This window comes from Elaeis guineensis, chromosome 4 (assembly GCF_000442705.2).
Source record: "Elaeis guineensis isolate ETL-2024a chromosome 4, EG11, whole genome shotgun sequence".
NCBI classification, from domain to species: Eukaryota; Viridiplantae; Streptophyta; class Magnoliopsida; order Arecales; family Arecaceae; genus Elaeis; species Elaeis guineensis.
Genome location: NC_025996.2, coordinates 26,270,005 through 26,341,925, shown reverse-complemented (window position 1 = coordinate 26,341,925; position 71,921 = coordinate 26,270,005). Strand labels below are relative to the sequence as shown.

Below are 71,921 nucleotides of genomic sequence, written 5' to 3'. Positions count from 1 at the left end.
CGTCGGAGGGCTCTGATCATCACGTCGCAGCCACCCAACTGTCTGGCCTCTGCGGATCGTCCACACGAAGCTCCCGTCTGATCAGCTCCTCACGAATGCTAGTTCGTGATTTCACCCTTTTGATGGCAGATGTTGATCGAACTCCTTCGATCGATGTGTGCCGACTTCTCGGATGCTCCGGATCATCTGCACAGTTACTTGAGAGGCTGATGGATCTCTCTCTGAAATTTGGTGGACTCACGACACTCGTGGCACACCAATCTCACTTCCCGAACCCTAGGTAGAAACCCTAGGGTACACACCAAAAACCCTGCGCCCAATTTTCTCTCTTTTCTTTCTTTTTCTCTCGGAAGGTTTTGGACCTTCACCTTGCGCAGAAGCCTTCCTCACGCCCCAAAGTTTCTCTCCTAATTTTTCTACGCACGTCCCACCTTTCTCCTCTTTTTAAAACAACGTCGAACGTGTCTTATCCGCGTGAGAGGATAAAGACAAGAGGTTACACATTTGAATTCAAATCAAATTTGAATTCAAACGAAAACCAACTTATCCCTATCCTTTGGGCGTGAGAAGAGAAGGGGCGTGGCTCTTTGTGCGTGGAAAAAGTTTCACGAGAAACCTTTTCTCGTGTAAGTAATGTGGCGCACAAAATGGATAAGGATGAAAGGGCAAGTGATAAGTTATCCATTCAAATTCAAACATGCTTTGAATTTGAATGGCTAACTAATTAATTTATCCATCCATATGGCGCACAAATGAGGACGTGGGGAAGGGTTTTACGTGAGAAAAATTTCATGAGAAGTTTCTTCTCGTGAATTCAAATGGGTGCAAGGAAGTTGGGTGACGCAGGGAATTTAAAACAAGGTGGTTTGATTCAAATTGAGCCAACCTAGTTTAAAATAGGTTGAGCACAATTAGACCAAATTAAACCCAACATAATTAGGCTTAATTAGGCTTAATAAAATCCTAATCAAATCAGGAATTAACTAAACCTAACCCCTGATCAAATCAGGGACTAAACCACCTTAGCGATTAGGTCAACATTTAACCTAATCGGGTCAATCCAAACTGAATCCAATTCAATTGGACTTGATCCAAAAATAATTACTCAATCAAATTGAGTTAATTAGTGATTAAATCACTAATTAAACCTCTCATAAATATTGAGTCCAAATCGATGGGCAATCAGGCATCAGAGACCATCGATATGAAACCCTGATCAAAGAGTTCAAATTTCAAATTCAAAATTCGAAATTCAAAATTTGACCCCGGTACCCAAAATGTGTGGAACTCATGATTAGAGAATCCTAATTCTCAATCATAGAGTCCAGATAGATAAGACTCATAATCAGCCATCAGATCAGAAAGGAACCTCTAATGTGTGTGACCCCGCAGGTTCGAACCTAAGCCGGTAGCACAGGAACCAATTTCTGTACTAATCGAAGTGACCATCTAGCAATGGTACCCGACGACCGGATAGGTCGAATAATCGCAATCGCAACATTCAGAACCTACGTGAATATGGTTACCGTATAATTCATCCCTTTTGACCCCTGTGTTTAGGATGACTCAGGGTTAAACTGTCAACCCTGATGATATCATCCGAATCGTGCTCAACTCAATTAGTCCTGTGACTCCTCACTAGGACTACCCTGGCCAAGGTTTTGCTAAATTGAAACACGACTGTACACAGCTCCTAAACTGGAGTGGTCAATCCCATCTTGACACACGCACCGACAAGTCAAGTACTTGACTACACCCAGCAACCTTCCGTCACTGAATTAGAAATTCAGGTAGTCCAGTGCCTAAGTGCAGTGAGTTGCTTGCAAGTCACCGTGGCGGTCTCAGGTCGGAGGGACATTTATACCCATATCCCATCGGAGCAAATCTTGACAGCAGAAATAGCTCCGGAGTTGGTCACGTTCAGTGCAGATGTACCATTACATCTCACCTGTATGCCATACCAGTGTCTCCACACTCTTTGGTTATGAGGACAACCAACCCATATGGCACACAACGACCTATGCTCGATAAATATTGTCGTCCTTGGTAACAACGTATCATTTGGTCGCGAACATGTTTAAGGACTAAACGACAAATCCTCCTTTGTCGAGTCTAAATAGTCCTAAGGACTTCACCACAACACAGGAGTTCATTAGAAGATGAAACATTTGTGATGAAAAAATACCAAAATAACTTTTATTTATTTATAATTCATGTACTAATACAAAAGGAGCACAACCGTCAACAGGCTGACGATTGGCTTTGGGACACTATTCCCAACAATCTCCCACTTGGCCTAAAGCCTATCGGTGCAGTATCTAATACCCATCTTCGACTTGTAGTCATTGAACTCCTTCACCGCAATGGCTTTAGTGAATGGGTCGGCCAGGTTCTCCTTCCCGTCGATCTTCTGAAGGTCGACGTCACCTCGATCCACGATCTCCCGGATGAGATGGTAGCGGCGCAGAATATGCTTCGTCCGCTGGTGTGCCTTTGGTTCCTTCGCCTGAGCAATGGCTCCAGAGCTGTCGCAGTAGAGCAGAACTGGACCAACAAGGGAGGGTGCTACTCCAGCTCGGTGATGAATTTCCTCAGCCACACCGCTTCTTTGGCAGCATCTGATGCAGCAATATACTCCGCCTCGCATACTGAATCAGCCACAGTGTGCTGCTTGGAACTCTTCCAGCAGACAGCCCCACCATTAAGGGTAAAAATAAATCCTGACACACTCTTGCTATCATCGCGATCAGACTGGAAACTAGAGTCTGTAAACCCTATAAGTCTCAAGTCCGATTCACCATATATAAGCCACTGGTCCTTAGTATTTCTCAAATACTTCAGGATGGTTTTAACAACCTTCCAGTGATTCTCTCCTGGATCAGATTGGTATCTACTCACTACCCCTAGTGAGTATGCCACATCTGGTCGTGTACATGTCATGGCGTACATGATAGATCCCACTGTCGAAGCATATGGAATCCTACCCATACGCTCTCTCTCTTGAGGTGTTGTCGGACAATCCCTCTTCGAGAGAGAAATTCCATGGCCTATCGGTAGATAGCCTTTCTTGGAATTTTTCATGCTGAACCTTTTCAGCATAGTATCAATGTACGTGGACTGGGATAAGCCAAGCAACTTTTTGGATCTATCCCTATAGATCCTCATCCCTAGGATGTAGGAAGCTTCTCCCAGATCCTTCATGGAGAACTGTGACGATAGCCAAATCTTTATTCCCTGTAATGCAGGGACATCATTCCCGATTAAGAGAATGTCATCCACATACAATACAAGAAATACTACTGTTGGACCATTAGCCCACTTATAAATGCAGGGTTCTTCTCCGTTCTTAACGAAGCCATACGTTTTGATCGTCCTATCAAAACGTATGTTCCAACTCCGAGATGCCTGCTTAAGTCCATAAATGGACCTCTGTAGCTTGCACACCTTAGACTCATCTGTGGATGTGAACCCTTCAGGTTGTATCATATACACCTCTTCGTCCAGCTCTCCGTTTAGGAAAGCTGTCTTCACATCCATCTGCCAGATTTCATAGTCCAGATGGGCAGCTATCGCAAGCATAATCCGAATGGATTTGAGCATTGCCACAGGAGAAAAGTCTCGTCATAGTCTATACCATAACGTTGACGATATCCCTTGGCAACCAGACGGGCTTTATAGGTCTCCACCTTTTCGTCTGCGCCCCTCTTCCTTTTGAAGACCCACTTACACCCTATGGGTTTTACTCCTTCAGGTGGGTCAACCAATGTCCACACATCGTTGACCTTCATGGACTCCATTTCGGATTTCATGGCCTCTAGCCATTTCTCAGAGTCAGGTCTCTGCATTGCATCCATGTAGGTGATCGGATCCTCATCGTTTTCATCAAGTTCGATAGGATCACCATCCCGGATCAAGAAACCATAGTATCTGTCCGGTTGATGTGGTACTCTACCAGACCGCCTTAAGGGTGCATAATCAATGGGCTCCGGATCTGATCTAATCAAATCCGGTTCAGGTTCAGTAACATGTGTCGGTTTTTCCACCTGTCGAACTTCGTCAAGTTCGACTTTAGAGGCAACAGTTCCTTCACTAAGGAATTCTTTTCTAAAAAGATTGTCTTAAGGCTGACAAACACCTTTTGCTCATCAGCAAGGTAGAAATAATACCCTTTGGTCTCTTTTGGGTACCCTATAAAATTACACTTGTCAGACCTAGGTCCAAGCTTGTCTGTAATTAAACGTTTAACATAAGCCGGACACCCCCAAACCCTAAGGTGCGAGAGTACTGGCTTACGTCCTATCCATATCTCATATGGCGTTTTGGCTACAGACTTACTCGGAACTCTATTTAGAAGGTAACAAGCCGATTCGAGCGCATATCCCCAGAGGGAGATCGACAAACCAGCAAACCCCATCATGGATCGAACCATGTCTAACAGGGTCCGATTCCTCCTTTCAGACACACCATTATGCTGTGGTGTTCCAGGAGGAGTCCACTGAGAGAGAATCCCATTCTCCCCTAGATACGTCAGAAACTCATTGGAAAGGTATTCACCTCCTCGATCAGATCGAAGAGTTTTAATACACTTCCCAGTTTATTTTTCTACCTCATTTCGGAATAGTTTGAACATTTCAAATGATTCCGACTTATGCTTCATTAAATAGACATACCCATACCTAGATAGGTCGTCTGTGAAGGTTATGAAGTAGAAAAATCCACCTCTTGCACTTGAGCTCATGGATCCACATACATCAGAATGTACCAGACCTAAGAGTTCACTGGCTCGCTCACCTTTTCCAGTAAAAGGTGACTTGGTCATCTTTCCAAGAAGACAGGACTCACAGGTTGGAAGTGATTCACAATCACTAACTTCAAGAATTCCTTCTTGAGCCAACCTGTTTATCCTGTTCTTATTGATATGACCTAGCCTACAGTGCCAAAGGTAGACTTCTGACACATTATCTATTCTAGAGCGTTTACCGAATTTTTAAACCACATTAACAGGCTGTGATAGTAAGTAAATTCCATTATTTAATTGTCCAACAAATATTGTAACACCATTCAAAATGATATTGCAAATATTTTCTTTTATTAAAAAATCATAACCGTACATGGCCAAAAGGCCTACAGAAATAATATTTAATAAAAAACTTGGACAATAGTGACATTCACTCAGAATTACATTACGAGAATTGATTACAAGACTCATGATTCCTAAAGCTAGAACTGAAACTTTGCTTCCATCTCCAACATTCAGGAACCTCTCGCCTTCATCAAATCTTCTACTGACCTGCAGACCCTGCATCGAATTACAAATATGATAAGGGCTTCCGGTATCCAATACCCAGGCAGTAGTATCACAAATCGAAAAGTTGCAAGGAGTTATCATATAATTACCTTGCTTCTTCTTTGGCCTGTTCGGGTCCAGGGAGGCAATGTATTGAGGACAGTTCCTCTTCCAATGCCCGTGCTTCTTGCAAAAGAAGCACTCCGCCTGGCTCTGGTCATGCTTGCGCTTCTTGGTCTGACCCCGTGCTACTGTCTCAGCATGAGATTGCACCTTCTTATTTTTCTTCTTCTTGTTCTTCTTCCCCTTCCCAAAGGGTTTACGACGAGAAGAAGACCCTCCCACTACATTCACCGACTCCTTATGGAGTTGGTGATCCTTCTCAAAGTTCTGCAGCAACCCCAACAATCCGTGGTAGTTTACTGCAGGCTTTGTCATTCGAAAATGAGTAAGAAATGGGAGGAAGGACTTGGGCAAGGAATTAAGGATCGCATCCTTACCGAGCTGCTCGTGCAGAGGAAAGCCCAATTTGCTTAGGCGCTCAATCATCTCGATCATGTACAGTACATGATCAGTGACTGAGGCCCCATCCCTCATCCGAGCATTGAAAATGGCACAACTAGTTTTGTGCCTTTCAACGTCGTCAGGCGTGCCAAAGGAGTCGTTCAACATTTGAAGCATCTCCTGTGGCTGGGCGTTCTCAAACCTTCGGCTGAACTCGTCATTCATTGCTGCCAGCATAATACATCGAACGGTGGTGCGGTCATTGAGCCACTTCAAGTAAGTGTCTCGGATCGCTTTACTAGCGTTCGGAGCTGGCTCCTCAGGTGCTGGATCCGTTACTACATAAAGGATCCGCTCATGCTCAAGGACGATTTTCAATTTTCGATACCAGCTATCGAAATTGGGTCCCATGAGCTTGTCATTATCTAATAATGACCGGAGCGATAGGGTAGTGGCCATAGCTGCTTAAAAGAAAATGAGACCTCTATTAGTACATAAATTAATACTAAAGACTTGGACTTTAGTCTAAAGTTTTTCCCAATATTTTTACGAACTGGTAGCCTCATCCTCCAATTCGAGGAATTACTTTAATTCCTTAATGGGTACTAGAATCCACACAGACTACACATGAGCCCAACTTTGGTTGGTCAACCCATGTGCATCTATGGGTAGGTTCTTAACCAGTTGTTTCTCTAAACAACTTCTAGTAATTTATTTTGCCCCAGAACCTAATCAGTAGGCTTTGGCCTCCACTGAAAAGATCTGGTTAGGTCCAACCATTAACATGACTTAATTTAGTGAATCGGACCAATAAATGATCAGGCCCGACTTTGGCCGGCCAACCTAACCACATCAGAAAGACTCAATCAAATTATCATATTATGAATAATAATTCCATTAGCCAATGAGCACCAGGCCTTTGGGCCTCCAATGATCATTGAACTAATGGACTCATTATCATTCACTTAATGGGAGGTTATGACTTAGTTATCATTATAACTTAATCATTCTAGGGACCTAATAATTTTGAGAATTTTATTAAAGAATAGTAGAGAAGAAATCATCCAGCCAATTTCAATCCTCCCACTGACTTCACCAAGTCAGATTAAAAAAGATTTAATTAAAGCTGGCATTAGGAGCACCTAAATCATTCATACTGATTTACCTAATGACATGGGTGAGCTCTAATCACCAAGTGATCTAATCAAAATCTAACTTACCAGATTGGCCAGGTAAGTGAGATCAGTGGTGGGGATTTGCCATTAACTCGTCAATGATCGAATCAATGCGAGTAGCTCCCGCTTAAGAACCACTGGTCAAAACTGCCGAACTTACCTTAGACACCAACCGGTTCATTAGTTTTAATTTTGATCAACTTAGTAAATAGAGCTCCACCGCGTAGCCATGAATTAAGTCCATCTTGGTCTAGTTAAAGACATGGACCCATTCAACTACAACTATTGAAGTTGAGTCTAGAGTATCCTTGACCTAATCTAATTCAACTTTTGATTAGATTTGACCAATTACTCCAATTCGTCCATTTTTTAAACTAACCTTAGGTCTAACCCAATTATGGACCTAATTCATCTAACCCATTGACCCAAAAGTTTATGCAATTATCTTAGGTCTTAATTCACAATTCTAGACCTACTAGACAACACTTAATTTTTTTAATTAAGTACTTGGGCTGATGGGTCAGGGTTTGGCATTTCGAAAACAATTTTCAAATTTGAAAGATTTTATTTTCTGTTCACCAAATGTGTTAACTCATTTCACAAACGGGTCAGCACATTTCATAAACAGCAATTCTATTGCTCATTTCATAACAGAAAATAACTCAAAATAAATCATAAATTTTCTTTTAGATCTAATCTAACACATTCATGATAAATTTCTTAATTAAGTCCTTTCGCTGCTTCATCGGCATGGGATATAATTGCATCGACACCCCTACCGCCATAGGAGACCCCATCGAATGGGAAGAGAGGGCCTTTAAACCCTACTTTTCTCCTATGACCGGACGGCCATGGCAACCAACCCAATTAGATTACTTGCTACTTGGATCATGTATATCTAAATATACAAATTTCAAAATTTAAATTTTGAATTTCAAATTTCAAATTTCAAATTTCAAATTTTAAATTTCAAATTTGAGATTTCAACCAAATTTCAAATTTCGAATTTTCAATCTTTGAATTTTAAATTTTAAATTTTGAATTTCGAATTTCAAATTTTAAATTTCAAATTTGAGATTTCAACCAAATTTCAAATTTCAAATTTTGAATTTTGAATTTCAAATTTCAAATTTGAATTTCAAATTTCAAATTTCAAATTTGAGATTTCAACCAAATTTCAAATTTCAAAATTTGAATTTCAAATTTGAAACTTCTAACAAATTTTAAATTTCAAATTTCAAATCTTTTTGAATTTTGAATTTCGAATTTTGAATTTCAAATTTAAACTTATAGATTACACCTTAATCTACGCATGCATATGTATATCATATTCTAGAACCTGCTCTGATACCAATTGAAGCGAAAATTTAGTGCAGGGGCAAAATGATAATTTTAAATTTCTTCAAAATTACTATTTTACAGCGAAATTATTAATTAATCTCATTAATTAATACTAATTAACCCTACACTAGGATCTAAATATGATACAACAGCATGCATTTAAATTTGAAATTCAAATTTGAATCAGTAAACGTTTTACAGTACTGTGTTCAGAACACATCACCTTTTGCGGGTAGTCGATCACCGTAATCTGATCACCGTCGGAGGGCTCTGATTGTCACGTCGCAGCCACCCAACTGTCTGACCTTGCGGATCATCCACACGAAGCTCCCGTCTGATCAGCTCCTCACGAATGCTAGTTCGTGATTTCACCCTTTTGATGGCAGATGTTGATCGAACTCCTTCGATCGATGTGTGCCAACTTCTCGGATGCTCTGGATCATCTGCACAGTTACTTGAGAGGCTGATGGATCTCTCTCTGAAATTTGGTGGACTCACGACACTCGTGGCACACCAATCTCACTTCCCGAACCCTAGGTAGAAACCCTAGGGTACACACCAAAAACCCTGCGCCCAATTTTCTCTCTTTTCTTTCTTTTTCTCTCGGAAGGTTTTGGACCTTCACCTTGCGCAGAAGCCTTCCTCACGCCCCAAAGTTTCTCTCCTAATTTTTCTACGCACGTCCCACCTTTCTCCTCTTTTTAAAACAACGTCGAACGTGTCTTATCGCGTGAGAGGATAAAGACAAGAGGTTACACATTTGAATTCAAATCAAATTTGAATTCAAACGAAAACCAACTTATCCCTATCCTTTTGGGCGTGAGAAGAGAAGGGGCGTGGCTTTTGTGCGTGAAAAAGTTTCACGAGAAACCTTTTCTCGTGTAAGTAATGTGGCGCACAAAATGGATAAGGATGAAAGGGCAAGTGATAAGTTATCCATTCAAATTCAAACATGCTTTGAATTTGAATGGCTAACTAATTAATTTATCCATCCATATGGCACACAAATGAGGACGTGGGGAAGGGTTTTACGTGAGAAAAATTTCATGAGAAGTTTCTTCTCGTGAATTCAAATGGGTACAAGAAAGTTGGGTGACGCAGGGAATTTAAAACAAGGTGGTTTGATTCAAATTGAGCCAACCTAGTTTAAAATAGGTTGAGCACAATTAGACCAAATTAAACTCAACATAATTAGGCTTAATTAGGCTTAATAAAATCCTAATCAAATCAGAAATTAACTAAACCTAACCCCTGATCAAATCAGGGACTAAACCACCTTAGCGATTAGGTCAACATTTAACCTAATCGGGTCAATCCAAACTGAATCCAATTCAATTGGACTTGATCCAAAAATAATTACTCAATCAAATTGAGTTAATTAGTGATTAAATCACTAATTAAACCTCTCATAAATGTTGAGTCCAAATTCGATGGGCAATCAGGCATCAGAGACCATCGATATGAAACCCTGATCAAAGAGTTCAAATTTCAAATTCAAAATTTGAAATTCAAAATTTTGACCCCGGTACCCAAAATTTGTGAAACTCATGATTAGAGAATCTTAATTCTCAATCATAGAGTCCAGATAGATAAGACTCATAATCAGCCATCAGATCAGAAAGGAACCTCTAATGTGTGTGACCCCGCAGGTTCGAACCTAAGCCGGTAGCACAGGAACCAATTTCTGTACTAATCGAAGTGACCATCTAGCAATGGTACCCGACGATCGGATAGGTCGAATAATCGCAATCGCAACATTCAGAACCTACGTGAATATGGTTACCGTATAATTCATCCCTTTTGACCCCTATGTTTAGGATGACTCAGGGTTAAACTGTCAACCCTGATGATATCATCCGAATCGTGCTCAACTCAATTAGTCCTGTGACTCCTCACTAGGACTACCTGGCCAAAGTTTTGCTAAATTGAAACACGACTGTACACAGCTCCTAAACTGGAGTGGTCAATCCCATCTTGACACACGCACCGACAAGTCAAGTACTTGACTACACCCAGCAACCTTCCGTCACTGAATTAGAAATTCAGGTAGTCCAGTGCCTAAGTCAGTAAGTTGCTTGCAAGTCACCGTGACGGTCTCAGGTCGGAGGGACATTTATATCCATATCCCATCGGAGCAAATCTTGACAGCAGAAATAGCTCCGGAGTTGGTCACGTTCAGTGCAGATGTACCATTACATCTCACCTGTATGCCATACCAGTGTCTCCACACTCTTTGGTTATGAGGACAACCAACCCATATGGCACACAACGACCTATGCTCGATAAATATTATCGTCCTTGGTAACAACGTATCATTTGGTCGCGAACATGTTTAAGGACTAAACGACAAATCCTCCTTTGTCGAGTTTAAATAGTCCTAAGGACTTCACCACAACACAGGAGTTCATTAGAAGATGAAACATTTGTGATGAAAAAATACCAAAATAACTTTTATTTATTTATAATTCATGTACTAATACAAAAGGAGCACAACCGTCAACAGGCTGACGATTGGCTTTGGGACACTATTCCCAACATCGAGCAGTTAAATGGTATGACTATTTTGTGATCACACATTATGTTGGTCCTCATACATGTATTTTTACTATTCTTTTGTTAGATCATTCTAGACTTGATTCAAACTTCATCGGAATGAGATATAGGATCTTGTAAAAGAAGTACCCATAATTTCATCATCATAATTAGGACAGTAGGAAAAAACAGATTCAATATATGCCTGGCTACAGAAAATTATGGGAGGCAAAGCAAAAAGCAATGGCCTTAGTGTATGGAGATTGGGATAAGTCGTACGATTTGTTGCCAAAGTGGTTGAGTGCTGTACAAGAATTCAACCCTGATTTCTGGATGAAGTTCATTAGCAATCCTACTGGTCATCCAACATGTGCTGCATTTGATTATGCTTTTGATCCTTTGCACCATTCATTGAAGGCTTCAAACATTATAGACGAGTAATCAGCATTGATGCTATTTTTTGTATGAAAAGTATCATGAGAAGTTGATGATTGCCACTACTGTGGATGAAAATAATTAAATATTTTTACTTGCATTTGTCATTATAGATGAAGAGTCCACTGATACATAAAGCTGATTCTTAGCATGCTTGAGATGTCTTGTTATGTCACGTCAGAACATCTGTTGAATTTTAGATTGACATGCAAGTATATTAGTTGTTGTGCAAAATGAATATCTTGATTGGCAGCCACTCTATGCGTATCATATATATTGTCTGCGTCATGTAGCCAGCAACTTCAATACTAGATTTAGAGACTCAAGACTAAGAGATATGCTGAAAAGAACTGGCATGCAAACACAATTAAAAAAGTTTAACAAATACATGAGAAAGATTGAAAAAATGAATTCTGAAGCTTTTCAATGGTTGACCGAAATTCTTGTAGATAAATGGTCCCTTGCACATGATGGTGGCCGTAGATTTGGAATGATGACCACCAATTTATTTGAATGTTTCAATGGAGTCCTGAAAAATGCTCACTTCCTCCTGGTGACTTCATTAGTACAACTCATATTCTTTAGACTTGTATCTTATTTTGATGATCGACATGCCCAAGCAGAAGATGCATTAAATAGAGATGAAAGATTTATCCTTTATGCTATCACTTGTATGATTGCAAACCAATCCAAAACTACCTTCCACACGATTATAAGATTTGATAGGCCACTGGACTTTTTCAAGTGCAAACGGCATATCGTGGGCCGTATATGAATAAAGGCAATAATCTCAGGCAAACGTGATTGTCAAACTTTCATCGTTATAATCATATTGCATCACTATAACAAGGTGAATATATTAACTTTTTAAATGTATAACATTGTATACAGATTGTTCATATTTAGGAGCATATATGTACATGTCAGAAATAGCAATCCTATCATTTACCATGTTCACATTTGATGGCTACCTGTGCTCTTGTATCGATCGATTTCTGACGATATATTGATAGGAGCTACAGTGTAGAGGATTACAATCATACTTACAACCATCAATTTAATCCAATCCCTCAATCTGAGTAATGGTCGTAATAATTAATCATAGTATTTGTCGAGAGATGGCATCCAGAGACTCATACATTTCACTTGCCATTCAGAGAGTGCACTATCACATTACAAGACGTCGCCTTCCTGCTAGGTTTATCGATTGACGTTCTTTTAATTACAGGTAGCACTCGTCATGATTGGCGGCAAGTTTGTTTCGACTTGTTAGGTGTTGTTCCTCCTCCTGATAGACTCAGATATTTTTGATTGAGTTTGGTATGGTTAGGTCAGCGGTTCCACGAGCTAACCCCCAAGGCAAATGACATAGTCGTACAACGTTATGTTAGGGCATACATTCTGCAGTTGATGGGGGGCTGTCTGTTCGTGGATAAATCATAGAACCTGTTGAATATCATATTTTTACCTTTACTTATCGATTTTGAGTCCGTCCGACACTACAGTTGGGATAGTGCCAGTTTGGTGTGGCTGTATAAAGAGCTTTGTAAGGTCAGTAGGATAGATGCACATGATATAGCGGGCGCATTGATTTTACTTCAAGTGTGGGCATAGGATAGGTTTTCATGTTTAGCACCTCATAGATTGAGAGATCCTCCTATAGATCTTATCATGCTCATGGCTAATGGAGGAGCTTTGCCACAGGGTCCACTAGCCATGAGATATTAATGATTAAATCATTTTATCATGTTCATATGAGGAATTGAGTGATGGACTTATGTAACTGACATATCTATATTTCATTGGGCAGATAGAGAGATGCTTTTGACGTGACACAGGTCTCCACTCATATGCTAAAGATATATCGATGGCAGCTCGATTGTCTCAGAGTGCACAAGGTAGACTTATAATTAAACTTTAAACATATAAAAACCCATGTGCTGATATGTTTTCAAACATGACTATTTAGATTATATGGCAGCCATATACCGTCTTGTGGGACGTATGTTTTATTTTTTTTGGTATTATGTACATGCTTGGTAATGGTTGAATCTTATATAAATAAAGTTGTTAAGTTGGTTGTAAATAATTTGGTTGAACCTCATGGGACTTGTACATCGCTTTAGCCCTGGTCCATTTTGACATCTCGAGATCTTAGTGCCAGTGGGTTTAGGGTTTAGGCTTAGAGTTTTGATTTGTGGTTTGGTTTTAGATTTTAGGTTTTGGGGTTTAGTGCTCAAATTAATTTAAAAAATTTGATGAATCAGTCCAGGCCGATCAACCGACTCAAATCGACGGTTGACCGTAACTGCACATTTTCAAGTCAAAGCGGCCGACCAGATGCTTGGAATCGAGCTCGACCAGTGCACTCGATCTAAGACAATCGACCGCTCTGGTTGATCGACCTAGACCGGTAGCTCTCAGCCTATTGTGGTCGATCGATCTGATGAGGCGGTCGACCACAATGACATGACTTTGTGTCGGTTCAGTCGACTAGATCAAGCAATCGAGGTCAATTGTCGGACTCGGTCTGTAGCGGTCGACCACCTCAGACCGAGCCCAACGATCAAACCCGGTTGCTCCATCTGGTCGACCGGGCCAATCGACTGGCTCTGTGAACCGATCGATCGCTTGATCCACCTGGGTGCAATCCGAGTTTAAAAAAAAATGAAAAACCTACAAACACAAGTGGTAGCCCATGGAGGTAAATTTTTTGCTAGTCTTCATGAATCCAATGGTTCAACCAATTGGATTTGAATTCGGACATCAATATTTTTGGTTTGAAACCCTAACACAGAAATAATTAAACATAACACTTTATATGAAATCTAAAAATTAACATACAATCGATCGGAATACATGATTTCATCTAAAATGCGATACCAAAAGAAATCTAGATTTGCATACAGCACACCGAAGTTCATTACTCTAAACATAAATCAAAACGATAATACATCATCAGATGGAACATCAAATACTGCAATCAAAAGCCAAAGTCTAATCATCCATTGCAGGGTCCTATGGCAGTGGAGGAAACTGACGATAAAAATGCTACATGAACTGATCGAATCGTCTAAATTCCTTATCCAGTCAGGCATCCAAATGCGCAAGTCTCTCGTCTAGTCGGACATCCATATGTGCAAATCTCTCCCTAACAAATATCTCCATTGCATCCATCCGAGCAAACAAAGTATGTAGATCGGAAGACTGCTAATCAGACTATGTAGCATGCCTTAACTGCTCTCTTTCAGTAGACTGACCACCTCCTTCACCGCCAAATTCTTTCTCTTCATCTACTTCAGACATACGCCTCTGTAACCCATTACTAAATACATATCCTATATGCCTCAGGGATGCATGATTATAGGTGTCAGTAGATTTGAGCTTAAGAATTTCATCATTACCAATGATACAGATATCAAATGCCTCGAATATTGTAGTCATAACAGCTCCATAGGGCAAAATGGTTTTGGAACTTTGAAACATTCATTCATATAATGCATCATCATAAATGGCAGGTTAACTTTATCACCCGAAAGAAGCATTTTGAAGAGATAAACATCTAAATATGATACGTTTTCTCTATGACCTCCTCTAGGCAGAAAATTAAACGTCAAAATATGATGAATTAATCTATTTTCAAACGATAACAAATGTGCATCAGGTTTAGTAGTCCCACTTATCTTGTACTCAAAAACAATACTAACATAGGTAGGATATTCTAAAACTGGATGACTCCAACAAATAGTGTTGAAATATTTATCACCATCTGATAGCATACCTAAAATTTGACCTAAGATACTCTAGTCGAACTCGATAACCTATCCTTTGACAAACGATGTAATAGAACAGGCTGAACTATTAAAACAAAAATTACTATAAAAATATTGAACTAAAATAGGATATATTGGCTTGTTTAGTGTAATCATAGATAGCCAATCCATACTTTCGAATAAAAATTGAATACGAAAATCACTAAAACTATTTAAATCGACTATTCTACTACCTACAATTTTTTTTCAGAAAAATTTGATTAGAATTTTTCACCGCACTTACTATTTAAAAATAAGGAGTCTTCGTACCTACATAACAGTTGCTTTCATTTTTCTATTCGAGTCTTTTTTTCTTTTCGACAAAACTCTACTTTTTTTCTGAAGCCATCAAAATGATTCTAGAATAGGGATCAGGATCTAGCTAAAATGGAGTGGACTAACTACAATAAAAAGAAAATTTTCAAAAAATTTATGGAGAGCAGGATGGGTTTGAGTGGGGATAAAATAGGAGAAATCGTCGGTTGAGGTCCCATTTCAGAAAATCGTGGGTTCAATCCATGATTTCTCCTGTAACAACTCCAAACGGCTCACAAATTTGAATTGGGTGGTAATGGGTGGAAAATTTGAACTGAAATCATGGGTTGAACCTAAGATTTTAGGAATTGTGGGTTAAGATTCTAATTTCAGAAAATCGTGGGTTCAACCCATGATTTTTCTGTGACGGCCTGATCAATTTAAATCGTGACCACATTTTGAATTGAAATCGTAAGTTCAACCCATAATTAAGAAATCGTGGGTTGAACCCACGATTTCTCCTATAATAGCTCGTAAAAAATTTGAACTGAAATCGTAGGTTGAACCTACAAGTTTTATTTTAAATTGAAATCGTGGGTTGAATCCATGATTTCAATTTATTTCAAAATTGAAATCGTTTAAAATGAAATCATGGGTTTAACCTACGATTTCAATAGAAATTCCACGTCACCGAAGAAACTTGTGGGTTTAATCCACAAGTTCGACTACATCGACTCTAAATTCATGGGTTCAATTCATGATTTCGTCTTAGCTAGCACTAAAATGATATTCTGGAAAATAAATTTGAGGTGGAGGTATTTATGAAATAAAATATTAAAAAATATTATGTTAAAAAAATATTCAAAAATCATGGTCATCTCAATTACTTGGCGGTTGGAACCCTCGATTCATCACTCCAACAGCATGGCTCCCGTCATGCATGCAAAAATCGTACATTTATTTTTATTTTAAATCCTTTCTTTGCCTTACCGTTGAAGGTACGTTGACTCGACGACCGGTTTCGGAGAGCGCTTGCTATAAAGGGTTAAGAGCCATCCGAGACCGCGTCAGGCCGTCGCCCCACCTCTCACCTCTCACCTCACGCAGAAGCCGCACCCAAGCCCACCAAAACCCCCGAAACCAGACACATTTCCACGCCGGCGAGAAAGAAGAAAGAAAGAAAAAGGCGAAGAAGAAATCAAAAAGGCGAAGAAGAAATCAAAATTCCAAGACCGCTCCAGGGGGCGGTGGCGGTCCGGCTAGGGTTCCGCCGCGTCCCGATCCCTCCCACCTGCGAGCCGAGGAGCCCCGGCCTCCGCAGCTCGCCCACCACCATGCCCGCGACCAACCTCTCCCCCTTCCTCTTCCTCGCCCTCTTCCTCCTCCTGGCGACCGCCGCCCGGCCAGAGGGCCTCGGAGGCGCCGAAGACGACGCTTGCCCTGCCGGCCTGCCTTCCGGCGGCAACTCCTCCACCTCCGTCGCCGCCTCCTCCTCCTCCTGCCCCATCAACTGCTTCCGGGCCGATCCTGTCTGCGGCGTCGACGGCGTCACATACTGGTGCGGCTGCCCGGAGGCCGCGTGCGCCGGCGTCCGGGTGGCCAAGAGGGGACCCTGCCAGGTGGGTAGCGGCGGCAGCGGCCTCGTCTCTGGCCAGGCCCTCCTCCTCGTCCACATCGTCTGGCTCATCGTCATCGGCTTCTCCGTCCTGTTCGGCTTTCTATGAATCAATCAATCAAATCGCCTTCGTCCCGATGGCCGCCATCGGCTTCCCCACCCCTGCAGCCTTCCTTTCCCTTCTCATCCAATTTTTCTTTCGTTCCGTAGCCTCTCTCTCTCTCTCTTTCTTTTTTTTTTTTTTTTTTTGGCCCTTTGCACCGATTCGTTGAGGAGGAGGAGGAAAGCATTTGATCTCATTCGTTGAGCGGCTGTAACTTTGCATCTTTTTACTTGCTCTTTGGATCAGAGCTTCTTTTTTGATAAATTTTCTTTTACTTTGATAAAAAAAATTGTTTCTTTTGTTTCATAATTTTGTTTTAGAACTGGATCTATTTGATAGTTGGATGAGAAATATTATATGGAAAATGTGGATGTGAAAAAAAATAATATGGATGCATTTTGATGAATCAAGGCATCTTTCTTTCGAAGAATTCTTGAAGGGGTAAGAAAAAGGGCTGGGCTATTTTTGGACGGTTTGGGGTTCTTGGATAATGGATATGTTTACTAATTTGACATGGTTGAAGCATTAGCCAATTAGATTGGTGAAGGCTTATGAACCTGTTAGAAGGATGAAGAAATTTTCTTTCCCCCTCTTTTCCGCGGTGTCATCTGATCCATATTATGAACATTGATTCTCGATACTAAATATAATCATATTGAACAAGTTATGTGTTCAATTTTTGGAAAAAAGGAAACGAGCAATCTCATGAATTCATCACAAAGCTAGATCGGTAAGTTCATCAGCGTGCTATGTGTTTCATTTAATTAAATGTAGATGTATGGTATTATGTTATGATATGCTTTCTAAAGGTTATGATGTAATGTGATAGAGGTCTCTTCTTAACGAAAGCAATAACTATTAGTCCTTTGATAAATGCCTTGTCATGTTTTGCCATTGGAATCTTTTTTTTACCAATGTTAATGAGATTGGTTTGTATGTTTTCGAAAGCTTCTATTTAGGGATGAGAGTAGTATGGATATTATCTATTCAAATATATTTTTGTATCCAAATCAATTCAAATATAGACAAAAATTTGATGATTCAACTAATATCTTTATCAGAATCTATATCTATAAAAAAAATAAATATAAATATGAATATATAACTGTCCGATCTGTATCTAAATCTATATATAACCTTATATGATTTTATATAATATTTATTAATTTTTTTAAATATATATAATTATATAAATATATTATTAATTTAATTTATCATCTATTTAGTCATATATTTGATGTTATAGTCATAAAATTTAATTATTTAAATTATATCTACCGTTATATTCATATTTTTAATGTCGAAATTATATATGTATCTATTCAAAATAAATATAGATATAAATTTTTACATCCGAATAATATTTATATTTATATTGTATTCATCAGATAAAATAAATATAGATATAGATATGTTATTATTTAATTTAATTTTATTTTATTTTTATTACTACCAATGATATATCATATGTGCGTGCGCGTTTGTGTATATATATATATATATATATTATGAGCAAATTTTAAACAGTGGGATCGGGATGGCCGTTTGCGCCATCCTGTCCCAGTCGCATGCTGCAGGGGACTCGAAAAAATACCTGAATGGTTGGACGCGCACAACCACCTCGGCATTTTGGACAGCTGTCCATAGGATTGTAAGTAGCACCTCCCTTTCAAGGTATCCAAACGGGGAGGTCCGTACTCACACGGTCTTTCTCAATTTGATGTGTAAGCACGGAAAACTGTTCTTTACGAGAATAAAGAAAAGAAGTTCATCTTATCTTTTGGTCGGGTCCAGTTCTCAATTCTCTGGAGCCACGAGTGGAATGCTAAGAACTGAAACGGTGGGGACGCTGCCAGCTGAGCATCGAACCAAAAAAAGAAAAAGGCAATGAAGAATATAGGTGCTGTCGGAGCCTGTTGGAGTGCCAGCCAGGCAACTCCAATTTAAATAAATAGTAGCTAGCTAGCATTTTCAGACTAGCTATATTTTGTAGCTCGCATACTATGAAGTCGCATCGAAGCATCTTTATCTTCTCTCCAGTGACTATCATAACCCTTAGCTACCTCCATCCCTCTCTTCTTTCCTTTATTTTTTTTCTTTTTAACCTTGTTTCATTCATTTTTTTTCTTTCCTATTTTTTTTATTTTTTTCATTTTATTTCTTTCTCTTTTTCTTTTTTTCTATCTCTTTTTTTTTCTCTTTTTTTTTTCTTTCTTTCTTTCTTTCCTCCCTTTCTTTTTTTTCTTCTTCCTTCCTTTTTCTTTATTCTATTATCTTCTTTTCTTTCTTTTCTTACTCCTTTTGTTCTACCATTTGAATGGGTGATGGGTTTAGATAAAGCTAGCATCATGTGGACAAGGTTAGAAAAGATAAAGATGGATAAAAATCATGTGACTTTTATCGGGAAGGATAAAGTTTAGTTACAAAAAGCCTTATTTGTGGAGGGAGACCAAAAAAATAGAATTCTATCGTGATGCTAGTGAGAAGATCAATAGATTAAGACTTGGACTATGATTAATCATAATACAAGATATATATGCACAGATGATGACTGATATAATAAATACTTTTAAATATTGAAGACCGCATAATAGGTTAAATAAAGAGAGGGGTTTAACACGAGTACGATAAATGAATTAAAAGGACAACAAGATATGATTATTGGTCTAATAGTTGATGCAGAATAGCTATACTAGTGAATATATGCTATCGGAGGATGGTTGTTTAGTATAAATAACTGGATACTTATTATGTTTCATATAAATAAGTGGAACTTGTACATTATATAGGATTCTTCAGTAATTTGATCAACCTTATCTTACCACTAGCTTTTATCTTAAGAGTAATGTTAATTTAGATCTTTACTACCGTTGCTTAGACTATACTCCTATCTATATCTATCTATCTCCTTCGAATGATGGTATCATCTGAACCCATACTAGTCTTATATCCTTTTTTGATCACCACCGATCTTTTCGACTACTCCAATGTTGGTAGCGCATTTGCATACCCATCTATTTCTTATTATTTGCCTTGTCATCTTTTCTATTAGCCAACAAATTTTATGATATTATTTGGAAGGACAAGAAATGAAATACATCAGTATTAATTTACTCAGTTATTATTAAAGTTCAATATCTATGTGCAATAAAAATTCGGCTGTTGAAGTATTTTATCAATTATAATTTATAATTTATTACATTATCATATTATATTTCAAAAAAAATTGAATATATATATATATATATATATATATATATATATATATTGCACATATATTATCTAATCTAATATATAAAACTGAAAATTTCAGTTTGCACTGAGCTCTCCATTTATCATAGGGATGTCTATATCAATGATGTCATTAATGTGGCCTTTATTTTGGGTAATAATCTAATAAATATATAAATATATGTATACTAAAGTTACCTCTCCATTCATCATGTGGACACTCATATTAATGATATCATCGATATGGTCTTTATTTTGGATAATAAATAGAGATCTTATATCTATTCTATTAATTATATATTTTATTATCTATTATATCTATTATCTACCAAAAAGAATAAAATGTGGCTCAACATGTGCTTAGCTCTCCATTCACCACATAAACACCCATATTAATAATATTATTAATATGATTCTTATTTTATAAAATAATTAGACTCTTATATCTCTTTTTTCTATTATATTTCTATTATCTATCCATTATATCTATTCTATATTATATTTCTAGAAAAAAAAATGCAAAAGCTGCATTCCACACATTGCACAGGTCGTATATTAGTGTGTGTATACATACTAAAATAGAAGCTTTGCTTGAACAAAGCTATCTATATGCTATGTCGATGCTCATATCAAATAGATTATTAATAGATCTCTTTATATTGTATAATAAATAGTGATCTTATTTAATATAATTTTTTATTAAAATATAAAATTATAAATCATTAATAAGAAGCTCATTATATTACTAAATCATATTAAGTAAATTTTTTTATTAGTATTACTAAACTAATATATAAATTAATGATGTTATTAATAATCATAATTACTTAATATATGTTGATATTAATAAAAAAATTTATTAGTTCATTATCTGCCCATATGTTGAGTGAATTATTAGATTATACTATTATTTTATAAATTTTTATTGTATTTTTATGATTATGATCTTACCTAAAAATGAAAATAGAACTAATAATGATCTTGCTATGTTGTATTTAAATATTTCCTAGATGCGATGCTTTTCCATTCCTTATCATACACAAATTGGATCATGATCTTATTATTTTATAATAAATTATTATTTTATTTTATTGATAAAATTATTAAAATTTTTATAATGATGATATATTATAATATTAATATCAATTTTATTTTAAAAATAAGTAGGCTCTTAATATATATGTATTTCTATTCTATTCTATTTATTTATTCTATTATATCTATTTTATATTGTATTCAAGAACAATTGGAAAGAAAAAGAAAAAAATTGCACCATGCAGGTCATTAGATTATGCTAATACTTTTTATTTTTTATTATATTTTATAATCATAATTTTACTTAAAAGTGAAAGGGTTAGCACCAATGGCCACACTATATCACAAATATCTCCCCTAGATGCAATATTTTTATTTCTTATTATACGTAAAATAGATTATGATCTTATAATTTTATAATAACACATTATTTTTCTATATTGATAGATGTATATATACTATTAGAATTTTGTATATTGACAGTATATCAAAATACTAATACAAAAAATTTATTTTAAAAAATAATTAGGCTCTTATATCTATTGTATTCTATTTTATTTTTATAATTTGTTATCTTATATATATTTAATATTGTATTTCAAAAGTAGTTGAAAAAATGAGAAAAAAACTATATCCCGTGTATCAACAGGTTGTATGCTAATATACATCAGCTTGTGCATAGCTCTCCATGTGCCATATAAATACTGGCATTAATGATGTTGATGTTAATATACTCAGACATCGTCAAACTCTATTTTTAAATATAATAAATATTAATGATATCGATTTATTTTTTAGATATTATTAAAATTTATTACTTAATATACAATAAAATTGGCTATTGAGACTTTTTATTAATTATAATTTATTATATTATGATATTATATTTTAAAAATAGTTGAAAAAAATCATTTTGCATAGAGCCTACATTAATGGCATCGATATCAATGATAAGAATTCCTACATGGAGGTTTAGCTTATGCAAAGTTCCCAGTTTGTTATTTGGATGCAAACATTGATGGTGAAAACTTCTATTCACTAACATACAGCATAAAATTGATTATTAAATTTTTTATTTATTATAATATCATATTATATTTCCAAAATAATAAAAAAAAAAAAAATAATGGATCTAATCCTAAACTCAGCCTCATGGAGCCGATTGTTTTAGGACATAATATCTTGGATGCAGTGCATCTCCGAGGATTCATGAAAGATCAGATTCGGATCCTTTGAATCAAACTCAATCCATTAACAAAATCACTCCATAAAGTAATCAGACATCAACTCCGGACCTCAACTGACCAAAATATTAATTCAAAAATAATTTGAAATAGATCAAGTTAAATGACTCTGCCAAAGACTCGTGTTCAAGTCTGAACTGATGACACTACTAAAGAAAACCAGATTGGATTGCCCAATCTTTCATAAAAATTGCTGAAGTAATACACAATTATTTGCAGAACAATTATACAGCTGATGTGTAACTCTGTAAATAAACTCCTAAATTCATAGCTTGTCATGTCAAGTTTCTGCACGAGATTAGAACTTCTAAAAAATTAAGCTATTTCAAGTCGAGTACTTAATGGGTTGACCCAACCCTTTTCTTTTCCTTTTTTTTAAAAAAAAAAAATTACAAACCGGTTTGCTTCTGGTCACCCGGATCCAGTTGCATCCATGCTTCCCTGTGGTCATAGTTTCCTTAACCTTACCGTCAGTGCACGACAACCCTGCCCATCCAACCTCCATCCGGTCCTCCAGTACATAGGAAGCCCCCATTCGGGTTTGCGAATAAAAGCAAAAAGCTTCCGCCGAGGTTGGTAGCATACCAGGATCGCAAAAGGAGAGGGAGGAGAACAAAAACCTCTCTCCCAAAGCACAGCAGCAGATTGCACCAAAAAAAGCACAGCAGCAGAGCCAAGTCGCCTGGCCGTAATCCTTCTCCTAGGTAATCGCATCTAACCGTCGATTTCTGTCTTCTTTGCTAGTCCGAGAATCTTTTTTTCTCTTTTTTTTAACTGTATGGATGTTCGTTAACGGTTTGCAATCTATTTTCCTGATTTTTGTTTGGTGGTGAAACTCGTATTCTTCGTAAATTTGTTCTTGTCGATTACTATCAATACTGAACTCATTCTTTCATCATCATCTACGAGTTCTCATATTATGCTTCCCAGGCGGGGATTTGGGGGCCAATTCTTTGTGTTTAACCCCACAAGTTGTCCAGGATAGCCACAAGATTTTTTTAAAAATAAAATCCTAGGAGTAATCAAATGGGTAGGACGTTTGAGTTCTTCTATCGGATAGTCTGAGATGGTTGACCTTATGGGGCACGGATGTAGGTTATATGTTTAAACAGAGCATTCCCAAAGTATTAGTTGTGCGCTAATAGATAGTTTGTTACAACAGTATTAAAAATTGCAGAGCAGTTGTTATATCCCAATCTGAAAGATCAATCTAAGAATTCTTTTCTTTACAAGATTTGACTGTGATTTTATTTTAGCGAATTCAGGTGGGATCTTAGCTCCCATTTTGTTTAGAAAAATGGTGTTACCATGTCCATCTAATCTTGCATGCTGCATTTGGGCGCATAAACATTCCAACTATATGCCCAAGCAACTCTTTTTTTTTTTAAATAAAAACTTTTTTGTGCGTGCACGCATATGTGTGTGTGTGACACACGCACACACGCGCGCATGCGCGCACGCACACACAGACACAGAGAAAGAGAGAGAGAGAGAGAGAGAGAGAGAGAGAGAGAGAGAGAGAACTTTCCTGACAAAAATATTTAATTCATATAAGAGAGAACTTTAAATTACAACGGCCAACCAGGAAGCAATATATAGTAGGCCTTTCCTGCTTGAGTTGTTGAGTAATGATTAAGATAAAGCTGGATCTTTGTCTCAATGGAAGGAAAAAGCTCATTACTTGGTGTGCCTGTTGCACAATTGTTATTATGTACATCTTAATATTTGTTACTTGAGTAAAATTTAATAATAATACTCTTTGTGGATATATTGGTATCCACTGCATGTCTGCATCACTCTACTGTTTCCTACATGTCCTTTTTTATAGTTGCAGGTATCTTACCAATGGACACTGAAATTGGTAGTGGAGATTGCCTAGCTTGGGCTGCAAGAGATGCTTTTGGAACTCTTTCACCTTACAGATTCAAGCGCAGGTGCACTTGATATAGTGCATGACTTCTTTCTTTTATTTTCCTTAGCAACAGAAAAGATAGATATAAGATTCTTGTATTTGCACATTATTTTTGACTGAACTTGTATTGTTGATTTCAGGTGGGCATCTTAAAAAATGGACATCTAAGATTATGCAATGTGATGTATGAAATTGTTTAACCGGGTAATATAGCTATTAATCAGACAGGTGCAGGGTTTTACATGCTGATGTAGTCATATGATTTTTTTCCCCCTTGGTGTTGTATATTTGCCATGTACTCTTCCAAATCTTAGCAGCACGAAACTTCACCTCGGGTGGTGGACTCGCTTCGGAATCTCTCTGGAAATTCATCCCTGTCACCCTCTTTCTAAATGATTCCCTTTTCAAAATAGTTTTAAGAGAACCATTTCCCAGCACCCGCACCCAAATCTGCTCCTACATCAGCACCCACTTCAGGTAACTAAGTTCCAAAGAACACTACAAGCTTGATTTGGATTCTGCTGAAAAATCGTATTAGTATTTATGTCATGAATCATAGCATATGTTTGTTATACTTTGTTGCTTTATCAACTTGTAACATGAGAACCAAGATAGTCCAAGTCTATGCTTCCAGGTAAATTGGTATTCTTTATTTGATTTTAAAATTTGTAAATACTATTTTTGTGGCCAATGGATGTTACCTCTTGAACCAAGCATTAGGGATACATGGATAATAATTGTAAAGGTGTTTAAAATTATATAAACTTCATAATGTTTCTTATGCAGTCTTCCAAGTTCTGACCGTGCATAAGAATTGTTCTAATTTATATCAATTAGATGGTTCTTGGTTTATTATGTTAATCAGTAGTCTTTTCTAAGATATGACTTAATCATGGTAAAATACTTGTCTCAAAACAACAGTTTTATCATGAACCGTTATTAAACTCCTCTTCAAGTCATGCAGAGTTGTTGGAAGAGATGATGTTCATATAAAAATAACACATTGTGGAGTTTGTTACGCTGATGTCATTTGGACTCGAAATATGGCTGGTGACTCAAAGTACCCATTGGTGCCTGGGTATGTTTTCCTTTACTCAACTATATTGCATAGTTTCCATTTGTCAAAAACTGTATTAGTAATGAGTGGATCTATCTGCTTGAAATTTTACTATCATAATGTCATACGTGAAATTTGCTTGTCCTAGCAAAAAAAAAAAAGAAAAAGCTTATAGAACTAGAAAGATTGCTTGATGGACATTTTAAAAATACATATTTTTTGAATGCTATTAAAGATACCTGTTCAATTCTATCATGGACAAGATTTTGACAATTGATATGTCAAAATATTATCTCTAATTTATAGGACAAAAGGTGGCCAATAGGATCTTTATGTGAACATGAACCTATCTATTTTACCAAAGAAAAAATATTTCTAGGATGTATGTACCTTCCTATGAACAAGTCATTAGAAGAAGCATGCTTGACATTTCTTCTTTGCTTTCTGTCAAGGTAAATTCATATACTTGCAATGACAAATATTTATGCTTATATACTTCATTCTGATTTGGTTGGGCCTGCCAAGTTTCAAATCAATAATTTTAGCTTGAGCTTCAAAATATCAGCATGAAACATAGAAAAACAATTGAAAAAAATATTGGGTAAATAAGGGGAAAAAGACCAAGATATCATCTTTTGTATAATTTTATAGCATATTATATTGTTTGTAATATTCAGATTTATGGTTTTGATGTTTTCAGGCTGAAAACTAAAAATATAAAGAATCATAAAAATCGATAAAACCAAGAAAAAATTCTAAATAATTATGTTACATTCAATTATTTAATATGATTTAATCCTTAAATCACCTCACCATGTTAATATCTATGAAAGTTAACTCTACTGCTCTACTGATATAGAATGACATATCAACATGAAAGAGGTCAAAAGCTACTGATATAGCATAATGTATCGACACATCTTTCTTCCTATCATAAGACAAGAGTCTATGATATCTAAAGCACCGAATATTATATATATATATAATTCCAATGGGCAACCAGGAAGCAATATCTGATCTATATGGCATTTGCATAATGTATCAACACATCTTTCTTCATATCATTAGACAAGAGTCTATGATATCTAAAGCACCGAATATGCATAAGGAGATTGTGCGTCCGAAGTTTAGAGCAATTATAGAGCAAGCCTTCCTTTGAACTAAGAAAAAGTATAATGATAAGGAAAGAAAAACAAAAATCTTTGTAAGGAAGACACGAATCTCCCAAGCAGAAATGCAAGTTAAAAGCTAATTTTGGTCTAGCCTTGGTGGTCCATAGCAGGTCCGAATTGATATGAGGCTAACAAGGTCCAGCTTGATCCAATTCTTTGTGTCGTAGACCTTTCCTAAACGAGGCCTGACATATGAGCCCTAACGAAGTTCAAGCCTACTAACACTCCTATGTGATGAAGCCAGTCCAAAAATTCTAACAAAAGAATTATGAACAGATGTCATGCCTACAGCTTCAAAGTTGGTGGGAAAGTTTGATAAAAATTTTCTCTTATTTTTGTAAAATGAATTTTGAAAAGTGAGATAAATGCATATGAATGAGAAAAATGAAACATTAAAGTAGTTTGGAAACATCGCAGCATATACTACTTAGGTAGGCCTATAATACGTGTAATTGAAGCATCCTCGAATAGGAATTATAAATTACCAGGGGAATGATTTTATGTTGCATATAATCTGAATAGGCCAACTAGATGAAGATGGGGAGTATAGCTTAGGAGTGGTTTGACATTGTAATTTAGCTGCTTGAAATGCTTAGAAATAAACTAGATGATTTGTATAGATCAAGGTTCACCAAATTGATACTGAAGGTCTTACCGATTGGCAACCGTTCGGAATGGTATGGGTCGTGGGTGTATCAAAACAGAGAGAGCCAAAGAGTGAGGAGGAGAGGGAGGAAAGGAGAGAGAGAGCAACAGAGGGAGGGGAGAGAGATCGAATCTGGTGAGAAAGAGGTCAAAAGCTAGAGAGGCTCAGGTCCAGTGTGAGAGAGAGGGAGAGAGAGAGAAAATTACCTGGCTGATGACCTTACTGTCGTTGTTGTCATCATACGTTGTCATCATCAAACCAAGCAAGGACCGAGGGATTTCAGGGTTAGGGTTTCGAAATGGTTGAGGGGCAAATGAAATGAAGAGAGGTGAGTTAGGCAATTTTATATTTTGAATCAAACGGGAGGCTTGAACCATGCTGGTAACCAACCGGTCTGGTTAGATATGCCCCGAATCGGCTAGCTTAATATGGTTTGGCTAATCTTGGTACAGATAGCATCCCAAACAAATAGATTGTGAATGCTTAAGTGTGAAGTGGATTCTTAAGCATGCCCCCCGACACACAAAAAAAAAAGAGTACTTGGTGGATTGAATAGGGTCATTTTCTAAGAGGTAATGAAATGAAGTATCAGATATTTTTGAATACCATCCATTTGACAGTAACCTTTAGGACTATGAACAATCTTCCACCTAATTCTAAGGCATTGTTCGTGGAAAATATGCTTAATATCGAGTTATAGAGTGTGTTGGGTCAATGCTGAATTTAAAAGAAAAGAAATTGCTCTACTAATGCACACATGTTTTTCATGATGAATCCTGCATCTTTGGTTTAAAACTATAATTTAAAATTTTAGATAGTTATACAAGCTTTTGTCATTTCACAAAAATGAGATGTTGAGAATATGCTCAGTTTTGTTGCCATTGTTGGGACTCTGGGAATTTCTGTAAATGCTGTTACTTATATAAAGTTTGTGGGAAACAAGTATTTCTGTGTAGACTGATTCTCATCATACTGGACTAAGGAGATTAAGGAGACATGATTAAGTTTTTAAACTTTAAAAAATAAATGCACATGCAAGAAATAAAACTCCATCAGAATGTTAGATAGAAATTTAATATATTTCAGCAATTTGGTAGAGAGTCTTGATACAAGTTGTATGATATGAAAGATCAGTACATAATCAGTTTGCTTAGGTCAACTATCATGCAGTAATAGGAATTAAATTTGAAGTTTGAAAGACATGATGGGAAACTCAGCGAACCATTGAGATTGATTCCTAGATTGATAGGTCTGAGATGGACAACTACATTCAAGGTAAGGTTAGCATACTTCAGTGATCATGATACCTCTTGGTTACCATCTAGTCATGAGTCCTTACCCCCTCCAGGGGAAAAAGTAGGCACTTGATTTCTGATTAGAAAAATATTAAAAATTGGAAACTTTAGAAGCATACTTATTACTTAATGTTGGTTAAGGTTCTGGGTATGAGATTGCAAGCACAAAAATGTTTTTTATGTGCACTATAAGTTGAAAGAAGTTTTATTCCATACAATAAAAGCTGCAAGTTCTCACTGCAAGAAGCTAGCACAATATACAACATATTGCCCTTAATATAAAATGGACGTTGTTTTTTCTTTTAAGAAGCAGTTATACTCAAGGAAAATGTCATCGTGTCCAATTGCCTTCCATCATGTGAGCTTTAATAGACCAATCTTGATTCATTCAATGAAAGAAGAGAGATTAGCGGAGATATATATGATGTCTGAAATAACTGTAGCATACAAAATGCAGTACAGCTTTTCCTATTTAATTTTTTACAATACACTACTAACTTAAATAGAGCAATTGTGTTGATGATTCACAGTCTTCATCAGAGAGAAAAGATGAAAACTGCGATATATATAAAAAATGACTTCTTTGTTTCCAAAAGAATGTTGAAATACTGGAAACAATTTCAACAACATAACAGTATGTGTTACTTATTATATTTCTTTATGAGATTATCAGATAAATTTTCCAAGATTTTGTATTTATATTTTAATAGTTGGCTATCTATGTTTCAGGCATGAGATTGTTGGGCTTGTCACAGAGGTTGGTTCCAGTGTTAAAGGTTTCAAAGTTGGTGACCATGCTGGTGTTGGCACGTATGTTGATTCATGTGGAGAGTGCGAGTATTGTAATGATTTTGTAGAAGTTCATTGTTCGAAAGGATCAATTTTGACTTTCAACGGCCTTGATTCAGATGGCACTGTCACAAAAGGGGGATATTCCAGCTACATCATAGTTAAGGAGAGGCAAGTTACTTGTCCTCGGCTGAAATTTCTTCATTTATGTTATAGACTAATTATATCATAATACAAAAGCATGGCAAATAATGACGATAAGTATATTTTTTATATGAAATGCAAGTTAAAGTCTTCTTGACAATCTAATTTTATTATGTGTTTCTCTTGGAATACATCAACTTTGCTGATTGTTGAGCTTTAAAATGTTAGATGTGGTTCTTATTTAAAAGTTTCACGGTCCTTGTGTTTTCAAGATGACCTATTTAATGGGATGTGTTTCTCTTGGAATACATCAACTTTGCTAATTGTTGAGCTTTAAAATGTTAGATGTGGTTCTTATTTAAAAGTTTCACGGTCCTTGTGCTTTCAAGTTGACCTATTTAATGGGAAGTATGTAGAAGAAGTTTTGCGGAGCACTAACAACCTTTCGATGATGCTAGTTCAGTAGAACTGAATGTAGACTGCAGCATAAGTTGTGGTGGATGAGTGTGTTGACATGGAACATTCTGTGATTATCAGTCCTGCCATATTGGATATGTCATACAAACAAGCAGAGTGATATCAAAGATTTATTAATGAAGTTTGGCACAGTAGATCAGTCCAACTGGTTTTTTTGAATGTTGTGGTCTTTGGATGTCACTGAGAGATTAGAGAAAATTTTTTGGACTGCAACTAAAACAATAGCTGATAAATGTCAGATCCTAAATCACCGGTTAATAGAGTATTGACAGTCCTCCTGTATAGGATGAGCATTGCACACGTGCAAGCATTAATTTGAATATGTGACAAGGCAGTAGGAATATAATCAGAGAGGAGTGCATCTAAGGAATTCTAGGCATTGCATCAATTGTGGATGAGTTTATAGATTATAGACATCTGCTGCTGCTTTATTTGCTTTAAGAGATCAGTCAAATCCTAGTTTAGCATTCCAGATGATAGTGAAACAAGCATTGACATAAAAGGGAACATTGTGAAAAACTGGTGGGAATATTTAAACTGGCACTTGAGGGTTAGCTTTCAGATATTGACCATCAAGAACCTTAAGGCATGGAATGTATCAAACTATTGATTTTGGATGACATCATTATGGTAGATAGCTGGAAGTTTACATGTGTTAATTTACCTAAAATATCTTGGAGATTGACTAGAACACCACCAATGCTGGTCCCAGCCCAATAGAAGAGGTAAAGGATAGACATTAGGTTCATAGGCAGTTGGAAGTAAGAAGCTCAAGTTATGAAATGAAACCTAATTTGATATTTGTAAGTGTTAGAATGTCTGTAACTAATGCTGGTGTTGCTTGGCCATGGATGCAGCAATTAGATCAAAAACATATCCAAGGGTTTGACTCGAGAAGTGGAAAAAACAGTATATGGGGAACCATAGAAATGGAAGTAATTTTAACTAGATATTATTCATTAAATTCTTCCAATATGGATGTACTTTTATCCAAACTTCCAAATTAATTCAAGAATATAAGAAACATGAATACTCTACAAGGCTATTCTAATCCTTGGTCAGTTTCTAAAAGGAACAAGAGCCCGTTTCTAATAGTATTATTGTGGGCCAAACTCATTTTTGGAAGAGTCCAACTCTACTCCACTTTCTAAAAGCCAAAACTGAAAATTTTGATAACTTGATGCATATTTAGCACATTCAACACAAATTCTTTGTGCTGGACCAATCATCCATGCCAAATTGATGACTTCAGGAAGTAATATATTGGAGAGGTTAGGATACTGCAGCAAATGACAACAAAATGGATGACTTATAAGATGTCATAGGCATATGCAATGAATATTTAGTTGCACATTAGCCATATGTGCTGATGTTTTCTGTTTTATTGGTTGGGAGTGGATAGGTACTGCTACAGGATACCTGATGGCTACCCATTAGCTATGGCAGCACCTTTGCTGTGTGCTGGAATCACAGTGTACACTCCCATGATGCGTCATAAGATGAACCAACCTGACAAATCTCTTGGAGTCATTGGGCTAGGTGGCCTTGGTCACATGGCAGTGAAGTTTGGAAAAGCTTTTGGTTTGAATGTAACAGTGTTCAGTACAAGTGAATCCAAGAAAGAAGCAGCACTCAAACTTCTTGGAGCAGACAAATTTGTGATCTCATCAGACAAGAAGCAGATGGAGGTAAATACAAATTGATGTACATCTTTAACACACCTTTCTGTGGCTCAAGCTGCTTATTCAAGTTTTAGGGAGTGTTAAATATAAAGTACGTCATTCTCTATGAATTTGTGGTGAAGTAACTTAAATTTCTATTGTATGGTCCCCAAAACTTTACTCGATAGATAAAGCTATCAAATTATCACATTTTCCTGTTTTTTCCTTAATAGTTTTTTAGTTCGTGCTGTAGCACAACAACGACAATTCAATGGGATGAACTTGTGGTCTCTATTTAGAATTATGTTTCATACTAAGATTCTTCTGTTTAAATCATTAGCCTTTTTGAGTTTTTTTTTTTTTTTGGGAAAGAAAACCCTCTGTTTATTTTGAAAAGAAATATATGGACTTCCATCATTTGACTGTTATGTGTTGCAATGACCAGAAGAATCCTATCTAAGCATACAAAATCATGTATATTTGAATTATCTTAAAATCATTCATTATTTCTTTTTCTCTCGGGAATCATAGACACTTTTGTCATGAGAAAGGTAATCAAGTACTGTAGAGATCACTACTACAGCTAACTGATACTTTTGTTTCATGGCTTTGTTCGCTGCTGGCTTCTAATTTAGTCTTTGTTGCAGTCCATGACAAATTCCCTGGACTTCATCATTGACACTGCTTCTGGTGATCACCCCTTTGATCCTTACTTGTCACTGCTGAAGGTTGGTGGAGTTCTAGTCCTAGTGGGCTTTCCTAGTGAAGTCCGCCTGCATCCTGGAAGTCTTAGTTATGGTATCTTCTTGTTCTTGAAAAGAAATTTTTCATTCTAGTAGTCCTTTTTTTTTTTTTTCTTAAGGCAAGAAATTGCGATATTGGCTCCAAGTTCTTGCCATGTTTAATGACAAATTACTTGTGGTAGGTTCAAGAACTATTGCTGGTAGTTTGACCGGTGGTACCAAAGAGACACAAGCAATGCTGGAATTCTGTGCAGCAAACAAAGTATACCCAGAAATTGAACTCATTAACATTCAGTACATAAATGAGGCACTTGAGAGGCTTGTAAAAAGAGATGTGAAGTATCGTTTCGTGATTGATATTCAAAACTCTCTCAAGTGATGATGCAAAATAAATAAGCAACTGCATGGAGCGTCTCCAGGCTTATATAAGTCACTGTTTATGCGTTTTCAGAAATATCGTCACTTAATAATGATATTTTTGTAACTCCTTGTGCACAAACATGTTTAAATTTTGAGCTTTTGCTGCCACTTTTTCACATTTATATAAATAGTTATGTTTTTATGTTTTCTTTGTTTATGGATTGTGTTATTTGTTTTATTCTTTACATCCTCCGAATTTTGTTATTAAAAAGGCTTTTGGACAGAATTCATATTTTGCAGGATTGTAAATTTAACATTCTATAGTTTGAGGTTCTTCTGTTTATCCTGGATGACAGTGGAAAAAAAACAAAAAAGAAATCCTCTGTTGGCTGTGCCCGAGGCATGTCTGCAGATTGCATTGAGTAAATTTGTGAGACGACAAAATATGGCTCCTCTAAAATGTGATCAGCAATTAAATCAGTAAAAGCTCCAACACCTGATGAGACATGGAAGCTTAGACTGCACGTTTTGTCACTAGGATTTTGTCACTAGCACTCACCCATTAACGCTACACGGTGCTGAAGGACAGCATTTTTTTTTCCTGATTTTTCTTTACCATCTTTTCTGTTAATCTGCAAAAGAATTCAAGTTAACACCTGGTATTTAACGTCCAATGTATGGCTTCCCAAAAGTGTATCAGAAAAATATTTACTTGAATCTTCAAAAGAAAAGAAAAAAGAAATATTTACTCGTCCAGGATCGTAGTCATGATAATTCCATCCGGTCTACCGTTGTAACAGCGTGCGACATCTTACACAAGCATCACTCATTTCATTAGCAAATATCTTTATTTTTTATTTAGTGACTAATCAAGAAAATAATTGATTTTTGAAAAAAAAACTAAAACTGAAAAGAATTGATACCATATCAGTTTGATACTTCAGCTCATATATTGAACCGAACTTTGATATCATACCAGTAACTTTCTGATATAATATGATACAGTCAGTACAGGATGGTACAATATAATCGACACGGGAAAGTACAGTTTGATACAGCAGACCTTGGAGAAAAGCCAATTTTCTCCCTCTAATCCTGCCATGGTTATTTTCCTCTGAAAGCATTGCTTATGTGCGGGAAAATAACAAATCTGATAGTCACTGAGAAAAAATTAAGAACATTGCTGTCCATCCATTGGGATCATAATTTCCCAACGATGCTTCTTGATTTAGTTTCCAAACAGTGCTCTTTAATTTCCTATAAGCATTAGTGGAGCCTGGCTTAACCTTTCCTAGCCAAAATAAATAAATAAATAACCAAAAAAATTAATAAAGCATCCTGAATGTTGGATGAAAAAACGGGAAAAGTATAATTTAACAAAGACAATAATGTCAAAGTGAATGTATAATCAAATTAGGTTAAAAATGTTAAGTCCACGGAGTTACAGATTTCTGCAAAGTTGATACAAGTCATAGAGAATAGAATAAGTCATATGAGCTTGTACATTTAAGATATCAAGGCATGAGTACCCTGACCTTTGTTTAAGTAGAAAATAAGAAAGCCTAAAAGGCATGAATGAAAATTGTGAAAATGATGTAAATAAATAAATAAACAAAAAATAATAAATATAATACAAATTAGATTACTTGGCAAATGAGGATTCTTATGGTACAAGGTCTACCGATTATGGCTATATATTGATTTGAACTTTGGTGGAAAATGCCTTGAAACTGACCGGTCCTCATGATCTACGAGTTCGAGTTCTCTGATAACAAGCTGGAAAGATAGCAGGTAAACTAGTAATTAGCTAAACAGTATGAAACAAGCGTTGCAACTAAAGGATTGGCAACTTTACAGAGAACCGTGTTCCCAACACTAAAACAGGATAGGATTGAGTTAATACAGCAGTCCAATTATCCATAGGATAGCATATGACATCAATTTTCTTATTATATTGCTACATGTAATCATGTCATGGCTGTTTGTACTCTTACAAATCCGTAGGAGCATCTAATTGCTAGTTGAGGACTCCATGCATCTCAAGCATGTCAAAAGATAATAGTAAGCTTGTGATGACTAAGAATTCTTTGCAAAGGCTTCTGGAACTAGCTCTCATAAATATCATATTCTTTTGGTTCCAGATTCCCAACCAAGCAAAATCAGATATGGAACCTGCTAATTCAACAACTGGATATTAGGTTAGATACATCAATGAGTGCAAGAATACCTACTGAAAATCAAAATACCATTACCAATCAATATAAAACATTCATGCTGACACCAAAAAGCACCTCTTTCTGTCTCCAGTTTTAGTAATTCAATCTTGAAAAACAGAGACATGGTGATATTGATAACGGAATTTTATTTCTTAATACATCATCATCTCTCCTCCCACGCTGAACATCAATAATTAGAAAATAGTGATGATTTCTGCTTGGGATGATGGAGAGCAAAGAAAAATGCCACTAAGGCACCATATCAAATGTGCCCGATATGCATATTTGATCTCGATATATATCCTGATTATCTGAAAGAGATGCCAGAACTATGCACCACATTGCTGGATAATTTGCCAGAGCTCACCGCTCAGGATCTAAAATTGGAACAAGCAATTAGTCACCAAATGATGGAAAGACATGAAAGTTTTTTATATGTCAACTCAGTTATATGGCTGCAAAATTAAAAAGGAAAAGGAAGGCTAAATTGCAAAAATAAAAGACCATTGTACAAGGTGATGCAGACAAATTTCCTATCAACCTGCTCCTTTACCAGCCAAAGATATATAAACTCAAGTTTTCCATTATCATATTTATATGAATAAACTTTTAAATCATGAACACATGCAGCGTATATAAACTTAAGTTTTCTATAATCATATTTATATGAACAAACTTAAATCATGAATGCATACAACGTATGATACTTGAAATAATTTAAGTTATAACATAATGAGCCCAAAATAAGATGCAATGTAGGATCTCATGCACACCTTGAACTTGCCATGATCTTGCCAGATTTCAATGTAATTTTAACTTTATTAGCAGAAAGAACACAAAAGCATTGCATTGGCCTACATCTTGCTGCTCCCTTCCCGAAGACCATGCCCACAGGCATGTAGGCTTCTTTATCACATTTCCAAATACAAATATTTTAAGTTACATCTTCTGTGAACCTCCATTCCAACAAAAATCAACATAAAACTGAATGTGGAACTAGCAAATTTTAATGCTGGCTGATAATCTGAATTTAAGAACAAGAGGTAGTGTATTTTGTGATACCACTTTAAGAGAAACCACGATACCCCTCAGAGGACTCTGTTTTAAGGGTTCTGCAACATGCAGAATATGCATGTTGAAGCGGCATCTGGTATAGTATGGCACAATGGAATCCGCACATAGCCATTTCACAATCACATCAATGTCCACAACATATAGAACTAAAATAGTGAACAATGCTGGAAAAAAAGTAATAGCCATCTCTCTCCTATTTTCCTCACAGCCATCCTCTCATACCAGTCATGTGCATCACACATGCAGGTTCCATGAATGTCATAAGATTCATTTCTGAATTGTAGCTGGTACTTGATGGAAAAAGGAAAATGAGAGCTTCAAATGCTTCAACTACTAGAATTTTAGACAACAATTCATCTGGAAGCAAGAAAACAATATGCCGGTACAACTTTAGGCTCTTGGTATTTCCAGATGGGGCTTTCAGAAAACACTTGTGTTGCCAGGCAAGTTTGACAAGTGGCTCCAATAATCAGACAAATTACAGTGTTTTACAGTCACTTGTATTCTAAATTCCTTTTTAAAAGACCAAAAGGCCATATAGGAGCTAAGGATCAAACATATTTAGTGGCCTTTTTTCTTGGTTTCTGGAGTCCAAACGTCCCACCTAGGAGACCTAAATATGCTTTACTTAGAACATGGTTGCATCAGCCAACAAAATCCACTTAAATAGTTCTCTTTTTACTTGATGAGCATAATGAAATACCCATGAGAATAACAGAAGACAGATGGACCTAAGGACCACAAGATTGAGTTCAAATGAAGTTTATCTGCAAATAAAGCATATGAAGGTAAGGAGTCTTAGATTTCTAATCCATACCAAAGAAAAGAACACTGCATAAATATATAGCGATTAGGCCTGCCAACGACCAGATATGACCAAATCCAACCCAATTAGGTTGGGTTTAGGTTGCGTCTATGACATGAATGCCTGATTACACAGCCTTCCCTGGTTTCCAAACTCAGTAATCAGGTCAGAGGCTTGACTGTGTGTTCATCCAACCCTGGATTTAGTGCTGTCAAGGGTGCTCCAGGTGCTCACCTAGGTGCTCAAGAAACACGAGCAAGCCCCTGAGTGCCACAACAGTCCCTAGGTGAGGAAATTTTACTAAGGTGATGCCCAGACGAGCGCCTGCGACAAATCAAGAGGTGTTCAGTCAAATGCCTTTCCAATATTCAGCAGTCAGCTTCTTTTCTCTTTTTCTGCCTATTCTTCTAGGTAGTGTTTGGATACCCAAATTTTATTTCTGGAATAAGAATATGAAGCTATTCCTCCTTGTTATTCCAGATTTCTGTTTGGTTGGAAATCTGGTATTCCAGCCCTTATTCCAGTACAATTAATACAGTGTTATTCCTATGCCTAGATGGTGCTCATTAAAAACCTAGAATAAGCAATTCCATGGTCCATCATGGAATTACTAAACGAGGGTTGCCTGGAATTAGGGAGGGTTGACCAGAATCGCTAAACCAGGATGGCCCACCACCACTTTTTCACCTGTTTGGGGGAATAAGGTGGAATAAGCCCTTATTCCACCCAGAATTTGGGTATCCAAACACTGCCCTAGAGATTCAATAGCTTTTCCCTTTTTTTGCCTATTCTTCTAGAGATTCAATAGCTTTACTTTGACAATTACCTGGGTTTACCCAAGTCCTTATAAATAAAGGGCTACTCCAGCATGTTCAATGATTTTCGTTTTTGTGTTATGTTTAGTTTAGAAACAGCAAATATGTTTTAGGAAGTGGTATTTTGCTATCATGTTTGAATTTCAAAGCTGCTAAAGGGTGTCCAATGGTTTATTTTTGCTTACTTTGTTCAAAAACATATGATAATATAGGAAGTGGTATTTTGATGTGATGTTTTGAAAGATGTGAAACACAATATCTGATGTACAAGACAATTATGATTTTTGATGTTGAAACTTGAATAATTAACTTAATAATGCCTCTATTGTTTTTGGATGCATGGGATAGAAAAAAATATTTATTGAATGTTTTTTTATGTTAGTGACTTGCTTTCTTCAAGCAAACACCTTTTGGCATCTAGTGCCTCAGGCAATACAGGGTTGCTATTGCCTTAAGGTGCCTTTTGCTTTTGACAACATTGCCCAGATTACATGTATTATATAAAATTATAAATAAATATGACTTATATTCTTCCAATTTCCTTCCTCTGTCAAACACTCTTCTCTTGTCTTCTTCTCTTCCATCCCGGTCTGCCATCATCCACAGCCATCAACCGGTGACAGCATAGAGCAACTACTCTCTCTCTCTCTCTCTCTCTCTCTCTCTCTCTCCATGTGTGCGCATGCATGTGCATAGCTCAGCACCATCCTTAGCAGGCCACCAGCCATCCACCCTCAGCTCCTACTGCCCCACCCTAACCCCAATCCAAGCTTCCCTAACTCCAACATAAACCTAAAACCCTTACCTAACATTTATCCATTCCCCAATCCAACTAGCTTGCCCAAACCCTAACCCTGCTCAGATTGGATACATGGCAAGTTTCCTACTCAAAAATATTGCAAGTTTTTAACAAGGTAATTCCAATGCTCATAATCCAATTATAAACATACTTACATGTTTTCTTTGCCCATGGCACAGCTCAAGCTTTAAATAATTCTTTAATAACTTAATCTTATACGCTAGTTCAACAGTTATTGAGTTGAATTGTCAGCTATAAGTCATTTGATATCATGCATATGGGTGCTGAATATATCTTAAAGCAGTTTCCTCCTTGGGGAAAGACAACAGAACACTGAGAAAATCAGGTTAAGAGTATCTTGTATATGGATGTTGAGCATTGAAAATCCAAGTCAAAAACTATAAGCACTCCAACATACCACATTCCAATCATTTCATTTATCATGAAGGATGAAAAAGGAAAATGAAGAAGAAAACCGATCCTGTTTGCTCGTTCTCAAATGATGCTACCACTTTTATGGAGACGATGGAGCTTCCAAAATTTGTTCGAAGTACAGCAATCAAATGCAATGGGGACAAGACAAAGATCACAGAGTCATTTTTTGGCTTTTCTTCCCTTATTCATCACGTTTCTCTTCAATAGGTTTGTTCTGTAGTACATTCGTTATGAAGACATCAGCTTGTGATGTTACTGACTTCACTCTTAAGGGCAAAAAGCAATTCAGTTAAAGGGTGACCAAGGCACACCAAGAGATTATGCAGCTATGCAAGTCAAAACAATGATTCAGTTTGAATGCTTTACCATGTTCTCATATGATAGTGTGTGTGTGTGTGTGTGTGTGAGAGAGAGAGAGAGAGAGAGAGAGAGAGCACTGAACTTATGGCGTCTCCAACCAGCTCCAGAGCAGTTCAACTGGCTGCTCCGCCATTTGATACAGATGCATATGGTTATAGATATCTTCCTTTTTTCGTGTATTCTTTTACATTATTTAACATAACTAGCCTAAGTCTTAAAAACCCCTATATATACCTTACCTGTGTTACTCAAACTAATATTCCAGCAAGATAAAATGAGGGACAATAACAACTCTGATGGAAATAATTAGCTATATTTCTTGCTCGCACTAAACTGCAGGATTTATGTTGGGAAAGGAACTAAGGTTGATCTTACACATTATCGAGTTAAAAAACCCTAGTCCTAAAAAAAATAAAATAATACTCTTACAAAGTTTTGATATTCTCAGACGGTTAGATCCAATTCAAGACTTTTCTAGTTAAGTGGAATCACTAATTCAATTAACAAGGGGCTTTGTCAATACATTAAAGCAGCATCACGAAACACCATAATTCCAAATTGACAAAGAAAGAATTTAAAGGTCTCAACAGTAAACTATCCCATCAGACCTCACCTTGAAGAGATTCAATTATTCCACCTAGTCACATAAAGTAGAGAAACGTTCATGTAGGTTATTGAGGAGGAAGATTATAACCTTGGTCTTTTGAAATTGTTACGAGTGAAAAATAAGTTTTGGATTGATGATAAAGTTGCAAATATTGGTTGCATGAAGAAAAGGAACTTTGGTGAAGCAACTTCAAAACTGCAAGCCAATAAGTCCCAAATCAGCACTAATGAAACCTAAAAAACACAAATGGAGATGTCTAGAAGCACAAGACCAAGCTAGCTGCTAAAGACTTCAAGAATAGAGGGTGTTGATTACAAGGAAATGATTTCTTTTGTTTGTACGTAAGAACAGAATAATCATGGCATTAGTTGCCTATTTTGGCTGAATTGATCTACATTAATGTTAAGATCACCTTTTTCAAATAGGGCTCCACCAGAAGGATGCATATATGAAAAGTAATGAAACAGGAAGAACACGGTATACAACTGTAACCATGTTAACCATGGTATAATTAAATGGGTTAAAGACTTCACTAATGTATTGAAAGGATATAATCCTGTAAATACTTCATACCTTCCTAACACTTGCTTCATATAATTTATGCATTCATACTAATCTATAATGTCTCTCAGCTTATGCTGATAGAAATAACCGACTACCAGGGGATATGTTAAAAGGTTAAGACTTCAAATAATCCTGATTTGGGCCTCAAGAGGGCCCATATGAAGGAATAGTCTAGGAATGTTAATCTGGTATGCATCAGGGTATTTTACTCCCTAAATAAGCTTTTGTCAAAGCACATACGAGGAACTGACAACAAGCTTAATATGACTATATATTTCTTTTTCCATATATTATCAGGATATGAAGATTTGGTTCTATTTATATAGTCTAACATGCCCTCTTATGACTGGCTATCAACCTAACTGGCAGCCCATCTCCTTTTCATCTGCTCTTGGACCAGCACTGACAGTTGTATGGTTATGGTTACTGAGATTTGAAGGTTTCCCTGTATTTCTTTCATCTCCTAGGCATAAGAGCATAAAGGAATCAAAACTTAGTAGAGGATATTGTGTCATTCTGAGGCCAGAGAATGTAATTTTAATTTTGGTTTCAGCTGAGACACCAAGTTCAATTCCATTTCAAAAGTTTCAGCTCTAATGTCAAAAGTTTTAGACAAAAAATAAATAAATAAATAAATAAGGACTAAAGAGTCAGGAAATCTCTAAAAAAAAAAAAAGGAAAGAAAGAAAAAAGCAGAGGAATTCATGAAGCTTAGATCATTCTAATGTATGTTATATTGCTAGACCCAGTACATACCCTTTTCCCTGGTTTCATACTTGGGAAAAAAAAAAATCAAAAGCTACTATTTAAGATTACAGAAATCAAGAATTATGTGTCCCATCATTTCAAAGTGTAATATATTGCTTCATGACAAGCTAATAGATGGCGATCTAAACATCCCTGAGATAATAAGCACTATGATGGCCAAAACTCTCAGGATTTATTCTCTAAATCTCTGGTAGTTCCGATACTAAACGCTTCCAGTTCTTTTTAAAACTTGCAAATTTTATGTCTAGTTTTCGTAGATGCCTTTTGAAACTCAAGGGAATGAGGTAAATGGCAGAAGAGCTGCAGCGATTAAAACACTTTAATTACCAACCACAATTCTGGAGCAGTTTTGGCCAAAATTGACATGCCCTGATTTGGCAGCCACAACAAAAATTTCAAGCCATGGTTAGTCCAATGCAGTGTTCAAGATTTCTAAATAACTAATTATTCAGACATTGTTCCCCCCTCTCCCTTCCCCTCAATATTCTTTCTCTTCTTTCCTCTATTAACTTACTCCATCACACTGCTTCATTCTGTCTTCTTCCCTTCTATTATTCTCGCCGCTGACTTACTACAGCAAACATATGCAGCAGACCTAATCCGTCTAGCTGCACAAGTACTAAGAACAAAGCCTAAAACTCATTGCCACATCCAGTCCCCTAAGATCAACCTAAGCAACCCATTGCCAAAACCTAAAGGCCTAATACTGATTTTATTAGCTCAGATACCCAGATCCCTAAAGACTCTACCTATCCCTCCCAATTACAATTGTTAGCTCCTGACCTCAACTGCAATTTTTTTTATGTTGAGGAAAACGTCTCAAGATTTGGTCCACAATAAGCCTAGAACGAGATCCAGGATGACGAACGGAGTCCAACAAGCCCAAGAACAGTCCAAACGGAGTCCAAACGGAAGAAATATGCACGAAGGAGCAGATGGGAGTAGTTGGAGGGGCCCATGGGCCGGCAGAACAGGTGCCCGTGCGGCCCAGCATGCGAGCGCGAGCGCAGCCCATGCGTAAGCACAGCCCAGACCGCGCAGTGTATCGCGGTCCACTGCGGACCGCAGTCCATGGGAGGAGCGTGGACCAGCAGATGGTTTTCCAGCGGCTTCTCGCGGTCCATAGTGGACCAGCAGGCATTTCCGCAAGGTTTCTTGCGGTCTACAGACTTTTCCGTGGACCGATGCGCGATTCGACGGCCTGCAGTGCATGCGGGCATGATCAGAGTGATCAGGAACTTGATCTAATGGCTTGGAAAGTTTCTTGAGTTTTAATCGGAGTCCAGTCTTCGATCTGGACTCGGTTTGAAGCTTTTAAAAAGACTTGTGGCGAACAGAGGATAGGGTATCCGTGGTAGCAGCAGTCGGCAAAGAACCCTGTGGTTCCGCAACAGTAAAGAGTTGTGAGAGGCAAAGAGTCTCCTGGGTTCTAGTAAAAACTTTGTAAGGGTAGCTTCTAGTTGAGAGAGATTGTATATAAGAGTTGAGAGTGTGAGGATCTCTTCTTGTAGTTGTTATTTTTCATATTGAAGCTTTACATGCCCCGTGGAGGCGAGCCTTTTGGTTGATCCACGTACTTGATTGTTTTCTCTTATCTTGTATTTTTCTCTTCTTTCTTTCTCTTGCGGTATCTACACGTGATCGAGTGCAACGCGAGTGGTATCGAAAAAAATTCTGTGGTGGTGGTGTCCAACATTTTAGATAACCATAAACCCCTTATTTGCTAAGCTTTCTTAAAACTCTCCCCTCTATCATCCCACAAGTGACCTCAGATGCTCAGAAATTACAGCAGAGATCCAAAAGAAATCTATTAGAATAATCATCCAATTTGGTTGTCCCACCAAGTCTAACAACCAAAACAATAAACCTTAATGCATCATTCTTGCACTTCTTGACAATGCATATGCCAATGACATGAGATGGCACGTATGTCAATTGAAGACGATATTTTTAGCACATAGTATGGCCTTTTGTCGCAATGAAAAATAAAACAATTGACTTGAACACCCAAACGTTGTTGGTTTTTTGACCTGTTAAAACTTAAGTTCATGGCTACTTATATTTGTGATTGAAATAATTCCTCTAGAATTTGCTTTTCCCTGTTAATAGTCAAATAGTTCAGGTTTTCATTTTTTCTAAATATGATCCCTCCAAAGTCCGCCAACTTTTCAGAACTTTTATTTGAATGTCCCTTTGGTCTTTTTAATAGGAAGAAGTGTTTTCCTCAAAAGTATAAGTAAAACCAGTTCAAAGTTGTTGTGTCATATAACCATCATTTATATACAAAGATATACCTCATCTAGACTTCATAAACTTCAGCAGAATTTTTTATATTATTAGAAGCAACACCAAAAGTCATTGATGATGTAGACCAGTCTCCTTTAATGATGACATTTATCATCTAGTCTTTGAATAAATTATTACGTTAAGACCATATGACTTTTTCCAATAAAGCGAATTTAGAAACTAACCCTTTAATATACAAAGATATACCTCATCTAACTTATTTCAAGAAAGCTCTTTTTTTCCTTTTTTTTGGTTTTTTTTTTTTGGCCCCAGGGGGTGAGGGTGCTGTGAAGGGATGTTCCCAACATAAGAATATTTAACTGCTTTGAATTGTTACCAAAAGTTTGGAATCAATTTTCTTCAGGCCAGAAATGTTAAGTTTGGCTTGATTACAATATATCTTCTTCAAATACCTCAGATTCTTTCTTCCCTAAGATCCCATGTGTTGCAGTTTTGGCAATCTAAACCAGGGCTTTTCTCATGATCAAAAATTTCAAACTATCCATCCATAACTTTATCATTTTGCTTGAAGATACCATAAATATGCAAAGAAATTATAAAAGGTCTGTGGATAACATTTGGCCCACAATGTCATCATGTCCCGCATCCTCTCATCTTTGACCCTTTCTGTCTTATGATTGTTAGAACCTTTGATATTAAATTTTCATATACACAACCACAGTCTAAAAGGGAATATAACAAGTGTATGATATGTAGTTCACAGTCTAATTGTTGAAAGTACAATCAAGTATCCTGGACGGAAAATTTTTGCAAATGTTTTGTCTATCAACTTTGCACCAATCCATAAGGAATTGGATTCTAATTTTATAGTTCCTATCTGTGAAAGATAACTGAATTATGACGGAAATAACAAAACGATAGCATCAATTTTCTAGCTACTTCTTATTTCTAATTAAGTGATGCTCTGTTGCAAAGAATTCAAATGACTTAGGACAAGGGGGGAACAAAAACATAATTACCAAGAAATAAATGGATAGCAATAATTACCTCCGCCCAAAACAGTTGCTACTATGTTGTCAGCATTACAAGAATTAATGTCCAATATAGCTTGGATCCCCAGTGTACTCCGCGATCTGCTCCAGCCTCACAGTTATCAAAGCATGAGTGTCTGCATCCCTGACCACAGCTGTCTCATCTTCCTTGTTCCTCTCCACCAGGCTTCCAAAGACACCCTCGTGCTTCCCAGAGAGCACAAGGACCGGTCCCCCTCTTCTGGGCAGTGCAGTCTCAAGGATCTCCTGGTCCACTCCCTGCAACAGCTCTCTGCTGCCATCCATTGCAATATCACATGTGGTGGGGCCAACCACATCCACGACCTCCCCCTTCTGCAGAAACAGCTTACCTCCCATGAAATTCTCACTGATTATCCTAACTCTAATGTGATTCTTGAGCCATCGAACCGTTCTCCTCCTTTCCCCACAGCCACTGCTCGACCTCTGGTGCAAGTCCTTACCTTTCTTCACTTCCTCATCCCTACTCTTCTCTTCCCTCCTCTTGTCCCCTTTCCTCCTATCCTCCCTCTTGTCATCCTTATCCACAATCCTTAATTCATTCAATCTCCCCAAGAATTTCTCTTCCTTCTCGGAGCCCAACTCAACGACCATACCACCTTCAAGCTTGACCTCCTCTCCAGTCTCAAGCAGCTTCAAAAGGACCTTGGAGGCCACTGAACCCTTCAAAACCTTGCCTTTCATCCCAGTATGCCGTCCTGATATAACCCTAACAAACTTATCTTTCTCCTTATCCTTCTCCTGTTTCTCCTTTTCCTTCTCCTTCTCCTTCCGTTCCTGGGCAATCCATTGGCCCTTCCTCTTCTTGGGATCACTCGAGGAAGGGACATATCCCAACCCTTCGGTCCCAGCCCTCCGCTCATATAGGACGACCTTGGTATCCCCCTTGTTATTCCGGCCGATCCCCTTGCCCTCCGACCACCCATACCCAGCAAGAAGCGCAGCACCAAAGCCCTCGACCGGGATGTCGTTAAATTCGTCAAAGCCGCGATCTTCCGGGAGGTTCTTCATGTCTTCCTTGAATCTCCTCAGCATCGAGTCCTCCACCAAGGTGGCGCGGCAGCGGTCTCCGTCCTCCTCCTGGGATCTAGAATCGGCGGAGGCGGCGGCGCCGTTGGAGCGGAGTGTGAGGCCGTAGGAGATGTTGGAGGCGGGGGCGTCGCCGGTGGAGGTGTCAAGGACAAAGCGCGTTTCGGAGGCGACGGCAGCGGAGGGGTCATCGTCGGCGGTGGGGAGGGGGAGGTTCTTCATCTTCTTGGTCGGGTGGAGGTCAGCGTTGGGTATGGGGGGGATGACGAGCTTGGCAGGGGTGTCTAGGGTTTGGGCGGGGTCGAATACGGTGACGAATTGGGGCTTAGGCTCGACGTCCTCCGCCTTGCCGCCGCCATTGCGTACCTCCTTGGGGGGATTGGGGCGGGAGGTGGAGGAGGGTTTGGAGGAGAGGGAGAAGGAGAGCTTCATCTCTATTCGCGCTTCGGGAGAGAGAAGAGGATTAACGAAGGGGCGAGGGATTGGTAAAAAGGAAGAAGCAGCGTACTTCGGCCCGGCTAGGGCTGGCACAACTCGGAGCAGCAAAAAACAAAAAAGGAACAGCGCCGGACGGTTCCAAAATCTTGCATTGCATGGCGACCAAAAAGGAATCAAATACTGATATATTCATATTTATTATAAATTAATAATTAAATATATCTATACTTATTTTGATTGGATATAGATATAAATTGAATCTTATTTATATCTATATTTTTTAATATAAACATAAATTAGATATTATTTAGATATAAATCAAATTTTAGTAGAACACAATAATAGAAATTAATAATATTATATAATCATCAAAGATGGGAACAGAATTTAGTATGCACACTGCACATATACAAGATATATATATAACTTAAATGTATATGTACAATACATAGATAATTAAGAATTTAGGGCAGAGTTATTAAACCTGCACGAAAACCAACCTAACTAAGGGTCTAATATCACTAGTCCAACTAAATTTATAGTAAAATAAAAAACAAAACTATTTAAAATAAAAAGATAATATAAAATATATTGTTTTGCAACAAATACTATTATAACAGTTTAATTATAGCACAAATAAAATAACCAAGAATTATTTATTCTTAAAGAGCTTATAAGAAAAATTACATATAAATATAGAAGTATATAGAAATTATTAATGTTTTTAGATTTTTATAACAATCAATATTAAATAAAAAATTATCTTTTACGAATAATAATAATTAAAATATAAATCCCAATATACATCAAGTGATTATTGAATTATCTTAATATATATAATTAAGTAAGAAAAATTGCTTATCATAAAGTAGAAATAGAGTCCGTGGTTGAGAGCTTGTCATTTAAACTAGAATTTGGGTTATTCAAATTCTTTTAGAGAATTTTTGTTATCAAATATCCGAATTTGGATATAAGTACTAGGTTTGGTCATATATCAAAATTTTTGATTTGGATATGACAATGGATACGGTGAAATTTTATCAAACTTATTTTCAACCCTAGAATCGAAAGAAATCCAACCAGCTTACTGTAAATCGATTTCTTTTTATTCCTTTCTTCTTTTGCTAACTGCATGGTTAGAAATCCACTGAGCCCATGGATCATGTGGAGTCAAGAGTCAACATACTTTGAACCTATACCCAACCCAATGAACTGCAGATTGGGATGAAATATGCGAACTCGACCCATCTGAACTGTGGAGGAAGGAAATCTAGTAACATAAGAAGGATCTGAGACAAATCAAAAATAGGGCGTGTGTATGGTAACATTTTACACCTTAATGTGTACCAATTACCTAGATGCATACCTAACTTGGAGTCACAATTCCATACATAGGCCTGATGCATAAACTCAACCAAATATAGGAACTATTTGGTCTTACCTCATTATTTATCATCATGTTTGACCTTATTTGGTCTTACCTCATTATTTATCATGAGGTTCGACCTTAATGCAAGGGTCATAAAAAAATTCTTCGATCTAGGGTTTAGGGACAGAGGTTCTAACCAAACCCTAGTTCTTAAAAAGGGAAAAAAGATTGGTTGGAAGATAGGGAAGAGATCATGTTTTTTATCTTCTACTTCAGATATTACTAGTATTAGCACAGGCAATGCATATGACAAAAAGTAAAAAGCATTGATGGCTATGACACTGATACATCATCGGGAATCAATGAGTAGAAACATAGAGGTGAGAGATTCTCAAATAACTTTTAAACTTGTAGTACAAAACCTACCAAAAAAAGTTGGAATACAGAGGGATGGGAATAAGAGTTGCATATCTTTCTATGAACTGTTGGAACCCTTTTTTAATTTTTTTCCTTTGAAATCCAGTTTCATTGGGACTTTCTTATTTTATGGACACTTTAGATTAGATAAAAAAGTAGCTTTACAAATTCGTCCATTTTACTATTGAAATATTATGGCTGCCATTCTAGTGTTTGGCAGATTAAAGTGACAGTTGAGTTGAAATTTACTAAAGCATTTAAAATAAAATATACTATGGCACATGAATGTCAGTTGAAGTGGATTTATTTTGGCCATATGTTCTGCTGGAACTACTTTTGCAATTTGTTATTTATTCTGAATATCTTAAGCTGCTTTTCTTAAGAATCACTTGAAGTCATGCGCACACCTCTTTGCACAACTAAAGAATTTGCCTTTTTGTTGTTCTTCATTTTCTTACCATACACCAGAATGAAGTTGTCTTTACTGGAAGGCCCTTCTCAGTTGCTGCTTCCAGCTGAATGCCAAATAAGAAAACAGGATTTATATTTTCTGAATTTTGCATCTTGAGGCTATACAATAGCTTATTGTTAACAAGACAATCTATAATAATAAAATCATAACACTTCTTTGAGTCAAAGATTCATGAAACTGTGGCCACCTTTTGCTGGCAATTGAAATCATTACATTGTTTGTCACCGTTCTCATTTCCAAGTAGGGTGAGAATCATTGTCCTCATTGCTTGACATATGTAAAATTGACTTGGGTGAAGTCTTTCCAGTTTCATGTTCTTTATCACCATTTTCATTGGAATTTCTACTTTTCCCCCATAATACACAATAGAGTCCCACAATTATGATGAAGGCACCGACCAAGCTACATGGAAAGCAAAAAGGAAAAAAAAAAAAAATTATTACAGTTGCACCAAGGCATGCAACTCACAAAATAAGGATGCTTAAATCAATTATAAAGCAATAGGTTAAAGACATAAGAAAAGGTGATTCTGATTATATTATGCACATTTTATCCACCATGATACCAAACTGAGTGTGCATCTAAATGAAATGTTTTCTGATTACCTCAAGCTCTATATGTCGACTATAGATAATAAATTTTGAAGGAATAAACGTTATTTACTATTTGCTAGATTAGACTAACTAGACACTTTAGTGACACAGCATTTAGTTCAACGACCTTTGTTTATTTTCTTGGATAAAGCTGAGCATGTAACTATTTTTTCATTGGACAGAGTTATGCATTGTTATAGACTTTATTTCTCACATACCAGAATGAAATGCTACACTGGAAAGATTCGAAAGAAATTAAGATCATTTTATTCATAAACTGCTGTTATGGTATATTGGAAAATGTTAATGTTTTAGTGCATTATGAAAACTGGAACGGAACCACCGCATCTATATGAATTTTAAGATGCCATCTACATGAAGAATTCTAAAAAATTGTCCATCTCCAGAAGTGGTATTACTAAGCTGTGCAAATTATGGAACCTAATAATGGAGCAGAGATAGCAATATTTTGCAGCATTAATATCTTTCCAGGTCCCAAACATAACTTGCATTATACCAAGGCTTGAGTTACCATCTCAATTTAGTAATGGCCCATAGATAAGAAGGTGTTTCATATTTCAATTATCTTGGTCTTCAGATCTATTGATGGAGGTCAAACAATCTACTTACCATTATCCTCTAGCATGGGTTCTTAGATAAACAAACCATTTAGCGTCACACTAGAGTAAATGGAATTCATGACTTATCGAATCAAGTTCCAACTGGTCCTATAAATGCTAGAATATATATAGCCATAACTGGTTTAATTACAAGTGCAAAATATTAGAAGCTACAAAAAAACAAAAGAGAATAACTGTCCTGCATGCTTGAATTAGGATCCACAAGATACACCAGGACATATCATTTTAATTGATGTGTAAATGGATTTATAGAAGTAAGAGGCAAAACTTAATATGATTTTTTTCTACTACTTACCTGCCCGTATGAAGTCGTTCAGCGAAAAAGAAGGCTGAGAAGATGCCAACAATCACAAGTAGCAGTGGGCTGAACATGGCAGCAAAGACGGGCCCCCTCTCACTAATACAAAATGTTTGTAGGTAGTATGCTAGGCAAGATATCACAGTCCCCTAAAACAATGAACATTGAAACCACATTTCCTAAGTTGAAGAACTGTGAAAATTAGGAATCTTCCTATTTGCTTTGCAAGTAAGTTCATTAAAATATGTCCCGGGGAAATGGATCGGGGAAAGACGTACGCAATAGATAATCGTAAGAAGCTGTATGTTCCAGTGCAGTAGCCACGATGATAAGTTCCTCTCGAAGATCAAGGCAAGTGCAAAAGATTGCAGTGATGCAAAGAAACAAATCAAGGTGTTCATTGATAACCGGGCTGGGTAGACCTCACAAACAATTGCCTGCATTATCTCACTGACTTCAAAACTCAGTATCAGAGTTAACTGATTTTTCTAGAAAAGATGATGTCCATTGATCATGATTTTCTTGAGTAATTATAAGACTGAGTTTCCTATCATGGTAAACTTTGATTTGTGAATCCTTCTTGCTTTCCTATCAACAAGATGGTTGCTTGCAGAAGTAAAATACTTTATGGTTTTACAAGAAGTTACACAATAACGATCTAATTTTTTGGGTAAACAAAAGATTATTGATAAAGTTTCATTATATATAAGAATTTGAATTTTGTCTACATAAAAACACCCTTCAATCTTTGAAAATATGGTTTCCATTTAAGTAATACAGTGTGCTTATATTTGTGTAGAGTTTTCATTGATCATACAAATTGATGACCAAATTATAGTACTTCTTAGTCCTTATCTGGTATCTCTCATCTGATATCTTAAATCTTTAAAGCTCGAACATCTACCAGTAAGAGACATAGTAGGATTTTCTCCAGAAGTTCCTATGTCCTAATAGGATTTATTTATTTTCCAAAGAACATAGGAAAACCCATGAAAATCACAATATTTACTCATTTACCAGCATGCTACATATTGCAGACAATCAACAGACAAGCATGACCTAGTTATTGTGAGCTGAGGGGGTAAAAAAACATTTTTCTTTTTTTTACTTTCTTGACTTCTAGTTGTATTGTTTGGCTCATTCTTGTAGTTTTCATCAAAGCTTTCCCACTAAACCTAAGGATCCAAAGACTTCTGTTTAATGAGGAGAACATTTGGAAATTTGCCACCATGTTCATCAAGTTATAGCATGCTAACTCATTTCAATCACCAAGTGCAAAAGATAATAAAAGGCTCTGTTCGATGACCTGAAGAACAAGCCATGCACTGAAAGCAACATAGCTGGTTAGAATAAGCACAGAACCTTTGATCCAATCTTGTTTCCCATGTACTGTCTCAGGGCCAGGACCTTTGCCATGTACCATAATCAAAGGACTCTTAACAAAGCCCTTGAACGGATGACCTTTCCAAAAGGTAAAGATGAGAGCCCCACTGATGCAAATCATGGCACCCAAGAACTTGGCCCTCCCTTTTGCACTCCTAATCCCAACCTTCTCCATCCTGTCAAAAGAAACATCAGGTCATTCTAGTGATCAGCTTAACTAAATTTACATGCAACATTCATCTAAAGCAGCATAACAACGGATCAAGATTTTAAAATTTGGAGTACTAAGGTCCAGAATTTTAATGAAGCTTGCCAAACTTGTGCAGTTGTCTAACTAATTTGTCAGTTTTGGCCTTTCATCCAAAGAAGGAGAAGGAGAAGAGGAAAAGGAATGCTAGTTTTGGCCAATTTCAATCAGTATTTCTTGCTTTTGGTCTAAATCCATCACATAGTCATGGCACAGTCCAATAAATAAAACAGATCTCCCCAGTGTTCAGTCGGCGTCAATGTTCGATTTCAGATAGGCTCCAAATTCTGTAAGAATTATCAGGAATATAACAGTTCTCAAACAAACTTCAAATTATTTTCTGTACTAACCTCAACAGAATTGCCAAAATAAAGGTGAGAGCTGGAATGACACTGCTCAAGGCACTGGCCACTGTTGGAGAAGTATAATTAAGCCCTGCATAGTATACGCTCTGGTGTACCGTAGTCCCAAATAATGCAAGAATGAAGATTTTGGTGAGGATAGGAAATGAGATCGAAGGTCGCTGATTCCTAAAAATCATGCATATATTTCATTAGAATAGTAAGAGAGAACTTTCTGTAATGCTGGCTGGTCTATGTACCTTTCTAGCACATAAGCAAGAGGGCCCAATATGGCAATAGCTATTAGATGTCTGTACACAATGAAAACGAGGTAACTTAGCCCCTGCTCCAATGCAAGCTTGCTTAAGATATTTGATCCACCATAAGCCAACTGGATTACAACCATGCCAACATAGGGAGCGCAGGCCTTCACACGTCTCATTTTTAAGATATGCAGTGGCTTCCGACTTCTCATCATTCTCTCAGTGCTGATGTATTTATAGATATGGAAAGACCAGCACCAACCACAGGTTCAGTAGTGCTTAGACAACTCACTTGTTGGAGTTCAGATTCACTGAAGCAATAAGGCCATTTTTCTTTGGCTCCTTTTGTCGGAATGGTGGTTGAATGTTGGAACGGTATCAGCTTCTTTATATTATTAGGCCAAATATAAGGTGGGTCTGGTATCAGATGTCACAACAGGGCATTGATAAGACTTCTGATAGAGACCTCAAGTGAAGCAAACCTGAATGGCCAACTCGATTCTCCATTGAGGAAGATGCGCTTACAGACTAATTCTTTCCACCAATCCTAATTCCATTTCCCGAAATCTTTCTAGATAAAAAAAAAAAATTCTGGGGGGACGAAAGCTATGTAAGCATATATGGTGGCCATGAAATCTAACTTGGCACTGAAGTCACCTGAGTGACAGGTCTTGGAGTATTCTGACCTGCCAACTTGATTTTGGTTCTTTAGTCTTTGTTTTGCAGAGCAAACAGAGGACCTGAAACTCAAAGGTATGGAATACGGATTTCCAGGTCATAGAAGCGCACTACAGCCCTACAAGCAAAAATGCCATCCTCCTTTGTAAACCTGATAAGATAAAAATTTGCCGTTTTTATGAATAATTTTTCGGTGGAGCAGCCTTCGGCTATAATCTTTGAGACATGGCATCAGTAGGCAGATTAAATTGGAAACTAAAGAACAAGCTAGTTCACTAAATCCTACCTATCCGCAAAAAGTTAAAACTTCAAAGTGAGGACAAATCCCACAAAGTAGGTGTTGCCATCGATTCTGGAATACCAACACGGACCACCTGTTTGGACTTGTGAGGCAATAGGAGGATCAAAGAGCTTGTCGGATTCGCTCCGGTCAAGCCCTCTGAGACTCAAGGCAGGTAGAGTTTTTCGGTGGGAAGAAGGAAAATAAAGTAAGATAGGCGACAAAGTATTTTACCTTTTGTCGTGGTTCTAACAATGTACAGGGTATCAATAACCCCACATGGATTGTGGGTCAAGAGGAATTTGTGTTTATAAAGAGAATTTTTTTTTTCATATGAGATATTTTTTAAAAATTAAAATTATAAAATCATAAATTAAAATGAACAACACCATACGTAACGGATAGCTCCATTGGCAAAATAGATACATGTGAATGTTTTAGGATAGGGAACCATTGATACGCCTATGCCACCATGTGAATGATGAGCTAGACAAATTTGATTGTGTCACATCATCTTAATCATTTATGGCCACAACATTACGAATTTAAAATCTGCCATCAATTGCACCTTTTCGATGGAATATGGTCAGGTTTATTCTCAAGTTTTCTCACCCGATGGAATATGGTCAGGTTTATTCTCAAGTTTTCTCACCCAAGAAGAAGAAACAATTGGTTAGTCTACGTTTAGTTTTTGGGTCACCAAGTGATACCACTTGTTCCACCAAGCACAAACTTCAGAAAATTTCCTTAAATTATGATGCATTTGTTGCAAAATTTCAACAAAACTAAACAGAGAACATCTAAAAATTGCATTATTGCCATTTGGTCTTGAGCAACTGAGTGCAAGCGCGGGGCTTGTTCACCAGAATGCCATTGCCTGCATGGTTTGCTATATGCAATTGATTGTAATGTCCATTTAAGAGGAACGCACCCGATTATTTGGTTTGGGAAAAATGTTGAGACATGCAATTATCTGTCGTCAAAGAGGTTAAGCCCTGGTGCTATAGTAAGTTGCTCCACTGTGATTTGGAGTTGGAGGCCACAGATTTGAAGCATGAAAAATCTCTCCATGTATAAATTAAAGTTGTGTATATCTAATCCTTTCTAGACGTGCAATCTCGTGCACTTGGTGCCTTTTTATGCGATATCAAACACCAGAACTGAAAATGATAGAAGGAGACACCGCGGAATTGTTTGAAACTTAGTTACAATGGGCTTTTCTTCCTTATGGAAATTGTAATATAATGGGAAACATCTTTTTTTTGCCTTTTTTTTTTTCTTTTAAAAACACCAACAAAAAAATAAAAAGACATTTTGCTCACTTTTGCTGACCATATTTTCCCTTCTTCACTTCTCATGAACCAAATGAGTCCTAACTTGATTGCTGATAGTTTGACCACATAAGATGTTGTAGGAATTATTATCTATACATTATTTTAAGAAACTCTCCATCTAATTATCTCTAACATAAAGACTAGTTACAAAACTTCAACACCAACGAGAATGGGGATTCAAATCATTCTAGACTATCAGGCTTGTAAAATCTTGACTCTGATCGTCCAATCTCAAATTTTTATTAGACATTTAGTCAAAAAAAAATCAAATATAAATGAACCACTATGCCAGAACCTTTTACATCATTTTGCCATCACCAGCGTTTGTGGTATGCACTAAGGGCATTGGTTGAAGGTAGTTTGGTATAGAAAAATGATTCTCATGTCAGATTATCATATTTGGTATAACAAAAAAAGAAAAAGATGATAAAAAAATTGATGGGCTCATGCTTATTTTTCGAAGAGAAAAAATAAAATAAATACTATGAGGGGATTGATATTTGATAAATTCTCAAATGATAGAAATTCATACTTGACAAAAATACTTCCAATAAAACTGCATATATAATTATTAAATTTATTTAAATATCTTTCTAAATTTATTCAATAAAAATTTTTTATAAAAAATAATATGAAAATGATATTATGCAAAGAGTTACGTGGTTATAATCATTACATAAAAATTAATTGAAAATGACAATACTATTCTAATATTAAAAAAATATTTTATATTAAAAATATATTTATAAATTTAATTATATTCCTTTTATTTTCAACTAAACGAAATAAATTTTTTTGATATAAATTATTTTTTTATAATTATTTTTTAAAATAAATAATTTTAAAAAATTATCAAATTATTTTGTAATTTGACATATTCTAATCAAACAAATCCTAAGGATAATAAAAAATATTCTTTAATAGTAGATGCCATGACCTAAATGCTATATGCTGATTACTCGAGAAACCCTGTGGGCGCTGGTCATGCTAACGTCTACACCAAACAGTACTTCAGTGGCAAGACTTCCCAGGGACGGAAAATTCGCCGGCTGCAAGGAAATATTCACGAGAAAGACAATTTCTTTTGAAAGTTAATTTAGGCGTCCGGAAATTTTTTGAAGGTAATCCCAAATCCTAGAAAGAATATTAAGGCCAAACAAATAATAATACTAACAATTGGTATGATCTTTACTTTCGGACCTTGCGATGAAACTAATCTTCTCTCTTTGATGAAAGAGAGACTCTGTCCCTGTAACAACGAGAAGTCGGAATCAAGATAGCTCATAAAACTACAACACATTAGCAAATAACATTGATCCACTTTGATACCCATCGTGCAAAGCTCTACCAACCATCTACTAAACAATCTTTCACAAGAGTAATATAAAATTAGCAGAGCTTTTAGGAGATGGCAAAAACCAGCATACATGGATTTGCCCACTGGTGATGCAAGCTGGCAAATCCATCAGCAGCGTACGCTGGTAAATCCTTATAAGGATTAGTCCAGCTTTCACCAGCATAAAATAGGCTGATTGCCTGATACATGGATGTACTTATCATGGATTTACCAGAGATGACTCTGACAGGAAATACACATTGCCGAACAATAAAACGACGAGATTGACAAGAAAACACATCATAGAACCGAAATTAAGTACTTTCAGATAAAGCTAGAACAATCGAATAAACCAGATCAAGAATCTGAAAATGCATCATCCAATAGTCGGACTCACTACTAGTTGCGAGAAATTATTGGTGAAAACAATTCTGCAATCTGTACTTTGGACAATTCTGCAATCTGTACTTGGTTAAAAGTGAAAATTTTCTCAACCAAGATTGAAGAAGGGCGGACCTTTTCTCATTCAATATAAAAATGACAACATTTGCTGGAATTTTTAATCAGAAAGTATTATGTGGTGACTTTTTATTGGATGGTTTGTAGAACAGTTCTGACCAATAATTTCTCCCTAGGTGCTATTTTTGTTTGTCATACAATAGTGAAACAAACCAGAAAAGCACCCACAAAATTTATTCAAGACCGCATCCAAAAATTTGAACAGTACAAGGGCATTACGGACCGTTGAAAACATGCAAAATAAACTTGCTTTCATTGTTCAAACACACGCCTGGAGTATCTACTTTCATTATGATCAGTTAAAAAGAAAAGAAAAGAAGAAAAGGGTCTCCACAGCTAATTATCTTGAACTTGAAGACTCACCACAGTTGCTAACTTCCAACATCATAAGATAGAAACAGTAATTCAAATCAATCACAAGACAAAATCGGTATCTTAAACCTCAGCTTCCATTTCTAACCCGCTGCAATCATTAAGTTGAGAAAATTGTCGGGCCAGAAGACTCCTCCACAAGAAAGCTTCGGGAGGCTCTAACCATCTTAGTATCGCTTACTACTCCTCAACGATTGTTCCCTTCTCGCTAACATAGATACCATCCAAGAACTTCCTGATGTCCTTGTTCTTCACATGGCATTTCTGTTAGAGCAAAAGCATAAAATCTTAGTCTGTGAAGAAACAAATACATGACAATATCAAAAGCATGTGGCAAATTACTAATTTTATATATTCAAATAGCTGACCTGGTTGATCAGGGCAGCAGAGCGAGAAACAAGTTCAATATCATTCCCATCAAGGACAAGCTCATCCTTCACCTTGTCAGACCGAAGTATGGTCACACCCTCAAGCATATCGACCTTCCGCACCTGTACCAATAAAAGATAAAAATACTTACAACAAAGATAGAGACATGCTACACAAAATGAAACACATCAATTAATATCCAATGTACAGTAAGAATGTAAAACTTAAAGCACTAAAATTGGGCTTCCATTTTAAGCACCCCAAAACTTAGTTCCACTAGATGAATGGTTTTGTGTACGGAGTCAGTTTGTATTATTCATAGGCAGTTTTATCAAAGGGGCACCCAAAGCAAGGCTCCCATGTGGTATAAGATGCCAATGGACAATGTCATGTCACTAAATCAATCAAGAAATTACTTATCAAAGATAAATGGCTTTCAGAGAGCTCTCTCTCTCTCTCTCTCTCTCTCTCTCTCTCTCTCTCTCTGTATGTGTGTTTTGTGGTGCAGGGAGAGTAGAGGAGCTTGCCAACTAATCAGCTTATTGGTCTCAAGAAAAAATTATAAAAAAAAAATAAACATGATACATCCCCTAACACATTATGGAACCTCAACAAACACCATATAAAAATACAAATTGGTAAAGATTGTCAGAATGAGTGTCATCAATATCAAAATCAACCAGGACAATGTAGTAGTTCAGATTTAATCCAGCTTGCTGAACCTGTTTAAATAGAGCTGATAACCAACAAACAACAAAGTATTAAGGTGAACTACAACCAAAAGCTTGCTTCGGGCCACATAACAGAACCCACAAGTAGCGAAATAACATTGACATAACATTCAGTAAGGCCACTGGATTCTTAGGTTGAACCCTTGGAGACTAAGAAACTATCATCTGGTTGGCAAATGGAAGCAACTCTAGCCAACAATCATATATTCAACAACAAATCCAATAAAATTTATTTTAGAAATAAAAAATTGTGGAAGTGGAAAATTTTGAAACAATAATTTGTTTCGGACTCACATGAATGATAATTGTCGAAGTCGAAATCATCAGTTTAAGACGTATTTAATAAGCATATCAAAGACTAAAAGGGAAAAACCACTTAACATATTGAAATATGGAAAAAATTAGATCGCATGAAGCTGTATATATAGATTGTAATCTTAAACGCTGACCATACGAATAGGACGAATAGGTGTCTACACGTCATTCACAGATTGGATTATTGGAACTCCAGAATACATGAATGGACAATAAGACAAATCATCAACAAGAAAATATTATAGATCACAAGCCATAATAATCTTGGGAGTCGTAGCACATGCTATGTTGCATGTAGTGAATGGGTACATCCCAAGTCCAAGATACAGAGGAGAAAAAATGTCCCACACTTACCAAATAAAAATAGAAGAGAGATTAAACCATATAGGTGCTTAAGATTAGTAAATTTATTGGCTGCGACATGATGACTCATTTACATCTTGTTTGTTACCTTAAATCAACTTGTATCCAAGAAGTGTAATCATATATTGGGCAAAAGCAGCAGAATATCAGACGGTCAATATTGATCTTGTTGCACATGAACTCATGACAGGAAGACACGTAAACAAATTTACAGTTATCGTGATAATTTTAGTCGAACAAATTACTTAAATAGGAATCACGCATAATGCATGGAAAAAAAGATATTATAAATCATTCCGCTCGGGATTTCACATCTATAACAATAAAAAAGTCTTCTAAATCCCTTCAAAAAGAGAGAGAGAGAGAGAGATTGTTTCAGGAGGAAAGAATAAGAAGCGAACAGCGAAAGGACGGAGGGAGATGAGACCTTTTTCTCGCCGAGGAAGTTGCGGATCTCGATGGAGGCGTTGTTGTTGGTGATGGAGGCGTTGATGGGGAAATGGGCGTAGACGAAGCGCATCTTGTAGCGGTAGCCCTTGGTGACCCCGGTGATGAGGTTCTGGACGTGGCTGATGGCGGTGCGGATGGCGGCGGTGGTCTTGCGGGAGCCGAACCAGGCGTCGACCTTGAGCTTGCGGCCCCCCTCGATGAGCTGGAAGTCGAGGTTGAGGTGCTTGAAGTTGCGGGCCAGCTTCCCCCGGGGGCCCTCCACCTCGATCATTTTCGCCTTCACCCGGACCGTCACCCCCTCCGGGATCTCCATCGTGTCCGTCGACAGTATCGTCTTCATCTCTCTCTCCCTCTCCTTCCGCCGCCTCCGCCGAACCTACGTCGAATGATGAGGAGAGAGGAGGAGGGGGAGGGCAGAAGCCCTAGTTCCGCGCGGTCCTGGCTTATATACGAAAGTTCGTCGGATCATGACCGTTGGCTTGTGATCGCTGGTGTTGGATGGTCTGGATGGGCGGGACTGGATCCGCTGCCGCTGGGAGTGGGAGCTGGGCCATGTGGTAACAAGTTTGGGTCAGGTCTAACCAGGTTGTCGTCCATTGTATTGGGACTCGATTCCATCCTCGCGTAGGACACGATTTATGGCTCCCCTGGCTAGTAGAATGTATGCTTGTTGCAGGTTTGCAGCGCTAAGATGAGAGTATTAGAGATTGACAACAGCACAAGGTTGCATTTTTGTGCCAAAAAAAGATTCATCTTCTTTTGCTTCAATCCACCATTTGATTGTACAATATAAAAATATAAAAAGAAGTCCGATAAAATATGCATGCCAGGATAATAAAGGATGAGAGATCGGAGTGCAATATTTGCTATCGCCGGCTGCAGAACATGCAAATTATGCAAAGATATTTTGCACCTAGAAGCCGGCATTCGTTCCCGTCTTCACATGACGCGGGTCGTCCCGTAAAGGTTGTAAACCGGTCGCACGGGTGGTCCTGGGTCCGGTTCTCCTTGGGACCGGTTATAGTACCGGTCGCACGGGTGCGCCCGGGTCCGGTTCTTTTAAGACCCGTAATCTTCTCGGTTCAACCGTGTTCCTGGCCCTCGCTCTCCCCTTAACCCACTTACCTCTCCATCTCTCACCTGACGTCCCGCTTTCTTTCTTCTCGCCCGAATCGGCCATGGCCACGGAACTGGAATCCCCGAAGGGACACCGCCATAGCCGCCCCCATGAAGAGGAAGCTAAATCACAAGAAGAGCGAGAATCCAAACAAAAAGTTAAAGAAGGCACCCCCAGCCATGGCCGCCGCTGCCTCCAAGCTCAAGAACCCCAGCAAGAAATGATCAAGCTATTCAGAAGAGAGCCAGGGAGTACAACTCCGACGAAGACGACGACGGACAGCGGACCGCGGGCCTAAGGAATCCCGGCGCCAGCGGAGCCCTCCAGGATCGAGAGGATGCCGCCTCGAGCGGAGACTCCAGGGAGGAGGAGGAAGAGCAGAGTGGTTTGGATGCTGGAGACGATCTCAGTGGAGGTTCTGAAGGCGATGACGAGGACGAGGGGTATGGAGCTCACCAGGGGATCACGAAGTTTGTTGAAGGTTCTAGAGCCTTTAGGGTGGCTTTCTTGAAGATTATGAAGAAGAATCTTCCAACCGATCACTGGTAAGTGTTCTTCGAGGTATTTATACGATTCTTGATGGGAAAAAGCAGGTTTTTTCCTCTTTCTTTTAATACCGTATTCTTAATTTTTATTTATCAGGGACCTATATTGTCGGCACACAAGAAGCTTGTCGCTGAGAAGCTCGCGGAAGAGGAAGCCGGAGCATTAGGTGAAGGGTGAAGCCAAGAAAGAGAAGCATTTGGTCAGTACTGTTCAAATTCGGTGACTAGAATTTGTTGTTTAAATGTCTGAATACATATTGTCATATATATATATATATATATATTATATATTTTTATATATTATTTTTACATTTACAACAGGCAGCAGAAAAAGGGCATGTAAAACCTGCTAATTTCTTAGATTCAAAGGAGAAATCTCTTATCAGTATGGCCACAAAAGGAGGTATAAGAGGATTGATTTTTGACTTTTTTTAACCATAGCAGTGGTGCTTGAACGGCTACTTGCATTCGTGATTTAAGTCCCTGCTAACATACATTCTATGTCTTGCATATTTGATGGTGGTTGTTCAGTGGTCAAGTTATTTAATGCGGTAAGACTTCACTCAGTTACTTGGTGTCTCTTCGTTGTTGTTGTTCCATTATTTCTGGCATCATTTTTAACCTATGGCTTGTGTTTTATTATTGCAGTCATAACTTTATGATGTTATCTACAGGTAAGTAAGGCACAGAATCCTCAGAAAGGCTTGAATCCTTCAAAGTCAAAAGATGCAGAAGGTATGCTGGTTGTAATTATATTGTCTTTCATCTGCTTGGAGTTAGGAGTGCTGCTATCAAGCTGGGAAAATCATGAACTATTTAATTTCATCCTAACAACATCTCTATCAAGAAATCTATCCCTTATTTTATCTAGGATTTACTCCTATTATTGTTCCTTTAATTGCGTCACATCATTAAAGAGGGCCCATTGGTATGAACAACTTAGGACAGTGGAATTGCAAATTCAAATCCTTTTCTGGGTCGTGATGAGCATGCTTGCTGCTGTTAGATATAATAAATTGGAAGTGAGATTATGAAGGCATTATAGTTGTTTACACATGCTTGCTTTCATTAGTTCCAGGACACTATATGAGTAGATGGATTCTCTAGACACATTCTAGTATGCTAGTTTGGACAACAGAAACACAGAAAATTATTTTATTTGCCTCCCTAGAAGATGTTCCTTTTCTTTGAAACAGAAAAAAAATACTAGTATTGTGGGTTGCTGCTGTAGTGAAATTAGTGAGAGGGGTTCATTTGAATGGTACAGAAATTAGTGAGGGTTACTCAAAAAGGTATAGGCTTGCAAGTTGTGTCAGCATAGGCTCTCTGTGAGAGTATATTTTCATCTGTAAGCATGAGGGTTTGGAAATGGGCTTTGATGCAACATCCAAATGCCTAAAAATGGTCAGATTCATCCAAATCCCTCTTAGTGAATTCTTCCTATACATGATAGACAGCAGCGGTACTCCTCGATGTAGAACTGTGGAATCTTTAAGGTAATATTTTCCAATCATTTTAGGCATTTTAATCCGAGTTCTTGGCCAATACTTGGGATGGATATATTCTTTTCATCATTCTTGGTTAGGTATCTGATTCACGACTTTATCAAGTGAGTGTCATGTTTTGTGATTATGTTCTAAAGATGTCTTCATTCTTCAAGTTCCATCATATAGCATAAAATGTTTGTCCTATCATAGGTACCTGTTACCGGTCATTAGCTTTAAATAGGTGTGATCTAATATAGCTAGGAAGTAAGCATCACATTGACAATAATGCTTGGATAATTTAAAGTAAGGTTGTTCTGCAAAAATGCCTTTAAGGCTGGATAAAATTAGGGAATACAGGTTCCTTAGGTTTTCTGTATGGGCAAGGTTGTTGGCAGGCTATTTGAAGGAACAAATATCTTCTTTTGATGGTATTATACTTTTTTGATTGAAGGTTGTCATGTTCAATCTTCCAGTATGTGATATGGTGTTTAAAAGCTGACATACTAGGTTAAAGAGTATCCAGAGTGACATTTGGCTGTTACTTATTTTTATCAAAGAGAAGTTGCAGAGACCTTTGTTTAAACTGTATTTCGTATGTCACTATTAACATTGCTAATATCACGGTGTCTCCAGTATGTCATGTAATTTTATTCTTTTAATTTATTCTAACCAGTATATTTGTAAGGGTGACAGTGTTGGCAAAACAAAGAAAACAAACTTTCTTGTCAGAACTGCAAAAGCCAGCAACACAGGCTCTTGACAGCCCTTTGTCATTCAACTCTTCAGGGTAATCCTCATTTATATGTTTCTTGTGCATGCTCTTTTCAACATTAATAGATTACTTCATTTACATTTTTATCTATAAATCCTTCTCTGTGCCTTGAACTTGTGAAAAGCATTGGTACTCAAATCTGTATAACCTTGCTGTTGATTTTGCTGTAAATCTTTAAAGTTATGGCTTTTCTGAGGTCATCAATGTTTCTGTGTTCAATGTTTATCTGGGGTATTTTGTCCTCACATGAGCCTGCTTTTACCAAGGCAACTATGATTTGGTCTTTCCTGAAATTCTTGCAACAATGTTCTCTTAAACTGCACAAATTCTTTAAACACATGTCTTGTTAGCTGTCATTTATTGTCTCATTTTGTGTGCCTTTTGAAATGGCATATGGAAGTTGTATGCCTAGTTTTTTCTTTAGTTTTTAGGAGCAGAATTTTCATCTTGATCCATGAGGCCCATTCACGAGAACAACTTGGGAACTTGTGGATCAACGAGAAAGCAATGAATTGGAACTTGTTCTTCATATAAGTCATGTCGGCTTTAGTTCACAAGAGACTTATCATAGGCTGTGGAACCAAAATGTGAAAGGTTTTGTATAGGTGGGTTGGAGGAATGCTTCATTTAGAAATTCATTTTTAGTTGAGGTATATATTTGTGCAGTGTTTTAACTAAATTGAGCATTGGTTTGATATATGATATTGTTTTTTGCTTGGCTGAGTATACTATGACATTGACTAGATTTGTGGCCAGATAGGATGCCAAGGCAATGGACCTAGTCTATTGCTGGGTTATCTTACCCAGGCAACTGACCAAGTAGCAAGATTCTTGAAACCGGAACTAAGACCCATGTCGACTGGCCGATGGTATGGATCGGTACGGATCCCAACCGTATCGGATGCTGCGAACCGACATAAGCAAAGAAATAAACCAAGAGGAGGAAAAGAGAAAAAGTGAGAGACATAGAGAGAGGGGGGTGGAGCAAGAAAAGGAGGAAGGGGAAGCCCTTGGAGAGGCCGTCGGATGTCTCCGACTGATCGCCGTGGTCGCAGACGGCGCACTCCACATGTGCGGTGCTGTGGGCGTGAAAGAAGGGCAGATCGCCCTTTTCATCGTCTTTTTTTTAAAAAATCAGAAAACTGTGAATCCGGCAATTGGTTTGCCAGCTTTACTCAAATGAAGCCGGTAAATCAATTGCTGGCTTCACTGTTTTTACTTAAAAAAAAAAATTCAAAAATGAAGCTAGCAATGGATTTGTCGGCTTTACTATTATCGTATTTTAAAAAATATGATGAAGGAAAAAGTCATCCTTGTTCCGCGGCCGCGGCTCCATCCGCACGGTTTTCGCCGCCCGATGGCCATGGCAACCATTGTGCAAAGTCCGGTGATCCCTCCGCGAGCTCGCTCCCTCCAGTGCTCCCCCTCTCTTTTTCTCACTCGTTTCAAAGTCCTATTGGGCGATGGTCAGCCGTGGAGGCTTCTGCGGTCATCCGGCAGTCGCAGTGGGTCATCGCTGGCCTCTGGAGGCATCTCTTCTCTCTCCCTCTCCTCCTTTCTCTCTCTTTCTCTCTTTCCCTCTCCCTCCTTCGTATACCGTCTTCACCGGCCGAACTGTGTTGGTTCCCTGCGGTCCGGCTCGGTATGGGGTGTACGGCCGGTTCGGTCCAGTACAGAAAACCTTGCCGAGTAGAAACTCAAAATTCTTGATCCAATTTTGTCATTTATATCATCATATTTTCATAGCATATCAATAATTGACATATTATCTATCATCCTTGAGGCATAAACAACAAACATAAACATTTAAAAGACGATATGCTGTAGTTTGTAAGATCTATATTGAAGCAACAATGTGTTACATTGTATCATCATTGTTTATCTCAGGTTGTAGAAGTTGCCAGGTTTTGCCCATTGTTTTTCTTCCCAGAGACTGGAAACTGGAGCTTGAATGTAGAATTTTGAAGGAAAGGTCATTTCACTTCACCTCTTTTTCACATTTTAACATGCCTTAAGGCACGCACGTGAATATAAACCATCAAAGACACCTTAAAGATATAGCATGGTCTGTAAATCTATACAGAATGTATGTTGTATATAGTTATGTGTTAATTATTGCTGCCTTAGATCAACTGGTAGATATTTCTAGGCTTGCCCAAAAGCATGTCTTGTGTGTCTTGCTAGATATGAGAGAAGTAGAGCTTGCACCCAGAGCTTTGAAGGAAAGAACATTTCTGGTCACTTGTTTCATACTATTTATTTTTATCAATACTATTTGATGTTTCCTTGGATCCAATTGATGTATCTGTCTTCCATCTCAGCATTCATCTCTCAACATGACAAGAAATAAAATTTGATTTATGTATGTGTGTCTATAGAGATTTCTAGGCTTGCCAAATGTGTGTCTTGCTAGAGACTAGAGACCTGGAGCTTATCTGTCCTCCATCTTAGCATTCATCTGTAACATGACAAGCAATAAAATTTTATTTTTTTATGTATGTATGTATGTATGTATTATTGTTGTCTTAGATCACCTGCTAGGATTTCTAGGCTTGCCCAAATGTGTGTCTGGCTAGAGATTAGAGAAATGGAGCTTGGGCCTAGGGCTTTAGAGGAAAGAACATTTCTGCTCACTTGTTTCATAATATTTATTTTTATCAATACTATTTGATGTTTCCTTGGATCCAAGATGTATGTCTTCCATCTTAACATTCATCTGTCAACATGACAAGAAAGTTTAAATTCATATTGATCTCTAGGCATGCATGCAGATGTATGTTATCCACACATAAATGTTTGTTTCCATATATTACATGTATCTATCTGTATATTATATGTAGGCATGCATATGCATGTATGATCATCTAAGTGAGGGTTGCCTAGGTAACATGAGGCATGACAACCACCCAACAATGTTTTGGAGTGGTATGACCGTTTTACATGTCTTAAACTGCTCTAGTGCTTTGGCTGTCATTTATCTTCGGGAATCTGAAAGCAATTTGAGATTTTCAATTTTAATTTCATTTTTTGTTGGCTTCTTATATGTGAAGTGACTATGAGACACATGGTTAAGGCTAACTTTTAAGACTTCTACTAAATCAACATAAAATGAAAGTTGTATTTCTAACCTTTTATTTGTCTACAGCTTCAAAATATTCTACACTTGTCCATTTCCATTAAAAATTAATTGCATGTGGGTTGTTTATGATTTAAATATGGTCATTTCTTGAGCAAGTAGGTACTCTTCCTTTGGATAATTCTGGTTAACCTTGGCATCTATTGTAAATAACATGCTTTGTGCAGGCTCCAAATTCTACAAATAATGAAGATAGCAATGAGCCTGGGTGGGCTCCATTACGTGACACTTACATACTTAGTTCGAAGTTGAAGGACTGGGACAAAATGCCAGTAAGAATTGATAAGAGTATTTAATTTTCTTCTATTTGCATTTTGTTTGAGAGATACAAGTATAGGATGTTTTAAATATTCTTTCATATGCTTATTGGATTTCTCCTGCCCCTCATCTAGGATTCTGCTAGAGCTGGTGATCAAGACAATGTCTCTCTGGAGAGTTCCTCTGATGAGGAATAAAAACAGGAAAGCTTAAGATGAATTTGCTCTTTTCAGCAAATTTTTGAACCTGGAGGTAGAAAATATATTCTGAACTTATAATTCAACACTTTTCCTATGGCTCATTTGATATAGATGACTATTTGCACCCATCAACATAACTTGAAGATTGGACTGGTTAGGATACGTGTATTAAACTATCTGGAAAGTCAAGGATGACAAAAGTAAGGCAGGGTGAGGTGAAAAGCATCTAAAATAACCCCAGACCTAATATGAATGGTATTGGATAAGTCAAAGATTACTGTGCCCCTCGTTTTATCAAACAAGGCCATGCAAGTTATTGATTTTTATAGTGTATATTGCTAATGACTCATTGATCATTAGAAGGCAAAAGTTCAAGAATAAATTTCTTGTCTAAAACCATCCTCTCATTAAAAATGGCATTCATATTTGTTCTCTCTCTATGGAAACTAATCCAGTGGATATCTTAAATGCGCTATTGCTTCCTGGAAGTTCATTTATAAGTACCCTGTGTTCTTGGAATGCTCATGCAAAAGTTCAAAACAAGGGATGAAACAGGCATGCTCTAATTGTAGATAAGCAGTTTCTCTTCTAGCATGTCTGGAATGGACTGCAAAAAAACAAATGTAAACTCTGTTGCAGTATAGCAGAGTGACTTGATGTCCTGAAAAACTTGCTGATTCTGTTGCAAATAATTTCTGAGATTTGGGCATGATTGAACTGTCTATAGCCTGCTGCTCTATCAGCACCTATGGTAGGCAAGGACCAGGGCAGTACAACTACTGTTCTAAAGTGGAAACTCTTGAAAATGCAACGTCCGATCTGCATCAGAAGAAGTGCTGAATTGTAAAGAAGATCGCTACTATTGGGAACATGGTTGATTCTGTTTACGACGATGAACTGCATGTATTTCCAGCCTCCTCCTCATGTTAACTGTAGCACTTCTAAGGTTACAAGTACTACATAAAAAGAAACCATCATTTTTATCTTGTATCCTGCAGGTTTTCTCCTGCTGGTGCGAGAAGAATGGAATTATATACCTAAAGGTTATCCTTGAGTATCATATGCTCGTCTAGTCAATTTGCTTCTTCAGAATCAGATTCATGCACTCAGGCAGGTTTAGAGGTTGTTACAGCAACAGGAGATATATAGTTAGCATCAACATTCTAGAATATTGGAGCAAGAGGTTGGGGTTTTCCATGTTCTGTCAAAAGAGCTTCAATACTGCCAATGAACACTGGTTCACTTATTTTTGTTGTCATTACCTTTCTTTTAAAGCTTTTCCACCTTGTAGCTTCAGATGGTTAGCAAATCCTGTTGTAACTTATTTTGCAAATTGTATATCAGTGCTGATACCATAGATCTATTATGAAGGATTTAGAAAGGGAAATTTTGCATCCCCTTTTGGTATTTGTATTTGATGGCAGGCGGTATTTGCAAGCAGGTGTTCTTGATAAAGTAGATGAATGCTCAAGAGATTGTTTTAACTTTGTGCATGATGTAGCTGCTTTTGTAGGCTGCTGGGTCCTTGTCTGCCGCATCTACGTAGATATATAAACAGGTAGGAAACGTAACATGAAGACATGCATAAATACGTCAGTCATGCAAGATGCACCTGAAAGCTAGGAATGATTTCATTTGATGCTCAATTAGGGATTTTTTTCCCTTTCTCATTTCAAATGGCAACCCTCTTACAATATCTTCTCCATGTAGATTACACGGTGGGGTTGAGTTTTCTACTCCAAATAAAGGTATGCATTGGGGATACACCCACTAGCTTTTCATGTAATATTGTCCAAAAAATATTTTCAGATGCCCATCATTCTCCAATAGAATATATTTCGACCTATAATTGTTGATTTGACAAATGCCATACTCAATTGGATGTGGTGTTCGGGAACAACTCGCTTTGAGTTGCATCAATGCTATTTTACCCCATGGTTGTTTGTGTGCCCTTTTTTGGGTAGGTAAGTTGTTTGTGTGCACTTGCCGCGAGCCTCATAGCGTTACTTCTATTGCAATCATTCTAAAACTAAATTTTTAATTTTTTGAAATCCCACAATGTTTGTTTGTATATTTATTTCCTACTTACCACTGACACATCCAAATCAAATCAGCCACAAGCTCGAGCAAAACTCCGGATGAAATGCTTATCGTTTCGTGCTACTAATTCATTCTAGTCAACTCAAAATGCTGAAATTTTGTTGCTTTCATTGTTTGGAACTGCTTGAGTTGTCAATATTTGTTATGCAGTTGTGGTTGCTGATGCTGAAGAGCAATCATATTTAGATTTTGAACGGATATTAGTCTTTAATAAGAACAGATTGTTTATGACTTATCCAGAAGGTTGTCCCTGATGTATCTAGAAAATTTTGGGGTGTCATTTGGTGTGAGCATTGTAGTTTCTATAAAATAAGGGATTATATTGGCTAGTTTTTGAAAATTTTAATGATATAATCTTAGATGGAGCAATCGGGTAAGACTGTTTCACTTTGGGGTCTTGAATGTCTTCACCTTTATTTTGCTTTTGAATGCTGACGTATTACACTTTAATTTTTTCTATTTGCAGAAGACATATCTGTTATTACTATAGTGAAAGAAGCAATGATGATTGAATCAAAAGCTGAAAGAAAAAATGCATGCATTAATTATCGAATCTGAAGGTTATAGTCAAGATATTGTATTGCTGTGTGTGCATCTATACTGATGTATGATGTAATTATGCAATTGACTTACCAAGCGATTACATGATTTATTTGTTTTATGACTTATAATCTTGTCAAAGTTTTCTATCGGATATGAGAAGAGAAAAAAGCAAACAGTAATGCTGTCGAAGGATGGAAAATATTGAAACCAAAATCCACAATATTCAAGAAGATTTTTTTTTTTTTGGAAACTTGTAATTGTTGGAAAATGCAAGTAAATAAATCCTAGATGATAGGATATTGTCAGCCTTAAAATAAGGTGGTACATTACCCTGTATCCCTAGATATATGTATTCAAGAGTTGCCACTTGTAATTTTTGGGTTAGAAAATTCTAAAAGATTAAAGTAGTAGAGAGAATAAGACCTGGGTAAGGATCTGTACCGGTACGGAGGAAAGATCATATGGTACACGCTCTGATATCGCTCCAATGGAGGCTATAAATATTAGTTCTAGGGTATATATGTGCGCATTTCTATTTTGTGTACAAAAATAAAACAAAAATAGGTCTAAGTTTGAGAGAAAAGTAAAAAAGAATCGAGAAATAGGGTAGAAGAGAGGGAGAACATAGGCGGGGAAAAAACGAAGAGATGGTGTGATGTGATGGACTTGGTGTATCACCCTGGTGCCCTTCTTGTATGCTTCCTTGATCTTTTCATTCTGCTTCTATCTTTTCTGTCAGCATTTTCTTCCAACATACTAAACAATGTCGTGATATTAAACCACCTTGCCAAATTGTTTGAAATCATCAAGTTCTCATTGATCCTTTGCAAATTAGGATATTTTTAATAATGAATTGAGGCACCAGCTTATGTATGGTATGTATCGTGGCATGCCTGTATGGGCATTGGTATATGTGGAAGGTTGATATAATTCCAAGGCATTATATGTTTCAAATCTGGAGATCCTTCAAAGTTGGTATGATTGCATGTATTTATTACTCTCAGCCATCAAAATGGAATGTTCCAGCTCAATTCTTAAATGTTGTGATTTGCTCGGTCATTTGCTCATTAAAATCAGTTTTCTCCAAAGAAAAGAATTGCTTAAAAAGAATCAGTCAACACCACCTGACTCTTGATCAGATCAGGCGATACAAGTTGTTCTAAAATTGCACTACTGGCCCATCGAATCATGCTACCGACGAGGCCGGGAAATCGTACGGCAGCGGCCGTACATAGCCGCCAGATCCATTAATGCGCCCGAACCCGTATGCGCGGAGCACCTGATCGTCCGCGAGGTCGAGGGCGCGTTGGATGGCGGCGAAGCAGCTCTCCCAGGTGTATGCCGGATTGTGCCCACCGCCGCAGGGCTGGCACCCGGTGAAGTGCGCCACGAACGGCCGCCGCCGCCGCCGCCGCTCCCACTCGTCGCCCGCCACCTCGCGGTCCAGGCACCGCCCTCGCATCTCCCCGTGCGCCCGGGTAAACTTCTCCGCGTGGCGGCGCCTCAGCGGCGGTTCTCTCCGCTCCATGGCGAGGTAGTCCTCCGTGGAGTTCTCAAGGCGGCCCATGACGGCGGCCCAGTAGCCGTGGAGGTCATAGTCGTTCTCTAGATAGACTCTGTCAGCCCAGCGGTCCTTTTCGTAGACGAGGAGGTGGAGGAGGGCGGACTGGTCGTCGGCGTCGGGGGTGGTCTTGCCCTTGATCTCGGAGGCGAGAGTCCGGCCCCAGGCCTGGAACTCGGGGGTCTGCGGGCCCATGCGAGCCCAGGCGTCGAGGAAGTCGAGGCCCCACTGGGAGTTGCGAATGAGGAAGACCCCGGCGTTGAGGCCCACCCAGTTCTTCTCCTCGTAGACCATGGAGGGCCATCCGGGGACACCAGGTCGTGGGCCCGGTAGCGGGACAAGGGCGGCCGGAACTCCATGTCGGTGAAGGCAGCGTCCTCGTCGATCCACCAGATCCACTCGGCCTCCGGGTGGGCCAGCATGGCCGCCCGGATGAGCGGGATCTTGGCCCAGCACCCGGTCATGTTGGGGTGGAGGAGGGCCGTGTTGTAGAAGAGGTCGTGCCCGTGGATGCGGCAGTAGTCGGCTTTGTTCTTGTAGAAGCGGAGGAGGAGGTGGTCGCCGTCCAGGTTCCGGCAGGGGCTTGGATGGGAGGCGGAGACCATAAGGATCCGCTCGTCTTTCTCCTTGGCGGACGATGATGGGTTGGGATGGAGGCGGAGCCAGTGACGGCGTTTGGCGTCCCAGTCGGAGAGGTGACCGCCATCGAGGGTGTAGGAGAGGGATGGGTCGTCATAGAAGGTCGGGATGGAGTGGTCGGTGGAGGGAGTGGGAGTGGGAGCGAGGATGGGAGTAAGGGAGGACAAGTAGAAGGAGAGGAGGAGGAAGGCGAGTGCAGCGCCAAGACCAACGAAGATGAGACGTTCCACAAGGAGGGAAAGTTTAGATGAACAAAGGGCTATCCTCACAGGAGAAGACTCTTTCCTGGATTCCATTCTTCTCAGAGAGAGAGAGAGAGAGATGAACGTGTATTATTATCTACAATATCCGTCTGCAAATCTAATATTTTCAACAAGGAAACGGGGACTTGGTGCAATTAATGCGTGGTTTTCTTTACAAAGAAACACGAGGACTATTATGGTAGTTCATGCGTCAAATCTTCCCGAGCGCATTATTTGTGCCATAATCAAATAATGTTTACGATGGATACATTAAGATTTTGTGGGATGTATGGAGTATATAATTGACAAATATAGTTTTGGACTTCAATGAGAACAATAACACAATCACTGATAAAAAAGGGAGAAAATGCCAATAGATGCTTCCCCCACATTCATTGTATTACTAGTAAAATGAACGTCCGGTGCATCTGATTAAAGATATCTAATTTAGTTAGAATTACGCTAGAGGTCAATTATTTAATATTCTTTTAGTTGCAT

The 71,921-nt window shown here is 37.7% G+C and overlaps 5 protein-coding genes and 2 pseudogenes across 11 annotated transcripts; 3 read left to right on the top strand and 4 right to left on the bottom strand.

Moving 5' to 3' along the window:
- Positions 1-16,413: 16,413 nt before the first annotated feature.
- Positions 16,414-17,794, top strand: LOC105043275 (uncharacterized). Its single transcript, XM_010920758.4, has one exon. The coding sequence runs from the start codon at positions 16,676-16,678 to the stop codon at positions 17,063-17,065; it is 390 nt and encodes a 129-aa protein (XP_010919060.1). The 5' UTR covers positions 16,414-16,675; the 3' UTR covers positions 17,066-17,794.
- A 5,309-nt stretch (positions 17,795-23,103) lies between these two features.
- On the top strand, positions 23,104-33,027 carry LOC105043276 (probable cinnamyl alcohol dehydrogenase 1). 4 transcript variants are annotated; one of them, XM_029264039.2, is made up of 8 exons: positions 23,109-23,273; positions 24,404-24,503; positions 24,622-24,958; positions 25,446-25,559; positions 29,381-29,611; positions 31,464-31,749; positions 32,370-32,520; positions 32,648-33,027. In XM_029264039.2, the coding sequence occupies exons 4-8, from the start codon at positions 25,525-25,527 to the stop codon at positions 32,842-32,844; spliced, it is 900 nt and encodes a 299-aa protein (XP_029119872.1). In that variant the 5' UTR covers positions 23,109-23,273; positions 24,404-24,503; positions 24,622-24,958; positions 25,446-25,524; the 3' UTR covers positions 32,845-33,027. The 4 variants fall into 4 exon arrangements, with proteins under 4 accessions (XP_010919063.1, XP_010919062.1, XP_029119872.1 ...); XM_029264040.2 differs by having other exon boundaries at positions 24,398-24,503; XM_010920761.4 differs by lacking the exon at positions 24,622-24,958 and having other exon boundaries at positions 23,104-23,273.
- A 1,615-nt stretch (positions 33,028-34,642) lies between these two features.
- Positions 34,643-46,190, bottom strand: LOC105043277 (protein MOS2). 4 transcript variants are annotated; one of them, XR_012140807.1, is made up of 3 exons: positions 44,563-46,190; positions 40,024-40,131; positions 35,101-35,418 (listed from the first exon to the last, which is right to left on the bottom strand). XR_012140807.1 is itself a non-coding variant. In XM_010920763.4 (2 exons), exon 1 carries the CDS (start codon positions 46,044-46,046, stop codon positions 44,607-44,609), a length of 1,440 nt encoding a protein of 479 aa, XP_010919065.1. In that variant the 5' UTR covers positions 46,047-46,190; the 3' UTR covers positions 34,643-34,997; positions 44,563-44,606. The 4 variants fall into 4 exon arrangements, 2 of the variants coding, with proteins under 2 accessions (XP_010919065.1, XP_010919064.1); XR_012140806.1 differs by lacking the exon at positions 40,024-40,131 and adding an exon at positions 38,953-39,183; XM_010920763.4 differs by lacking the exons at positions 35,101-35,418; positions 40,024-40,131 and adding an exon at positions 34,643-34,997.
- Positions 46,191-48,365: 2,175 nt separating this feature from the next.
- Positions 48,366-52,889, bottom strand: LOC105043278 (WAT1-related protein At5g64700). The gene is made up of 6 exons (XM_010920767.3): positions 52,074-52,889; positions 51,823-52,002; positions 51,149-51,401; positions 50,121-50,279; positions 49,840-49,991; positions 48,366-48,712 (listed from the first exon to the last, which is right to left on the bottom strand). The coding sequence occupies exons 1-6, from the start codon at positions 52,289-52,291 to the stop codon at positions 48,541-48,543; spliced, it is 1,134 nt and encodes a 377-aa protein (XP_010919069.2). The 5' UTR covers positions 52,292-52,889; the 3' UTR covers positions 48,366-48,540.
- Positions 52,890-56,438: 3,549 nt separating this feature from the next.
- On the bottom strand, positions 56,439-59,257 carry LOC105043279 (large ribosomal subunit protein uL6). Its single transcript, XM_073255919.1, has 3 exons — positions 58,801-59,257; positions 56,964-57,086; positions 56,439-56,859 (listed from the first exon to the last, which is right to left on the bottom strand). Exons 1-3 carry the CDS (start codon positions 59,161-59,163, stop codon positions 56,776-56,778), a joined length of 570 nt encoding a protein of 189 aa, XP_073112020.1. The 5' UTR covers positions 59,164-59,257; the 3' UTR covers positions 56,439-56,775.
- Positions 59,258-59,902: 645 nt separating this feature from the next.
- Positions 59,903-67,735, top strand: LOC105043280 (uncharacterized; annotated as a pseudogene).
- Positions 67,736-70,167: 2,432 nt separating this feature from the next.
- On the bottom strand, positions 70,168-71,693 carry LOC105043282 (galactomannan galactosyltransferase 1-like; annotated as a pseudogene).
- Positions 71,694-71,921: the final 228 nt, after the last annotated feature.

Bases quoted from the DNA above. Each gene is read 5' to 3' on its own strand.
- LOC105043275 (XM_010920758.4), top strand. From the start codon at position 16,676: ATGCCCGCGACCAACCTCTCCCCCTTCCTCTTCCTCGCCCTCTTCCTC.
- LOC105043276 (XM_010920761.4), top strand. From the start codon at position 24,415: ATGGACACTGAAATTGGTAGTGGAGATTGCCTAGCTTGGGCTGCAAGA. The intron at 29,612-31,463 runs GCAAGTTACTTG...GGGAGTGGATAG, and splicing joins TACATCATAGTTAAGGAGAG to GTACTGCTACAGGATACCTG. The intron at 32,521-32,647 runs GTATCTTCTTGT...TACTTGTGGTAG, and splicing joins TCCTGGAAGTCTTAGTTATG to GTTCAAGAACTATTGCTGGT.
- LOC105043277 (XM_010920763.4), bottom strand. From the start codon at position 46,046: ATGAAGCTCTCCTTCTCCCTCTCCTCCAAACCCTCCTCCACCTCCCGC.
- LOC105043278 (XM_010920767.3), bottom strand. From the start codon at position 52,291: ATGATGAGAAGTCGGAAGCCACTGCATATCTTAAAAATGAGACGTGTG. The intron at 52,003-52,073 runs GTACATAGACCA...CATGATTTTTAG, and splicing joins CTTGCTTATGTGCTAGAAAG to GAATCAGCGACCTTCGATCT. The intron at 50,280-51,148 runs GTCATCGAACAG...GAGATAATGCAG, and splicing joins GTGCATGGCTTGTTCTTCAG to GCAATTGTTTGTGAGGTCTA.
- LOC105043279 (XM_073255919.1), bottom strand. From the start codon at position 59,163: ATGAAGACGATACTGTCGACGGACACGATGGAGATCCCGGAGGGGGTG. The intron at 57,087-58,800 runs GTCTCATCTCCC...TTATTGGTACAG, and splicing joins ACTTCCTCGGCGAGAAAAAG to GTGCGGAAGGTCGATATGCT. The intron at 56,860-56,963 runs GTCAGCTATTTG...TTGCTCTAACAG, and splicing joins CTGCTGCCCTGATCAACCAG to AAATGCCATGTGAAGAACAA.